This window comes from Cyprinus carpio, chromosome B19, assembly GCF_018340385.1.
Source record: "Cyprinus carpio isolate SPL01 chromosome B19, ASM1834038v1, whole genome shotgun sequence".
NCBI classification, from domain to species: domain Eukaryota; kingdom Metazoa; phylum Chordata; class Actinopteri; order Cypriniformes; family Cyprinidae; genus Cyprinus; species Cyprinus carpio.
In genome coordinates, this window is record NC_056615.1 from 9,641,112 (window position 1) to 9,713,200 (window position 72,089).

The window sequence follows — 72,089 nt, forward strand, 5'->3', positions numbered from 1 at the left end:
GTAATGTCTGCTGAAAATTTAGCATTGCATCACAAACATAAACTATATTTTAAAATTTATTCAAATAGAAACAGTCATTATAAATTATAATAATATTGCACATTATTACTGCTATTACAGTATTTTAAATCAAATAAATGCAGCCTTGGTGAGCATTAGAAATTTCTTTCAAAACATTAAAAACATCTTACAGACTCCAAGTTTTAGATAGATTTTCATATTAGGTGTAAACAAGGCATAAGTGAGCATGCAAACTTAAGCACTGGAAATGAATTAGAAGATGGATGTGTGCAAATGACGGCAGAGGAAAAGGTATGAGGATGGAATATGAGTGAGCAGGAAATGGCAGAGATAACAGTTAGCGCACAGGAAAAAGAGCAAAGGATGATGGGATGAACAGACAAAGCTAATATGACATTAAAATCAGGGAAATTTTACTCCGGCTTTTTCCCATATGGTACTGTGACGTAGAGGCAGAACTTGCACATCTCAAAATAGCTCAGTTGTGAGCAGGCTTTTGTTAGCATATTCAGTGAGTGTGCCAAAATGTAACACACTTTGCATAAGCTATTAGCCATTGAACTCGTGGTTGCATGTATGCTATTTTTAGATTTCAAAGCTCTGTGAATATATTAATACATCGGATCAGTGAAAGAGAAACATATCCCTCATATATTATGTGTGATTGTATGAAAAGCAGAGATTCATTAATAAATAGCCTAAGAACATAAAACAGCCTCTTAATTTTTATGTGTAGCCCCATCAATGTTTTATTAACCTTCCCAGAGGACACATGGTTTATGTAATTGGGTTTACAATGTACTGTATTTAATGCTAAGCACAGTCTTGTCACCATGCCCGAATTTCACAGCCAGCTTCATCCCAAACATTATCATGGGCAATGATTGTCCCCTCGGGGCTTAAATGCTTTACTGGTGTATCTGTGCCAACAGGTCAGGGACAACATGATCTTTGTGTCATATAACAGCACAGGTGGATCAAACTGGAGCAAGCTTTCATCAGTAATGGTGGAAGCTTTATGTAACATGTGAGGAATTGCGGCCTTGACTGTGTTATTGTTTCTGCCAGTGTCAGAGCAGCTCTGCCAGAAGGTGGGAGTTTTCCAGAGCAGCTGTTTGGACTCATTTAAAAAGTTGTTGAGACACCTCCTAAATGCGTAATCTGCTGAAACAGTTGGATAACTTTGTTTAGTCTGAGGCTCTGTTTACACCTATGAAAATACATCTGAAAAATCTCTTTTATCTACATATATCACTCACTGTGTTAGTGTGCTACTGCATGCTGATTAAGATATATATTTTGAATACATATAAAATATATATTTTGAACTTTATATTAATCAGAGAATCCTAAATAGATGGGGATCAGCATGAATTGGAGCAGCAAGTCAGTATACTGGAAAATTCTTTTCGAAGAATCATGTGACACTGAAGACTGGAGAAAATTCAGTTTTGGCATATATTTAGAATATATTCAAGTTCAGAACAGGAGTATTAAATAGCAATAGTATTGTAAAATATTAATGTTTTTACTTCTTTCAAAATCATTATATTCATTCATTATTTATTTATTTATTTATTTATTTATTTATTCAACCATTCAATTGTTTATTCAAATAAGGAAAAATTATTGAATCCTTATTTTTTTCTGATTTCTGATTCGTTATGAAATTTTTTAATTTTACTTTACACTGAAATGTATGTCTTCTCCCATTAAAGTCCCATGAAACTCACATGAATAAAAATATTATAAACCGGCCACTGTGTCACATGACTTGCCTTAAAGGCCTTCTGCTGCTGTTTAAACTACTAATGCAATGTGGTCACTTTGATTTGACTTATTCAATTGTGATTTGAGCCATCTGATCACAAAACATTTTGGACCCCAAAAGTATTTTGCTGTGTAAATGAGCGAGGATCTACAGCAGGGATAGGCAATGTCTGTCCTGGAGTGCCGCTGTCCTGCAGAGTTTAGCTCTAACCCTAATCAAACACACCTGAACAAGCTAATCAAGGTCTTCAGGATTACTAAGGCTACAGACTAGTGAGGTTTTTTTCAGGGTCGGAGCTAAACTCTGCAGGACATCGGCACTCCATGACCGACGTTGCCTACCCCTTGTCTACAGTCTCACAACATCTCGTTTCCTCGTGGCATCAGCAGCGAAAATGAGTGGGCACGCTGAGACTTTCACCTGCTGAGAGGATAATCTTGTTGGTTCCCTCAAGTAAACATCCGCCGTTCGCTGCTGTTCCTCTCAGACACACCTCTCCACACACCTCTGTTCCTGACAGCTGTCATTCACTCAGCGCTCCGTCTGCCTCAGATCCGAGCTGACGGCTTTCAGAGGTTTGTTTACAGTGGCTCTAAAGCTGCCTAAATCTCACAGATCCCAGCGTTATCTCCACACTGTGTGTTTTCACAGAGGTCTGCCGAAGCACTGTGCCAACAGTTGCATAACCCCAAGGCATTTTCTGCACAAATGCAGCAGCAAGGCCTGTGTTTCCTCTGGCTGTGTGAGCATAACTGATGTGCATGGGAACTGAAACGTTAAATAATTTCCAGACGTGATTGTTGTCAGGCAGATCAGAGGGACTGAGGTATTCTGGAAAAGGTTTGGCACGCGAACGGGGAGCATAGATGAGCAAAGAGAGCACAGACAGTAAAAGGCTCTTAAGCAGAGTGGCTTCATGGTGGAGGTGCTGAGGTGTTTATTTAAATGTCTGAATGTTTAATAAAGAGGATGACGGGGCACATGGCAGAAGCTCGCTGTACAGGGTTTGATGAAAGGGTGTAAATAAAGGTTATGCAAGTTTTAAAAGGAAGGAGAGGTACATTTTCATGAAAACTAATTAAAAATAGTTTTGAATCATGCCAGGACTCAACATTAAAGATCTCACAGGAAAATATAACTATTTTGTGAGGTGGCAATTATTTGTAAATTTGTACAATGTGAAGTGTATTATAACATGTAGGTGTAGCATGTAGGTCCACATGTAAAACTCAATTAAATGTCAGTGCTTATGTACATGTCAGCAGATCGTACAAAACCAAACAAATGAGATTAAACAAACACAGATGAGTTAGCTACCAATTTGCAAAGATGTAAAATAGTTACTAGTTGTGTTTCCATTACAGATTTGCGCAAAACTTTTATGATATTTTATAAATGTCAATAAAAAACTATTGCATCCATTAACTAATGTTATGCAACTAAAATGTATTTTTCTTCTCGCGATAAGTCATGGCGACGGATGTTGATAGGTTTACAATATAGAGCAGCCATTGCACCAGATTTGTTTTTAAACGAAGGAGACATAGGTGTGTATCTTTAGCGAAGCAGCACTGGAATGATTGTGGCCATGGCTGTGCAGGAGCTATAATGGGCTGCAAACAAGTGCAGAGTCAATAAGGGGTTATCTAAGCATTTATGACAAGGAAAGCCCCTTATACTTGAGAGCGGCAACATATGAAGTGTTTTTTAGAGGTTATAGTACATTAAAGAATGATCATGTGACTTTTACGTATACCAGGTGACCTGTAAATGCAGAAAAAAAAAACTGTGAAATATTCCTTTTTCGAATTGCCTGAAAAACCACCTCATGCGAGCGTAAAAATGTTTTTTGCGATATATGGGAGTTTTTGCTAAATTTACATATTTCCATTGCGCATATTTTAAATTCACAATTTCAGTTTGCGCAATTAGAAGGGTAATGGAAAAATCTCAAAATCTCCATACACCACTCACTCATGAAAATGTATAATATTGTATTTAATATTTTTATATTCTTTATTTTTTTTATATATTTGTATAATCATTTCATAATATGCTATTTTGCATTAGAAGTGTGTATGAATACAATAATAAAGTTACATTATGTTATATATTCAGGTGTCATTTTGTGTGTGTGTGTGTGTGTGTGTGTGGTTGAGCCAGCGAGAAAAAAAAATGCACTCTGTATGTACTCCATTGGTCTTTTATTGTTATTAGAGTAATATATAATAAAATAAAGGGAACTCCTATCTGAAATTCAACATTGTGACAGCTGAGCTCAAATATAAACTGATTTTTCAGCCAAATTGCATTTGCAGGACATTGATTGATGAACTACTTTACACTAAGTTTTTCCACCCATTTTCTTCGCCTTTCTGTTTCACTTAGTCTTATCTGAATGGCCCTGTACAGCCCTCTCAAGACCATGACAGGAAGCTCTGGAGACCCACACCCTCTGTGTTAACAAAAGCTCTCTAGACAAAACACAACAGCTGAGTTCCTGTCCACTGCAACTGCCCTGTCATCCTCTCCCACCCTCCTCAACCCAGCCTAGTGCCTCCAGCCAGACGGACACCATCCAAAGAGCACAATTACACTTTATGCAAACACTTTTTACTATTTATGTTCAATGTTTTAAACTAGATGATGCAGCCTGGAGCCACACAGTATCTGACTTCTAAAATATATACAGTATGCACTGATTTAGGCTACAACATGAGAAGAGACTGAAGAAGAGACTGAACAATGTTGTTCTAATATTGGGGTTTATAGTTTGTTTTATTTGCATAATATTCCACTGATAATGTTTCATTTTGTATCTGTTACACAAGATACTATGTAAACACATGCAAACTCAAGGACGGTCTATAAAAGTGAATTGCACAAAATGGGGTTTTTCATATTCATTAATATGTGGTTGAGATAACAGCACTTTATTAAAAACACTTCATAGATCAGGCCAGGCCTATAATCATCAGACTCTGTATGAATTAATGATGGCATTTGTCAAGAATCACAGTTCAGGAGAGCTCATTTGGAGGACAGTAAAAGAGCACCTTCAAACTGAATACTTACACAACTCTACTGAGGTTTTGTTTTAAGTGCAGCCCGGCTTTGAACTGTCAGGCATACTGAGGGATACTTGCTTACACACGTATACTTCCCTTCTCTCCTTCTCTATTCGTTCTCTCTCTGTCTTTCTCTCCCTTGCCTCCTTTCGTATGCTCACAGATATGAATGCTGAATTTTAAATTATGTTGCTATTACTCCCGACCTATGGTTTTCATTCATTTTCATTCTATTTCTACTGTATTTCATTTTATATTTTAATTGAATGTAATTTCATTTTCTTTCTTTCTTTCTTTCTTTCTTTCTTTCTTTCTTTCTTTCTTTCTTTCTTTCTATCTATCTATCTATCTATCATCTATCTATCTATCTATCTATCTATCTATCTGTCTTTCTGTCCATTTTTATTTTTTTATTTATATAAGATAGCCTACTCATATTCATCATTTCTCTCCTATCTCTCTCCCTTGCCTCCTCTCGTATGCTGATAGATATGAATGCTGAATTTTAAATTATGTTGCTATTACTACCCTCCTATTTTATTTTATTTTATTTTATTTTATTTTATTTTATTTTATTTTATTTTATTTTATTTTATTTTATTTTGCAAGTATATAATGTTACCAATGCTCTGGTAATGTTAAGCTTTTTTGCTTAACATTACCAAAGCGTAGTTTTCTTCAATCTGCGAGGGAGGGTTTAGGGGCCAAAATAAAGGGAGTAAGAGAAACATGATGCAACTCCTAACCTCTTCTTTAAGAATCAGTTAAATCACCATAAGTGTAAACAGTTGTTTGATATGAGCTCAAAAGTTATCTTAAACTTTTTTCAATCATAAAAAACTCTTTAACGGAAAATACCTATAATGAAAACATCTTTTAAACAACCTCACCAGAAGGTGCCGCATGATCACTAAGCCATGAAATTTGCCACCAGTTGCATAAGACACAATGAGCTTCATTCAAACCATACCAATCCTAAAACACAGAATATAAAGAGAAATGTTTCTACGAAATGTTTACAATAGTTTCAGATGGTTTTGATACTAAAAGACTAATTATTATGTGTCAACTTTATCATTCGTATTTCGCAATGCGTGAAAGCACTAGCACTATGTTTTCCAAGTAACCACCCCTTACGAAAAATAAGTTTATTCAAGTGTGCTATTAGTATACTTCTTTTAAACTAAAAATAGGAAAATATGCGTTATTTTACTTTTTATGTACTTCTCAGAAATGGGCTTTATGTACTTCTCAGAAATATGACTGATGAAGAGGTAATAATTACAGTCAAGCTTTGGGGTGTTGATCGACTCCATCTACGTTTTGATTATCATTCTGAATCCAATTCATAGTCTTTTTTCAGCTTTTTGTTCAAAATGTTATTTCTTTTATTTTTTTTAATGAAACTTTTAAAGTGTTTAAAAAAAGAATGCATGAAGCTAGAATAAAATGTTTTTTTTTTTTACAAGCAGATACCCTGTTCTTTCTTTGGATGTTTTGGATGTTCAGATATTCATATAACAAAATATATACAAATTTAAAACCTAAATAGGGACATAGTAGTATACTTAAAGTATGATGTAAAGTTCACTTAAAGAAAACTTATGAGTATCTTGCAGTATAAAACTACTAAACTAGTAGTTTACTGAGCGTATACTTCAAAGTGTACAAAGTATTTAATTAGTTTAATTAGTAATAAGTTCAGTTTTAGTATAATTGCAGTACAAACTACAAATATAGAGGTAAACTAGTTGTGTACTCAAGGTTTGCTACTGTTAAACTTAAAGTATACTTAAAAGTGAAAGTGTACACTTACAAGTATACTACTAGAACACTGATATCTGTATACTTGCTACATAAAGTATACTTAAAAATATACTTAAACTTTAATTAAGTATACTTAATAAAATAAACTTGAAGTATACTACTTTTTGGTAAGGGACATAGCCTATTGCACAGTACAGTTAAACCCAGAATAATACTTCTGAACCCCAACAAAAGTTCATTATCCGAAAGAACTGTGTTTAAGAGAAGAGAAAGACTTCCTTTGTAAAAGGGTCGAATAAATTCATAAGTACGATTGTGTCGTCATATCTTGGCATGTGTGTGTTAAAAAGGGCGGGAGCCACTGTGCTTCTCAGGAAGGGCAGGGAGTGGTGGAGCACTTATCTCACTCTGCTTTCCCCTCTCACCCAGGCCTATCATCCTCCGCCCGCCCGTTCACACCACACTCAACCCTGCGCTCAAACGTTCACACCTCACCACTGCAGCCAGACAACACAGATAAATGCACTGCCTTCAAACACATGTTAATCACAATTCAAGCTCTGAGACAGACACTTTTAAGGCCAACCATTAAAGGTCTAAACATGAACTCTTTGTCGTATAAAAACAGGAGCACAAATGAAAGTGGTGATTATAGTGTTGTTTGAAGGACCTCTTTGATTCTGGTACTACTGGCCATTTCAGGTGACATCCGAGCCATTTTGTGATCTAATCACTTAAAACACATTAGAAGGAAGCTGGAAACACGTGTGGTTACATTGCGTTTGTAGTGTAAATGCTAATCTGTAGGACTCTGTATTCACCTGTCAATCAGCCACTTCTTAAAAACCTGGGTGTTAACCTTTGCCAGTTGATAATGCTTACACAGAAAATCAATCATCTGATCAAAAGACTTGTCATGAAACATCTGGGATATCTACCTACGTTTAAACACGCATGTGACACATAATTCGGATTTAGATAAAATGCATAAATGTGGATCTTGTGTATAATGCATTTACAAAGTTTAGTAGTTGCTCATGTCATTTTGGTTGGCGCTGATAGTCTAGTGGGCAGTGCGCCGACATATGACACCATTGTTCCCCCCACACACACACTTGGCTTCCTGTCTCCTCTACGCTGTCCTATGGTAATAAAGGCCAAAAAAAAAAAAAAAAAAAAATCACTCTTTTTAAAAAATGTCATGCTTGTTATGTTTGTTAAATTAAATGTATATTTGGGAGAAAACAGCTTTATTTATTATTAGGTTGCGATACACTATTGTGGTCAAATTGATTATTTTCCTTTCAAAAATGATTTTTTAGATGTTCAAATGTTCAAGGCTGCATTCATTTGATCAAAAATACAATAAAACAGTAATTTTGTGAAATAGTATTACCATTTTTAAAATAATTGTTTTCTATTAAATATATTTTACATTTATTCCTCACAGTTGAATTTTCAGGCGTTCTTTTTCAGGATTCTTATAAATAAATATACATATAAAGTTCAAAACAGTATTTATTTGAAAATAAATTATTTGTGATATTCTGTCTTTACTGTAACTTTTGATCACTCTAATGCAACCTTGTTGAATAAAAGTACTAATTTATTTAAAAACATTGTTACTGGGCCCAAAACTTTGAATGCTAGTATGCATATATAGTCATAAAATGAGAAAATTTGCCCTCATTGAAATCATTTCACAGCTTTTCATTTAAAATATGTTTAAACACCAAGTTTAAATGGCATTAAATCTTGGTTAACCAATAGTGACTTCTACTTTAAAACTTGTAACATTTAAATTGAATGCTTTCAGTTATACACAATTATTTGAAATACATATTTGCCTCATTATTCAGAATCATTCATGATCCATTCTGTCATAACTTCTCATATATCACCATATTGTGTCAACAGAACATGTAGCCAGTAGAATGAGGAAATATATAAACTTGCTCATTAGAAACATTTATCTCCAAGTCACGGGAACTTTAATTACAGTAAACATCTGCTGTACACAAACATTTAGTCTTCCATATTGGTTCTACATTCCCAAATGGCCTTAATGATGGCCTGGAGCACCTTTTATGACTGTAAGCTAGAGTTTTACAAGCATAAGTGGCTCTTTTATGAAGTGCAGCAGTGCAGAGACAAGCAGGACACCCGGTGAAGGGAGTATTCGATGCCATGTCCTGACTCAGCGTGTTCTGGGGTGGAGCGAACAGGAAGCCTGCTCTGATTTCTGATCTCCTCTTCCAACACTGGCCCTTCAGTCCCACGTCACTTACATCACAGGATCAGAAGGAAAGAGGCCCGAACTGGGTCACAGCAGTGTACAGGAAGGGTCAGGAGCGATAGGGGAGTATGGGAACTGCTAACCTCAGTTTGATTCCGATAAACCAGGCACACAAGCTTAACCTCTGCCCTGCTTAAATGATGTCTTAGTGGAACAGACCATGGGGCGCTGGGCCAGCCCCCCTCAAAGTAACAGCATTACTAATACAAGTGAGCTATACTTTCATGCAAAGACAAAAGGCACGGCACACCGGTTCATTAAAATTCCTCAGCTCATCTACATGGCTTGTGAAGCAGAGGTTGTCAGGTATAATTCTCAAGTGCTGTTCTCAAACAAATCAAAGCAGACAGAGAGAAAGCCAGATCACACCTCTCTCCAAAGCCTCGTGCCCAGCCAAGCTGGATTACTGAGTCTTGATGTTGTTGCCCTCCAAAACATAATATATGAAAGCCTGCAACTGTGTTTTAGATGCTAAATTGTGAATTCTCTTTGTACCGTCTCCTTGTATGAGAACCAAAACAGCAGGTTTTCCCTGAGCATGGTGCATTGGCTTTTGTGGAGGATGTGTTTGCATTTTTCATGATTTGAGACCCAATTAGAAGCCAATCCCACCTCTATTATCTCTGAAGCCAGTGTCCTGTGATCTACGTCTGTCATCCAGAATGCTGAACCGACCAACATCCAGTGAAGGATTCCTGTTTGAACTGGTCAGCTGGTGTACAGACCCGTCTCTCCCTGTGTTAAAGCCTCATTGTTCCCAGGGAAAACGCTCTTGTGCTAGAACTGGCTGTGCCAGATCCTCTCCAAACACAACAATTGACTCTGTGGGGCTTCGGGCAAGCCAGCTGTGTTTAAAACTCTGAGCAGTTAGGTACTGCAGTGTGTAAAAGAGCAAATTCTGTTTGTGCAGTCTTATTTGATTAATGTTTAATTAAGCATGAACTTTCAGTTGGTTTGGCTTGTTATGCAAGAACATTTTATTTTTGTTTTTAGGGGTCAATGACACGTAAGACTGTCCATGATGAAGAAAAATGTAAAAAAAAAAATACACTAGATATATTATTTATTTTTAATATACTAGATATCTAATAATATACCAGAAACTAGATTAAAACACATGTGCCAAGTTAGTTTTTCTTAGAAATGTACTGTCTGATTTCAAGTTGGTTTCATGAAAAACCTAACTTTAAAAAAAAGTTGGTTTAACCTGTTTTTCCTTACACCTTGAATACAACCTAATCTTTTTTTTTTTTTAAATGATATATTTTAAAATATATTTTTATAGGTTTTTTATTTATTTAGAATTGTTTGTTGATTTTCATTGTTTTAATTACTTTTTCTTCATTATGGTATCGTCCTGACATTTTTGACTTTATGACAAAACAATTAAATTCAGAACTTAAAGTCATTGTAACATTTTAAAATAATTATAATTTATTTATTTATTTATTTTTGCATTTTTATAGCTGATGATTCTGAAATGCATAATTAAAAGTAAACACCACAATGTACAAATGAAATAATTGCACTCTTGCAGCACCTTTAACATTTATATAGGTGTTCAGTGACAGTAAAGTACATCCTGTTTGGTCACATGCCTAGAACGCGACGAATACAGGTCACGTCATGTTACCTATTTTGCATGTCTTAATGACTTTATAAAGGAACAACCTTCTGTGACTCAACTGTGACGTGCGTCAAACAATTATCAGATTAAAAATGCAATTAGTGACCTTGTCAGGTCATAAACTTTGATAACTAGTCATGCAACAGGTAGTAATGAGGACTCAAAACATGATGTTTAGTGTAGTTGTGGATTTATTCAAAGTGTACAAATTCTGACACATAAATATGAACATCCCCCAACACACAAGCACTGAGTGACAAACTGACACATTTGAATGTGGAACAGTAGATATATAAAAAAAAAGCTTCACTCGAAGCAATACATTACTTTTTTTGTAGCATGATAAACTTAAAAAAAAAAATCAGATGCTGCAAGTTCATAGTTTACAAAAGGGAATTGCTAAAGTGCATTTAAACATCTCTTGTTGTTCAGGGAAGCACACACTGTAGGTACAGCTAGAAATGACACCAGTAGTCCTCAAACTTGGGAGAAGCTACTGCATCAACATGTTGAGTTAACCTCTTGACAGTTACCACATTCACTTGTTGAACTACTTTAGTGGTCCACCCTTCTCCAATCTGATTTCAACATTTGTGCATTCCCAAACAAGTGATCCATAAAGCTTATTCTGGTTCCCCTGTCCACCGGGACCACAAACACCCAGGGAAAATGATGGTTGGCCATTCTGGATAAAACCATTGGGGGAAAACACATCACCTGAATGTATACATTGGATTTTTCATGATGTCCATGGCAGCTTTGGTACTCAATCCTTTCATTTCAAGACTTTACATGAATGCTAGGATGCTAGGATACGTGTAACACTTCAGACGCAAGGACAAAGACTTTAGGGATAGGTCTTCGTCATTTACAAGTTCATGTCCAGTGTTGTCTTTCATGAGAACTCAGTGTACAACAAGACCTGTTGACATTTTGTAACACTTGTATTGATGTAAAAGTTCCATGTGATCGTCCCACCGCTGCTGCAATCCAACAACTAAAGTGGCAAATCAATGTTGTCCTCTTGCGGTCTCTGAACTGTATTTATTCAGAACCATTTGACTGATAAAACTCAGCCCGCCAAAACAATAATTCCAGGAGCGCAGGGCCACAATGGCCCATGGCACATCACCAGCAGAGCCACCATAGAGGCCTACCACCACATCCAGCTCACATCCCATCACCAAACAGTCATCTTTTCCTCTTCTGCTGCCTCATCATCTTTCTCCGCTTGATGATCATGGAGTGGAGACGTTCCAGGCCTTCTTGTAGACCTTCTCCGATGATGGCACAGGCTGGTTGGAGGTGCCAAGGCGTATGAGAGCCAAGCTCGTTCAGTGCCAACATCTGTTCGACTTCCCCTAGTGGCAATGCGCTACGCAGGTCCTGCTTGTTAGCAACCACCAACACGGGCACCCCCTGGTTCTCCTGGAGCCGTGTGATCTTATGCAACTCCGTCTTGGCCTCCTCCATGCGTTCGGCATCTACAGAGTCCACTACGAACACAAGGCCGTCGGCACACCGCGTATAGGAGCGCCACAGAGGCCGGAGCTTTTCCTGACCTCCTACATCCCAGAAATGAAAGGCTGCAGTCCGGCTTTTCCCACCAAGAGTTACCTTGATCTTCTCTGTGTTGAAGCCTTTGGTGGGAACTGTGTTCACAAACTCATTAAAGCGTAGCCGGTATAATACGGTAGTCTTACCGGCACAGTCCAAACCGAGAATAACAATGTGCAGGGCCTGAAAGGACGGCAGGCAGGGAAATAGGGCATGGGGCTCTGATAATCCATTCCCCATCTTGTTCCGCCACTCTGATGAGGATGAAAGTGAACGCGGAGACTCAGGAGACCAGGTGTCGCCGCTGCTACTGCTGATACTTCACCAAATATTCACAAGGCTTCTCTCGTTCCCCTGAGAAGCTGCTGCTGCTATAACCTGAAACCAAATGAAAAAGGAGATGATGCAATGAGGCCAGCAGTGGAGCACCATGACATACACACTTTTACAGCTCTCCGTTACTTGGCTGTTCATTCTAAGTAAGCATGCTTCTCTCTTTGTCATTCTAAAAGGCACACACATTCAACCTAGCTGGGTGTCATTCAGTTCCAGTGATGGTGAATGAAGGATGAAACAGCAGGAAGCCCATTTGCACATGTAGCGCCACAGGGGCACCAGAATTACGCATCGGTAAAAATCCTAGCGCGCAAAGGCTCCTGTTCATCTATTCTTGCCATTTTATTGTTTAACAGTAGTTGCCAGTTGCAAATAGAGAAAAATGCTCAAGCTGGCCTATGTAAAAGGAGAAAACACCAGTCTGTCGCAGATATCTATGGCCATCTGTAAAAGCGCTTTAGGAGGGGCTCATCTCCATACATAAAGACATGAATTTTGTCATCATTTTCTCCCCAACAAGTGATTCAACATGAGATTCATTATTATTTTGTGCGCTAAAAATGCTTAACGGGTTCCAGAACGCTATAGATGTATTACCAAAATAATAAGTTACTCTAAATTACATTATTACACAGAATAATGCTATTTTTCTACAATTTAAGCTTTGTATGCACCCGCGTATGGAAATAAAATCTCATTCGGCACCCACCTTATTTAGTGCGATCCTTGCGTTACTCGTTAGATGAAAACGTTTGCGACTATGTCCAAAATATTGTTGCCATTCAGATCAGCTGAGCCGACAAGTGTATCCGCTCCCCGTAACAGCGCCTGTTTCACTGACTCTACAGCGGGCTGCCTTCCACTTCATTCTCGCAGGCTTGGCTCCGCCCACTGTGTAGAACTACGCGCTGATTGGTTCAATTCAGTGAGCGCGTGTTATTTTCCTTGGAGTTTGATTGGTGAAAGGTCAAGCCCGTTGTCGTTTTGGACACACCTTTTCACCACCTGTTCAAGTCGCTCGAGGCGTTTAAAGTTTGAGACGCGCTTACAGGTGAGCGTTACTAGGTTATCAGTAACCTAATTCAGTTCTTTAGCTAGTATCCAAAAAGAAAGGAGTGCAGTTTCTGTTATTGGGAAATATCCACTTCATCTAATAAGTTAATGTTTCACTGAGTTGGACACTGCTTAAAAGATTCAGTGAATCATTTAGACTAAATACGAACTGATTCAGCCCGCGTGTGAGCAATTCATTCAAAAGAACCGATTCAAAAGAGTCATTCATTCACGAAACGGATATCACTGGTTCGCACCTTAACATTTGTGTGCATAAAGGGCCCCAGTAGAAGAGTCTTTAACTTTAAAGGAAGTAAAGAAAAGCTCAAAGTGTGAAAACTAACTGAATTGCTGTGTAGTGGAAAGCAAAATGCAATAAACATTAGTGAGCCAGCGCTGTCAAAGAAAAGTGTATCAAAGTGTCAGAACAATTAGCGGTGCTATCAACACACAATTAGCCCGTGATGGACGTGCTGTCACGTACACCACACATCCATTCATACACTGAATGCCCTAGACTCCCGTGATTACCCGTCCTGCGTCTTCAAACAATCGTTCGTCTGAGCCGCTTAATAAACTAGCCAGTTCAGTACAAATTAGTCTATCACTTAAAAAGATGATACTGGAACCCCATTTCAATGAAGTCTAGTGTAATGTGCATATTCAACAAAGGTTAACAAATATGCTACGTTTTAAAAAATAATGCATGAAAACTGTTTTAAATGTTCGTTTTTTTTTTTGTTTTTTTTACAATCAAGACTGTTGGGTAAGAACTTTGCGGTTTTGACAATCTAAACTTATTTTAAGTAACATATATTATAACTGAGATTAAACAGCACTCCATATGTGTTAACCTATAGTTTGGATGAAGGGTTTCGCCAATTCCGATAATGGATTTCTTGCGTAAAACGTTTTGTTTCACTTGTGCGCCATCTTGTGGTAATGGAAGGAATGGGCTCTGATTATTCACCCATTGCTTAACTCATTTAAGCCCATATTATGCCTGTAAGATTCACCTGAAACAAACTGCAGTCAATACAGTTTTATTAGTAGTCAGGGCTGGATTGGTAATCGGGCATACCGGGCATTTTCCCGGTGGGTGACGCTCTAAGGGGCCGACAGAATGTTTTTTTTTTTTTTTTTTTTTTTTTTGCCGAGGACCATCACACACGGACAGCGAGCAGCCAGTGGCCCATTGGTTTGTCTTGTGTATTGACAGTGTAAACATCCAATCACAATGCGCTATAGACAGAGCGATGAAGTATTTTGCTCCACCTGTATAAAGATCGCATCACCCCAACTTCTTCCCACGTTTTCCAAGCAGCTTTATCAGGAGCAGCCTTGCTCTGCGGTGAGTGATGCGGGCCAAAGAGCCAGGTAGGAGGAGAAGAAGAGAGTAGCTGAATCGGTAAAGTGCTTGATGGGACTCATGTGTGTGCACGCCATGTGTAGAATACGTAAACACTTTTTAATAAAACATAAATTCGCCCCCCACGATTTTTTGGTCAAGTCAAGTGTGTTCATAGAGGTTTCCGTGGGCCAATGCGAATAAAGCTAGATTTAAATGATAAAAGACACATATTGTCGGACCTGATGTTATTCTTATCCAAAACAAGATGTGATATGAGTGTGATACATGTGCTACATACTTTCTACCAGTCAAAAAAGTTTGAACAGTAAGAAAGATCCAATAGAAAAATCCAATGATCAGCATTTATCTGAAATAAAAAGCTTTTGTAAAATTATACATATACCATTCAAAAGCTTGGAAGTATAATTTTTACTTTCTTTTTTATTATTATTGGGGAAATGATAGAAATTCATACTTTTATTTAGTAAGGATGCTTTAAACTGATCAAAAGTTACAATAAAGACATTTATAATGTTACAAAAAAAATCCTTTTTAGATAAATGCTGTTCTTCTGAACTTTCTTTCCATCAAAGAAACCTGAAAAAATTATACTCTGCTCTTTTCACCATAATAATAATAATAAATGTTTTTTGAGCAGCAAATCAGAATATTTGAATGATTTCTGAAGGATCATGTGACTGGAGTAAAGATGCTAAAATTTCAGCTTTGAAATCGCAGGAATAAATTACATTTTAAAATATATTCAAATAGAAAACAGTTATTTTAAATAGTAAAAATATTTCAAAATATTACTGATTTTGCTGTATTTTGGATCAAATAAATGCAGGCTTGGTGAGCAGAAGAGAATTCTTTAAAAAATATATTAAAAATCTTACTGTTCAAAAACTTTTGACTGGTATGTATATATGTATATTGAAGTGGTGGTGGGTCGACTTGGACCAAAAGTGCCAGGGCCGATTTTTTGTCCCAGTCCAGCCCTGTTAGTAGTAGTAGTAGTAGTATTGGCCACAACTGTAACCAGTGGGAAATTTTAGTGTTAAAAAAAAAATAATCTTGTTGAACTGATAAACTGAAAGTACAAATATTTATTTTGTTTTAGCTTTTTAGTTATATTGCTCATGTAAAGGTAGTAATACAATTTTAGGATGTGAATCAAAGTTACTTGGTATAAACCCACCAGTCACAAATGTGGCCACTGACATGTTTACAAGTAGCAGGGTTGGGCAAAGATACATCAAAATGTATTTTAAAATAAAGTACCAAAAACTTTCAGTTTAAGTGTATCAAAATAAACTACAAAATACAGCAGCCACATCATGTATCAAAATAAACTACTGTATTTTTGTATTTTAAAAATACTAAAAAAACTTTTAAAAGGGAGCAGGAAATTTCTTCGCAAATCTTCCATCAATTGCTCTATCTGATCTATCGCTTCACTAGTACACTGACTCAGCTGATAAAGTAAACAATGTTTGATAGCAACAGCTTTTCTCTGCCCGAGTCATGCAATAAATCTGACATATGCAACCAGTTAACAGATAAAATATTCACAGAACCCTGTGCTCTCCCAGATGAAGGTTAGTTTTAAAGTAACCAACAGTTTAACGTTAAACAGTTTGCGAATGACTCATAATTGTATCCTAATCTAGTGTTTGTTAATGAAGGGCCTACTTTGCATCAGCAAAACTGACTCAATAAGAAACAATGATGGAAAAACTGAACAAAGTGATGGCACCTGAATTCATAGCAACAAGTTTCTAAATAATTAATAATTTGAATGTTAATCATAAATATTATAATATATTATGTGTCAGGTATGCAATGGTATGCAAAATCATGATCCTAATAAACAGCTACTTCAATTAGGGTACAATATTCAGCAATCAAGATAGATTTAGCATTCAGATAGATTTGGTGAACTGGTTCGACCGGTTCACTAAGAAGATCTGGTTAAATAGAAAGATTCGTTCGCGATCCAGACATCACTAGACGAGACAAAACAAATAAAACCCATTACAAACGAGGCATTTGTTGCATTCAGTGGGGACATAATTACTGATTATAATGACTTATTCTGTCTTTTTACGTGTTGTGTTTCTTATCGTGCTATGTAAACATAAATCCATGACTGCATTTGTGATTGGAGAAACAAACAACAAGCCTACTCTACACTGCTCAAAACTCGCGTTTGAATATTCAGTGGCAAATTATTTCAATATAAAAAATGTACAGACAGTGCCAGACTGTCCTTGCAAAGTTTGAACTGCCCAACTTTATAGAAACAGCCGTTGTGCCACAGACGCATTGTAGGCTACTTGGTTCAGTAAACAGTCCTCATCCTCCATAAATTGTGCAGCACACATCTGAATATTTGAGTTGGACTGTTCTGGAACAGTGTTGAAATACAGCTTAACCACTGATTTCTATTCATGTCCTCTTTAGAAAGGCCAAAGTTTCCCTTCAACAAAACACACAGCGACTCCACAACATGGCAGCTGCAGCAACAGAGAGAATAAACGTTAGGCCTTCTTTCTTTGAGTGAACATTTGGGCGGTGTTATGCAAATCTTCTCACATAGTGACGTAGAGATGTGGGGGCATGTTAGAACGAGCAGTTTTAGGGAGTATGGTTAACCCTTAACTTTGATAAAGAATATCTCTTTGGATTTGAGACTTTAGATTTTGCAACTTTACAGATCATCTTTATGCACCAAGAGCTTGTAACACTCCAAAGAGAAAGGAAAGATTGAAATCACATCATTTGACCCCTTTAAATGTAGCCAGAACGTAATCAGAAAGTAGCAACAGAACTCATTAAGGAGTATTAACCCAACTCCAACCAATGAATCTATTGAGAGCCATAGAAGTATAGAGGATACATACACATTAATAGTGTAGTAAGAACTTTTACTTATAATCCAAAAGAGAATACTACAGAGCAGGTATTCCAAAACATTTGAAACATTCTAACAGAAAAGGTCAAATTTATGTGTGAATGTGGGTGAAAAAGTAAGTTTGTGTGTGTGGTTGTGTGTGTGTGTGTGGGAGGGAGGGAGGGACTGTATTGAATGAGTGTGTGTAGCCTGTGGACTACATTGCAGAGGTCTCTTTAGCTACTAATGCCTTTAAGCAAAACAAGTTTCTCAGAGTGGCTTGCAGTAAATGCTGCTGCTCCACGCGTGTTTACCATTAAACCAATATCGTGGCATTAAAATGTAATGTTGTACAACACTGAAACACTGTATTATTATTATTTTTTTTGTGTGTACAACCGACGAACTTAACATAGGCTGAAAGTAGCAAGCTAACATTAATTGTGGGGCTGCTGCTCTGTATAATAGTTTTAAAAAACATTGTTAACTGGTAAACTATTTAGCCTAGGCTACTAAAATGAACACCAAAACTTAAAATGAACTGTTAAAAATTAAAGCAATTTATGCAAAAAAAAATTGATGGAAAGCTGGCTGCCTGCACATTTCTTACCTTGACCACCTTCTTCCATATGCATCAATTTTCTCTTCTGATAACAACAAGTCTGGGCAAACTAGCCTATTGAGTAGGCACACATCAGAGGCCGCATTTTTACGATGTCATCATGTAGTATTCTTACAAAGTTTTTTACAGTATATTAAAACTACAAAAATACAAAACACTGAAGTATTTTGATACAAAATATAAAGCCATTTTCATCAATCCTATCAAATACAAATTACAAAATACTATTTTGTATTTGAAATACATGTATCATAAATACTGCCCATCCCTGACAAGTAGCCTATTCAGGATTTATATGAGGCAGAGCTCTTGCATAAAATAAGACAAGACATTTTGTTTTTAATTTATTGATTCTTTTATTGTATGTTTTGAAATCATGCTTATTGAAATCCAGAGCAGATATATAAATCTGTGCAAACAAATTAAAGAGAAGTACACAACTTTAAGATCTGATGTATGTTGAGTAAGTTTACATGTTGGACATGTGGCATATTTTTAAGATTTTAAAGGAATGGTCCAATGGCTTGTCATGCCTCAGTAACAACTTTCTGTTTTATCATGCCAGTCAAGTCTATTGACTTCAGGACTTTCAGGATTTCACTAAACCTGCAGTGATTGCACTGCTCTTGCCATGAGGTCACTGTCCCATCGAGAGGCATCCCACCCCAGGAACCAGCCGGTGAAGGTGGGGGGCTCGTGTCCCTGCTTTACCACCACAACAGGTGTTCCCTTGTCCCGTCCGGATGGGTCTGTCTCAATGTAGGTCTTTGCTGCAAAGGTACAAATACTTAATCAAAAAACTGTATGACTATATTTATTAGTTTACAAAGAGAGGACATAATCAATTTTAAAATGTATATTTTGCATGTGAGAATATTTTGGTTTGTTCAAGTATGCTGCTGAACCTGTTAAGTTTTAAAGGGGTTTCTGTTTTGTATTCAGATTATGAAGAAAAAACTTTTAAGGAATGTGTGCTTGAGACATCTCACCGGATTTTACAGACTCAGTCCTCTCCACCTCATTTGCATCCTTTCCAATCCACACAAAAACCTGAGAGATGAAATTAAGGATCAGTGGCACGTTGCACATGCTAATCCATGAAAGTCAGGAGATATCTTTGAATGCTAAAATAAAGACTGTCAGAAATCTAATCAGAGATAATCTCGGAGGAAGTCATAAAGAAACATAACTGTCTTACCTGTTCCCAGACATCCAGTAACATGACATCATCCTCTGCCAGGTCATCTTGGTTAAACTCACCAGGTACTTCTTCAATCTATAGTTGTAAAATGCATGTTTAGTGTCCAAACAACAGTTTTCCTGTATGTAGCAGTATCTGAGCAGTTAACACAGGAAGCCAAGACATGTTTTACATTTTAAGTATAGATTCCAATGCAGAATTTGTATCCAAAGCAAAAGCTTAAAGGGATACTCCACCCCAAAATGAAAATTTTGTCATTATTCACTTACCCCCATGTCGTTCCAAACCCGTAAAAGCTCAGTTCGTCTTCGGAACACAATTTAAGATATTTTGGATGAAAACCTGGAGGCCTGTGACTGTCCCATAGACTGCCAAATAAATAACAGTGTCAGGATCCATAAAAGGTATGAAAGTCGTCGACATAATACTCCATCTGCCATCAGACGTGCAATCTGGGTTATATGAAGCGACGGGAACACTTTTTGTAAGCGAAGAAAACAAAAATAATGACTTTATTCGACAACCCAGATTGCACATCTGATGGCAGATGGAGTATTATGTCGACGACTTTCATACCTTTTATGGACCTTGGCAGTCTATGGGACAGTCACAGGCCTCCTGGTTTTCATCCAAAATATCTTAAATTGTGTTCTGAACCTGAACGGAGCTTTTACAGGTTTGGAACGACAGGGGGGTAAGTTTTCGTTTTTGGGTGGAGTATCCCTTTAATGTGAAACTGAACTGTACTTGGGCTCTCTCTTATCTGGGTCTATAGGATACTCACGGTGAAGTTTCCACTTTTGTTGGAGCAGGCGAACAGGCGGGGAGGATGTGCTATAGATTTGCTCTCTAACATCTCAGACGTCTGATACTCCATCTTTCCACCGAGAGCTTTCCAGAAGTCCTCTTTCGATGGGCAACAAGTGTTCAAAAGTTAAAAGATGTAAATGTTGTCTGTAACTCCTACCAATGTGTGAGTATAAAGCATGAAGAGAATGAATTTAATCTATTGCGCATTGGCCATACCTGGCTCGTTTCCTTCAGTAATTGGTTTGGTTTTGCACTTCAGTTTCTCACTCATGTACTTTGCCCCACGTTCCTCTTCCTCACTGGCCCCCTTCCCCTTCCACAAGTACCCATCCCCCTCAGGTAACTTCAGAAGGTAGGCATCATTGCTGTTCAAACTTGATGCTTTAGCATCTACCTGTTAGACCACAAACCAACACACTCAAGGTTATACTTAAAAATAGGTAAGCTTAACCAAAGAGGAACACTGTTTTGGACCATCAAGTAGATCTCCACCGCCATGACTGGACTGGATGATCTGGACTAACTACTGACTTTAAATGACCAAGTTAGACATGAAAACGTGGTTTATCTGGATCCTCCATTTCCTAATAATTTCATGCGTCCAAACTCATGTTTCTGGGCATTGAGTTTGTAGACCAGGACTTGCCTCACAAATCCGTGTAATGGTGCCCAGGTTCTTGCGCACTTGAAAGAGACGTGTTGGAGGTGCAATTGCCTGTCCTCCCTTTTTAGAAGTCCCGTTCTTGTACACGATCAGAGGCTTTTCTTTGAAGAGGCTCAGCAAATGAGGTGGTTCCTTTCCTTGAGTCACTCGCACCTGAATGGACATGGAATGGTGAACCATGATAAGACAACAACTCTAGGCTAGTTGTTTTTTTCTAGATTTTCAGTCAGGGCTGCTGGACATCTTTGAAGCCATACTTGTCTAGTTTATAATCCAGCCCCAGTTACAGTCAGCAAATTATCACATAGATAAAATTCAAATCCCACTCACCTGAACAGCTTTTCCTCCCAGCGAACGGTCCAGTTCAACAGTGAGAAAGGCTGAAGCTGTCAGTTCATCTATTGTGCTGCTGGAACCTTGCCTAAGGGTAGAAGCATAGAGCGATAAGCCTTATTTGATTCTTTTTGTGTATGATTTGACTCCCCCTCTGGAAATGATCTACTATCTACTTCTATGAGGCGTACCAAGTGTAAATGATTTCTCCTTTGGTGTAGGTATATAAAATGATATAGCAGTCCCCTCCATAGAACTGGCCATATGTCTCTGGGTCAACAGGAACCTTGGTATCACCTGTGGCATTACCACACTCCACCCTCCAAATCTGTGTAACAAGACCAGATTAAGAATATCCATCAACTATATTTACATGTTGGGACAGGTGGATTTCATTCTGTGATAATATAGAACAATTTGTAATTGCTGTGAAATGACGTCCTCTTAAGATGCTTCAAACAGAAGTCATTTTGTTGGTCAATACAGTGAATCCATGTGACCAACTTGAACCCTTAAAGTCTTAAAATTACTGCATTTCACTGAACAGTGGTAAATGTGATCACTATTTTTGAGTGCAAAAATCATTCAGCAGCTTATCTTCTAGTTTAATTTTGAGTGTCTTTTTGACAGTAAGATGTTCATCTGCTGCTATGCCAAAGGCCAGCACAATTGAATTTATGCAGTCTCTGATCTTTTGTATGCAAATTGTTACCTGTGTTTTTCCAGTGCCATTGTCAACCATGTTGTACTGAGCAGCCATGTGATTAGACTCGTGCAGCTTGGAGGCATTAAACACTTCTTGCTTAATCTTGGCGATCCGCTCAGTGACATACACTCTGCCTAGACCCTCAGCCTGGTCCTTCTCTTTCCAGGTTTTGAAAAACTGCTTAAAGATGGGCGTCTCTCCACCCTCTGGAAGGACCTGGATCTGTGTGCAGGGACGAAAAGACCTGTGTGACCCAAAGAATATATATATATATATATATATATATATATATATATATATATATTTTAGGCATACAACATCTTGGAGCAATCATCTACCCCTGATGTACCCTTAAGGTACTACTATGAACCTTCCAGTCCTGTTTTTTTTTTTGACAGTTTTGATACATCCAACTATGGTTGGTATGTTCACTCATTCAAGTGAATGTAAATAATGCAGCAAAACATATACACATATCTAATGTTTCTGAACCTGGGTGTTGGCAGGATATCCCATCTGCTTAATGAAGCCCTCAGCTGTTTTCATGGCCTCCTTCCTTTCATCTGGATTTGCGTTGCGGCCTAGATCATTAAAAAATAAAGTCAAGGAATCTCAGTAAGATTACACAATTACTTCATTTAATGGATTCAGTTTACCAATACCTTTCCACACAAAGATCATTTTGCTTTTTCCATGGTCCAGAATGAAGCATTCCTCAGACAACAGGTCACTCTGATTAAAAGGATTTTCATCTGACACAAGCGACACTTGCATTTTCCCAGTTGCATCTGATACCTGTAAAGTGCAATTGTAATTAAATAATATCCTGTTACATTTCAATTGTGCTTGTGTCTGTGTGCATGTGTCTGTTAGATTTTGCATATAGATTAATTAAACTGAAGTTTATAGACTCGTTTACCATGTAAAGTTTGGCCATTTTCCTGTTTGACATGTCTGCAACCACATCCTCATTATCGTCACCTTCAGGGATTTCAGGCTTCTTACCGAGAACCTGTGATGTGCAAAGACAAGGTATAAAAATGTCAAACCTTCCAGCTAAACCTGATATCGTACTGCCTATAGCAAACATTGGTTGAGCTGTAAAATTCTTAGTTATGAAAGATAAAAATGAGCTCTAATAAGTACTTCCGGATGCTTAAGATTGGATTTCATGCAAATTCATCCATACTTAAGATGTTTGAAGGGCAGTTTTATCTGATACCTCCATCATAGCTGAATGCTCATGTCCTTCTTCTACAACCACCAGCTGGGCTCGTCCGTTCCTCTCGTTGTCTCGGATGCCAGTAGCTACCTGTGCAGCTTTGAGGCGCTCAAATTTGTTGCACTTAGACCCACACCATTGGTAGATCACCTAGTTTCAGGAATCAGTTTAATTCATTGCGATCCTAGCAATATGTGCTCATGTTTGTTATGCATACAATAGCAAGCTTCCAAGGAAAACATTGGCCTCAGTTTTTGTTCTTGTTAATTATGTCTGTTACACAATTTCTTAAGAAATCTTTTTTGCCACCTCTAACTTTGCTTAAAATGCTACAGTATAGTTGTTTTACACTGTCATTGTGGAATGGTATCAGTCAGAATGTGTCTGTTCTGTTTATTTGACTGTGGTCTGCAAGTTCCTTTGGAGAAGTGAGAGAGCTAGCACTAAGTGTGCTGTCAAATACTTAAGTCAATTGGTATTGTCACATTTAATCTTCCTACAAACTATCCTATGTAACTCATCAGCAAAAGCCTGTTAGTAGCTTAAGATGCTTCTGTTGTTAGGCTTGAGATGTGGTTCAGCCCTTGTGCTCTCACAACATTTGCTACACAGTTTGTTGACTGCCAGTAATTTGACAGCAGTCCAAATCAATCAAACCCACCCAAAGTGCATACAGAGAGGAAATTAAATACACTCTGCACAAATGAACCAGCCAGTGTTTGTCTATCGAAAATGAAGTGTAATACGTGACATTTCTTTAGGGATTCTATCTGGATTATCCTAACTGAGACTGTACTTGTTTAATTATATTTGCACTTTAAAAAACATATATATTTTATGTTAAATGTATAAGGTTTGAAGGATAAAAAAGTTTGTAGATTATAACTCAAATAAACTCATGAATTTGGTAAGTCAGTTAGCAATCATCGGTGATTCCCTTCTTTCTTAATTAACAGTTTACACAAAAATCAGTCATTATTTACTCACCCTGATGGTGTTTAAACACTGCATAGTATTTTGCAGTGATTTTATGATTTTTTAGAAAGAAATGACCTAAGTTTCACAAAAGCTATTGATTTCAGAGGACTCAGAATACAGTGCATAAGTTATTATGTGTGTGGATGCCTTTTTTACAGTACCAGCTGCGGTTTTCCATTTTCAATGTGGAAAAGTGCAGTCTGGTCATTTTGCTAAATAATTCCATGGATGTTCCACAGAAGAAAAAATAAGTCTAATCATGCATTTGGAGCGACATGAGGGTGAATGGGCAATGACAGGATTTTTATTTTTAGGTTAAATATCCTATTAAAAAGACCTAACACAGCCACTAGTATGTTTGTTGCAGATCTTACCGCTCCCAGATCAACTATGAAGCAGTCGCCATTGTTGAAACTGGCCCAGGCGAGAGGCACTTCTGTGGCCCGGACAGTGCGCCTGCCCTTGATGTGGAAGAGTCGGCGGGCTGTAAGATCATTGGTGACCACGTGTTGAAACCCTGATGCAACACCTCCAGCCTGAGAAGGTTGGAAAATATTTTTTAAAACGTTCCTGCTCTTTCTTCTTGTTTTTCCATTTATAAACCCGTGACTCATTTTCATTCTGAGGCCAATTGCAAAACTGAGGAGTTGAATGCCCCCAAACACGTGCTGTGACACAACATCCCCTCTGACCACGCATGTTTGTGAAAAACATAAGGTCCTATGCACAGTAGGAAGATATTGGAGTAGCAGGTTTTACCTCACCCAAATTGTAAACAAAAAGACTGATCCTAGGTTTGCACTGTGAAGTCTAGGAAACATTTTCTCAATTTGCAAATATATACAGCAGCAACTGTCAGTCTTTCCATAGGTTTAAACAGCAGCTTTATGTTTGATCTAAGATAGGCCTGAAGTAAAGTGAGAAATAATACACTGTCATTAGAGCACAAAAACTACAAGAAAACTGTCATCAAGAGTAGGTCTAGAGGGTTGTAAACTGTCTCAAACCTTATATGTGATCCCGCCTTTGAAGTAGCTGGTGAAGTTGGTGGACTCAAAACCTTGGAGTTCACGGTACTGGACCGGTTTTCCTCCCAGGTAGTCATCCATCTGAATGGTAAAGATGGCTGCCGCTGCACTTTCATCCTGGGTACATTCCTTACCTAGAAAGAGAGAAAGAAGGATCATTTACTTCTGTGACCTATTCATCCTTTTTCTTTCAGGTTAAAAATTAATTGATTGGGGGGGTGGGGTTCTTGTACACTTTCAGTTCATCAGCTGCATAAACCTTGCATTTGCAAGCCACATTGAGCTGTTTGTTTCACACTTGATGAAGACTGATATACAAAGTGTTTATTCACCCAGCATAAATTTTTACACTTTAAAACCTGCTATGTTAGCTTTTTCATGTGACCATAGATGTGTTGTTGGAGGTAAAAAGCCTGTTCTGTGCAATCTATCCACTTTGAAGTAGGCTTTTTTGGGTAAATAAATGACTTGGCAAGAAAGACATGATGAGCAGAAACATCATTAAGGAATCCATTGCATCGGAAGTGGTTAATGACTCATAATGGAAGCTGTGTGTGTGTGTGTGTGTGTGTGTGGTTATGGTCACAAATACACTCAAGGCCAGAACATCTGTGATATTGACAGTTCTGAAACGTCTAATGGAGTAAAGAAAGTGCTTTCTCTCCGCAGAGGAAGGAAACTGTATTAAGTGCACATGGTTTCTGGCGACTAAATGGCTTCTAAATTTCTGTGATCTTTTTTGAGCAAGCTGGTGACATTAAAAGAACTTTAAAGTCATATTTTTCTTGTAGACTTTGCCAGAATAAAATGCATAAACCATGGTCATTCTCGTCTTCATGAGCTTCCTGTTTTCTGTTCTTTTGTAACTTGACCACAGAAGTTTGTTTTTTGAAAATGCTGTGAGACAGCTTTTTAGAGCAACCAGAGCATGTATGCCTGAGGCATATTCCAATAAAAATATTAAAAAACAAAGCCCTCTGAAACAAAAGCATGACCCAGATCAATGGCAAATGAGAGTGCTATATTTTAAGTAATGACAAAATCACCTGACATTTTGATGTTATGAAAAGGCTAAATTATGTTATTTTAAGAGATTTATTAATCTAGACATATGTCACATTGAAGCTCTGCATCATTTCCTGTTTTATTTTATGTATCTTTTCTTGGTATGTTGGCTGGACCTTTTTTTTGTTTGTTTGTTTGTTTGTTTTTTTTTGCTTGTTTGTTAGAAATTAACATTAAAATATTATTTTCATTTATTAAGGCTCTTCAAAATATCAAACTGAATTTTAATTCAGAAATTAAAAATATGCTCATTATACAGAAGGTGTATGAAAGTCCAGTATTAATATCAGGTGACCCAGTACCTGCTTCTGAGAATAAACTTTACAGCCTTCATAATTCTAAAGCGTCATTTTATAGGGGCCATATACTCTACTTTGCTCAGTCTATCTGCTGGCGTGTTTACAATAAGCACATTAGAGTATCATGTCAACTAATTTGCCCTAGTCTTTCCTCAACCTTTTAAATAGTTACTGCGATTTTATTTGATTTTATTTTTATTTTTGTTTTATTTTATTTTTTTCAGATATCATTGAAATCATCATTCATGCAATTCTGGATTAGTTTGTGAATACAATTTGACCATACTGATAACCTGTTGAACATTTAGGTACTAGTCAAGCTACTAAGATTAGTCAGATTAGTTACTGTTTAACTGCAGAGTCACATGCAGTATAAAGTAACAGAAAATATTCTACATAGTACATATGTAAAAAGAGTATTTAAACATAAAAAGTTTCAAAAGACCTAACCTCTTTATAAATGACCATTGAAAATCCATTGCTTACCCAGCCAGTAATGCAGATCATAGAAGCACGAGTCCTTTTGTTTGACAGTGTGGAGCACCAGGTAGGCATCACCTATATAGAAGCTCCCGTGTAAGTTTTCAGGCACAGGGGCCAGTTCCATCTTTTCAATTCTCCATATCTGTAGACCTGGGCGCTTGCCAGCTTGCTCAAACTCTTTGTGCTGAAGCCCCATGACTGAGATAGTTCAGATGCAGATGTGGTGAGAGACAGACAGTGTACTTCAGTGGTCTGACAGCACTGAATCAATAACAGTCCTGTGCAGATGTCTCCAATGACACTTTAAGTGGGTGTGTTCAGTAGTTAAACACATAGAGAGAGAGAGAGAGAGAGAGAGAGAGAGAGAGATAGAGAGAGAGAGAGAGAGAGAGAAGAGAATAAAAAGTTGAGTAATAAATGTGCAATTGCTTTATTGCATTTCCCTATTGCAGCTCTTATAAAACCATATTAAATGAATCTGATGAAAATGAAATTAACAGAAAGTGGTGTCTGAAGTGATGCACAAAAACTCTTGAGTAGTAATAGTAAACTGAAGCACACATTTAAATTTAGCAGACACTTTTATCCAAAGCAACTTACAGCTCATTCAGGCTATACATTTTTTTTTTTTACCAGTATGCGTGTTCATGGGAATTGAACCCACGACCTTTTGCACTGCTAACCATCTACCACTGAGCCACAGGAACATGTGACATGAGGTTTGTTCCCATAATGAAGGGGAATTTAATCTGAAAAAAAGTACATAAATAGTAGTAGATGAGACACTATCACAGCTCATTTTCATCAATATTGGAGATTTATCATAAAATAGGTTGAAAGTATTTCAGCTGCAGCTGGAAAAAGTCATTCAGTAAGGTGGGTGGGGTTGAGGTTAAATTTGGTTTGGTAGAAAATGTTTTTTTTTTTTTTTTTTTTTTTTTTTTTTTTTTTTTTAAAGCCACTGGGAAAAACAACAATTTAGAGGAGGGTCATGTTATATGAAAGGTCTCACTCTGAACAAGAAACAAGCAGTTAATTCATGTAGTAAATCCTTCACTGACACATGGTTTACCCATGTGACTAAAAGGAAACGTTTTGGTAGTTCAGCATCTCTCAGGAAGTCAAGGTTGTGACTGTCATGTACTGTACATATGTTTAATGCCATCAGAGAGTGTCCTGAGATCCTGACCTTTGACTTGCCCTCTATTCCTTGGCAGTGGATAGTGGTAAACATGTGTTAATGAATCATCTATTATTTAATAGTACTTTAGTCTTTCAGCCTCCAACAAGCCAGGTATTTGAATGATCAGGGATAACTCCCTGGTGAGGAGGGAACCAAGCTTGACTTGTCATTTCAAGCCACGTTATATGCACAGAGAATAGCATATGAAATGTATATTGAAAAGAAGAAACCCTACTTTGATACAACTGGTAGTGTGTGGGATTCATTCATTTTTGTTTTGAGTTTGGATTTATTTTTGGTTGTTTGCCCTATGCACCTATCGATTACCTGCAGGTGTGTGAGGCTAATTGTTTATCAAAGACAAAATCTGTAGCTTGAGTATCATGTTTGATACATCAAGCTTTTTATGGCTCATGTAGTGTGGTATAGGAGAATATAGAGCTTATACTCAAGAAATGAAGAAAAAAAAAACTTATTTTAATTTATTACACACATTTTAACATGATTATTTTATAAATATTACAAATATGGAAGTTATACCTATGTTTACTTTATATTAAAAAACAGTCCAGCTTCAAGTCATGTTTCACATGTCTTTTTCCTGTGAAATCTTTAATCATTTTTAATGAAAGGCCTTTTTCTTGCTGAAATGCATAAACTATCAATCAGATTACATACAGTAAGGCATATAGTAGATTGTGGACAATTGTTTTTTTAAGCAAAGTTTTCATCTTGTAACTTAGAGGCCTTAGAAATTAGTATGTCAAATATGATACAGTACAGGCTTTATAGGGCTAAAAGACATTTTTATTACTGACGTTAGTATGATGATAATAGCCTTTCATCATTGCAACCAGGTGACACTGTTCTCATGAAATCATTTGGGAAAAAAATAGTTAAGTTGAATTTGTACTGGCTTCTTTTTAGCAACTCGTTCATTTCTAGCATTGGGACCATTTCAAATCTGTAGACCCACAAGAGTGATAGAGCTTGATTAATCTGTATTAGTGAGTGTCTGGTGTGTTTCTGATGTGACACTCTGTAAACTGAAACCTTTCCACTGGGAATGAGGGGACTGTGCTGACGCCATTCCACTGTTCCTGATCTAATAAGCACTTTTATATGGTGCAAACCATGCTATTTAACATTTAAATATAAGATTTTAGAAATGATAACCAAATTTCTAACAATTTTAATTTAAAGTTGCATCTGTTGTTGTTGTGTTTATAACCGGATACAGAGTGACTCAAACAGTGTTGTTTTCTGTATCCGGTTTTCTGTACAATTTATCAGCTGTTGCATCAAACAGATATGTCACATGGCCACATTATCTGTGCATTACCCATTAAACAATTTATGGGTACTTTATGGGAAACCGAAGTGTTATGCACTATACATTGTGTTGCATCATACACTAAAGATGTCTGAGTTATTTCTGAGATTCTGGTTATTATGTGTTGATAAGTTCCCATTTGCTTCTGGTAGAGGACCAGGTTCTCTCTTTTGGCAGGGACACAGTTGAATTCACACTTATAGCAACAAACAAAACAGTCAGCTTTTGCTTCTGCACACACACACTTTTTTTTCTCTTTTGCAGCATTGCACCAAGTTTAGTAAGAAACGGAATGCAACAAGTTGTCATACCTTATATATGACCTTGTATCACACATTTTAGTTCGATCAGAGATGCATGCGCCTCTAAGAATCCTACAAACCAGTGTTCAGAACTCTTCTGCTATAGCATCATTCCAAACAGAAGTGCAAAAAAAATTTAAAAAATGTTCCAAAGGACAATTATTTATGATAAATGAAGTTTGTGCCAAGTTATGCTTTACACATAGTTATGTTAAACTTCTTTTCTGGTGTCCTTGCAAGAATATAGGCAAAGTTACCAGGTTTACATGAGTAAAATTATTACAGATAACATTGCACATACAAGACAATAAGTGATTACTCAAAATCTCAGGCTCACTCATATAATGCATATAGTTATGATAATTATGTGTATACAGCACTCTGGTGCGGCATTATTGGCCATTAGAGTTCAGTTGTCTCCTCACTTAAAGTTCTGTCTCCATGACAACCATCATTTGAGGGATCTGTGCTTTCCTCGCTGAAAATGTGATCATGTGCTATAAACTCAGCAGTGCCTTATGCAAATCCTCACATAATGAAAACTATCACTCAAGGGGCCTGGGAGAATACTCATAACTCCCTCTTGTGGCAAAACAGACACAGTTACAAGTCATCTGTGATCAAATAAAGAAATCATATGCCTCACTTTCAGGTTATGGTTCTGTTCTTCTTCTTTATGTTCACATTTGCAGATGTAGAATACACTGGTGAATCTCTGTAAAAGTGTACCAGTGCCTACAAACACTACTGAAGTTTTGAAAAACCTCTATTTAAAGAGACAAGCAATTGTGACATAATTATAGCGAGTAACTGTACATGAATTACGCCCCTTATTGGCAGTTCTGTCTCCATGACAACTATTGTGTAATTTGTCTATGCCCTTGATGGCCTTGTTGCTAGATAATAAAAGCGTGCTCCCTATTTGAAATGCCATTGTGTAAACTCTAATAATGGTTACGGTAAGTGTTGGGGTTATGAAATAACACTAATTAGACAGCGGGTTACAATACCAAATTGTGCATGATTACTTGCACATTTCAATTACAATCACTTCACTTCAGTAATATATGTTGCTCTAACATTAATTGCTTAGTGGATACAGGTTTCCAGTCTTTCACAAACAATCAAATACTTTTATAGAGAGAAATAAATTGCAGAATAAGTCAATGTAATAAGTGCATGTATTTTAAATACACATTTATATAATTAGCCTATTGTAAAATGGTGGTGTTAAATATGTTAAGAAACAGACTTTTAAATGTGTTTTTTAGTCAAGTGCTTTAGCAAGAGACTCAAGGTTCAGGTTTGCAGCAACATGGTATGTAGGTCCTGCACATTTTTGTTTTTCTGAATTGTGTGAAATGGCTAATAATAATAAGTAATACAAAACGATTATGTGGTCACCAGGATGAAATGGTTTAGTCTTGACTTCTGGTCGTAAGTAACAGTGCTTGGGGGGATGAGAAATCTGTTGATTGTCATGCCAAATAAACACAGAGATGGACAGGAAAAATTCAAAGCCATCAGGTGCCCAATTTAAAAAAAAAAAAAGAAAAGAAAAGAAGAAGAGGAGAAATGAGCAAAAGATAAAAGGTATGCAGCTATGTTCTCTCTGTATGATTATTATGGTATCCATGTCATGAATGAAGGGCTAATGTTAATTGGTGGGTATAACTCTTAAGTTTGTTAGCCTTTTTGCTATGATGCTTCCTATACTTATACAATAACAATTCGGTTTTAACTCAACAAACACGAGATCTAATTTCACCATAATATTGTGCTTTGCAACAAAACTATCAACTCTCAGTTGGGTTAAGGTTAGGCCCTGTAATTAGCCAACGGAATTTTCAAATCTGTGTAATTATAATTTAAATCCGACTACTTTCAAATTGTATTTCATAAACTAACATCTCAGACATTAAAATGTTATGGGGTTTCAAATCAAAAAATGACTTTCTGTTACAGAACAGGGCATTGATTTCATACATGTTCACTGTAGAGGACATCAGGACTTAAATCATGTTTATCAGGCATTTTGGGAGACACAAGTGAATATGGAAATAAATGGAAATAAATTATACATCAATATTCCTATAAAATATTAGATATTATTATTTAAATGTTGCCAATTATTACTCCAATTATTACACTTCATTAAATGTTGCTACAAAAACACATTAATATGCAAATTAGATACAGTGTACAGATACATTGCATTGAATGGGAATATTAATTTATGGCCATTTTACCCACATATTGCATAAAGTAAAATGGTGAATCAATTCATTCCATTATATCTTTCATAACATATTTGAGAATCATCTTTATACATATTTTGGTTTAAAAAAAAATCCAGAAATCCAAAAAGTTATTAGTGATTGAAAAAAAATCTCATTGTTTTCATGTCATTTTATTTTTTAAACAAGTGTCCACTACAGAGGACATATGAATAAAATATCTTTTTTCAAAAAAGGTTTTTTTTTTTTTACCATTTTTTACCATTTGTTTCTTATGCGCTAAACAATGTAATGACACTTTTTTTCTGGATTCTCTTAAATGTGTTTTTCAAATGTTCTAATGAATGATTTGTGCAATTGATAAATATAATTTTCTCTTTCACTTATGTTTTTATAATAAAATGTAACTGTTTGTGCAGAATTCTTTTTTTGGGGGGGTGTAATTCAATGTTGAACCGCCACTGATGTTATGTTATGAAGGTACGAGAATACTTTTTTTGGGGGGTGGGTGGGGGTTTGTAATTCAATGTTGAACTGTCACTGATGTTATTTTATGAAGGTACGAGAATACTTTTTTTGGGGGGTGGGGTGGGGGGGGGTTTGTAATTCAATGTTGAACTGTCACTGATGTTATTTTATGAAGGTACGAGAATACTTTTTGTGCACAAAGAAAACAAAAATAATGACTATTCTTCCAGGACAGTCTGCCGCCATTATCAAGAGTACCACAACGCATGTGTTAAGGTATTCTATGCTAGGTTTCTGTGCCTTGAATGTGGAAGTTCTCTCGCTGTCTATGAAAGTCAGAAAGCTCTTGGATTTCATCAAAAATATAATTTGTGTCCCGATGAAGGAAGGTCTTACAGGTTTGAAACAATATGAGGGTAGGTAATTAATGACAGAATTTTCATTTCTAGGTGAACTGTCCCTTTAAAGTTCCAAGTTGTCAAATAGTTTACTTAGTCTTCTTAGACCTAGTAAAAAATAAATTAAAATGGTCCAATAAGGTAATAAAAAAAATAATGTATTTGCGTTTATTCATGCAACAAATGGAAGTGTGCATTGTGTGCGTTTATATAAAAATATTAATGTATATGTTTCATCAGTGCAATATTATAATAAATTAAATAACTTAAGAAAATACCTTCACACATCTTAAAATACATTTCTTGAATTTGTAATTCTTTTTCTCACATTTAGTAAAAAAAAAAAAAAAATGGACAAATGACTCAAAACAGGTTTATTTAATGGAAACCAGTCAGCATCAAGTTATTTCAGTGTATCTCTAAAGCAGTCCAAACCACTTTTCTCAAAAATCACAAGTGTTACATATAAACATGTACAGGTACATCAAGCCAGCGGTTGTTATGAACTGCATAAATGTTATGAAATAAAATAGACCACCTTTAAGCAAAAAAAATATTTGAAGCTTTTTTACAACATGATTAAAATGTTTAAAACTTAAAGTTCCATTTTGAGAAATGTTAAAAATGTTATCAAAGTTCTTTCAATCAAAACGTCACATCTAGTTTTAATAAGCAAACTTCTACATTTCTGTGAAATGCATTTAAATTCTGAACATGAGGGAATCTGAGGGAATGATCATCTCATACTATCTTCCATCATGCAAGCAGCCAGATGCTCTCAGATCCCAGTGATTGTTGTTCTTTGTAATTAGTGCTTTATCAGTTTGCATTTAAAGGCAATTCCTCGTGGAGAGATTGACAGATTTTAACCTGAGAAACTCTGCATTACAAAATAAATAGATTGAAGTATTTTACTTTTCCCAACTTGTGCACTATCTACACTGACATTCCCTGTGTCACATTATGAAACACACATAGTAGCTGAACATAATCTTAAATATGCCCCTCGTGGAGTGTAGTATTAACAGGAATTCTGGTAACATCAGGTAATATTTCCATTGATCCAATCACTGAAACGGAAATTAATATTGGGTTCAAAATAATAGAAATAAATGTAACAATCTAAAGCACAGTTGGTCGTCAGATACATCATTACTTCACTTTAGAAAGGTTTTAAATACTATATGCAGTGCTTGAAAACAATTCAACTTTGTCAAAAATGAATTTGTAGTGAAACCACTTCAGTTTGGCGAAGTGAACTGGAATGAGAACTTCCGAGATCTAGCAATGTTCATATTGCATGGAGAACATGGACAATAAAGTGCATCATTCGTGAATTGCCTGACATCTAGTGGTTAACTGGCAGAAGTGCAGTAAACAATCAACCAGTTTTGCCAAAACAATGACACATGGAGTGGAGCGGTGAGGGACAGGGTGACAGGTTATGCTATCAGCCTCAGCTCTAGCCTGCCAGAGGAGTATTCAGACTGTACTCATGCAGAGCAGTAGTGTTTTCTCCACAATCCACATACTGGTACATCTCCTGAGACACCTGCTCAGCGTGGCCAAAGTACACAGTAGTGACGGTTATCCTGCAAACCAACAAGCAAGCACATTAACCTGATGTTTTGTTGTCTAATGTGTTAGGACATATGCTTATTGAATTCATTTATACATCTGCTTATATATTAATTTATTTACATTATTTATGAATGTATCACTAAAACTTAATATTCCCATTCCATTTAATTTAATACTGGTAAAACCTGTAAATTTAAAGGAGTAATTAACCTGTGTGGAACACAAAAGAAGATATTTTGAAAAATGTTGATAATCAAACAAATGCTGGTAGCCATTGACTTCCATAGTGTGAAAAAATACTATGGAAGCCAATGGCTATAGATAAATAGTTATATGTATATATGTGTGTGTGTGTGTATATATATATATATATATATATACACACACACGCACAAATATCTACGTTGTTTGAGAGCGTCTCTATTACATCATTCGCCATGAAAGAGATTTCTCTGCAGAATCATGGGTAATTACATTCCTAGTTTTCCACTAGGAATTTTGCTGTTAGTACTTGCTAACATGGGGCTGATGGATTCAACAAAACCATAAAACACTGATTAACAAAGCTGTAGCTTGCAATGTTTTGCACAATACTTACTGCATCATAACCACAATGTTGTGCACCTTGATGCTCTGCAGGGTACAGTAGTCACTGGAAGACAGAGGAAGTTAAAAAGGTTTGCCAGGAAAAAAAAATATATTTGCTACGTCTTGTGTTTTCATGCATGATGAAAAGTGTGTAAACTTACTACATATAGCTAATTTCATCTGCAATAGTGGTAGGCACCATGTAGTCAATCTGACAAGAAAACAGAAGTATTACAAAAGAATAATCAATGTTTATATATATATACGCTGAAACATACCGATTTTTAAACCGCTATTTCAAATAAAGCTCTACCTGCTTCATATCCAGAGGGCCGATAGTGGTTATGTTGCTAATGCGGGTTTTTCCAATCACGGTCTTAGAAAACTGCACCTGGGCTGTGATGTTGGCCACATCCACTGAGTAATAGTTGTTGTTAGTAATATTCAGTGAGTTCTTTAAAAGAAAGAAAGAGAAATTATCAGAATAAACTACAGGACTTTTGCCCCGTTTTACAGTCAAGGAGTTGAGACTAGTTGCCAAAATTTTTTACAATTGTCTGCAAATTTTGGACAGTCGGACTTGACAGATTTCATAGAAAATTGTATAGTGTACAATAGGCACAGACTCTGATTTTAGCTGGCAAATGTATGATGTCTAGTATTTTAAAATCTGTTTAGTATAGTGTATTCCAGCATTAAATGACAACAGAATCGTCTTAATTAGAATCTCTTAAACTTTCTTCTGAAGCAGATACACTGTAACACTTTTAAAAACATCATTTGTGTCATGTGTGTTCAGTGATAACTTACAGTGACATTGAGATACACAATGCGTTTGCTCTGGTCATAGGACACATAGACAGACTTCACTCCCACGTAGTTGACATCAATGGAACGTGGGAAAAGGAAGAAGACAGCCAGGCTGGAGAGCAGCAGGCACACAATGACTGAAGCAGTCACATACAGCTTGCTGTAGGATAAATATATAACATAGATTAGTCAGAGAGCCCAATCAGTATTCTATAATAACATAAAACAAATGCAAGCTCTTTTATAGTTTCACAAAAGGATTGATATTACCTGGTTTAACAAAACGCATCAGGATAAAAATCTTTCAAGGTTTCTTACGTTCTCCTTGGTCTCAGCCTCTGGTCGCTGTATGGGATCAGGGCCACCAGCTGATTTTCTTGGCCTGCATAAACATGTCACAGTGTGTTACATGGTGTGCATTTTAGTGAGAGATGACATTTCAGATCAGGTTACTTTAAAAACATTTCAATTAACAGGAACTCTCTAGATGAAGTGTTTTAAACTGAGTTTAGAAATGTACCTCGCGGGATCCTTCCAGTGCCTTGGCATGTGGGGCAGGTGACGCTGTCCCGGCCAGTGAACTCCACGTAAGGGAACTGAGACACATCTCCCCCGTTCTTACTGTCATCGGTCTGCATGGGTGATGAGGTCAGGCTCTCCTTACCCTCATCATGACAGGTGTGCTTCGGCAGGTGGGATAGAGTCTTCCCCATTTTTTACACCTGGTGATAAGAGCAAAGTTTTAATACTGTATGGGTAAAAAATGCAATCTGTACTATAAAAGTAGGGTTAAAAGCAGAATGCCTAAAATACTGTGCATATAAATACCACCAAAACTATTTAGAACAGAATATATAATAAATTACAGAACAGAATTTTAGTAGAAATAAAACAGAATCTTTAACAGAGTATGTGATACAATGAAATGGTGAATATAGAATCAGAATCGTTAGAGGAAAAAAAACAACAACAGAACTTTTAATGAAGAATCAAATAGAATACAACCTCTTTGATAATCAAATACAAGAGAAACATCTACAGATAAGTGAAGAGATTAAAATACAACCTTCGCTCAGTAATGAAACATAATAGAATCTTTAACTGAGAACCAAATCTAATAGAGAATCAAACAAAATGGGAGCTTGATTCAGAACAGAATAGCTACTAGAGAAGCGAATAAAACAGAATCATTGATAGAGAATCAAATAGAACGGAAACATTAGCAGAGAATCAAATATAACACAATCTTGAATAGAAAAAAAGGACTAGAACAGAGTATTTAATACGGAATCAAATACGCTACAGTATCTTTGATAATCAAATGCAATTAAAACCTTAACAGAGCGCTAAGCTAAACAGAACATTTAATAAATAATCAGGCAGAATAAAATCTTTAAAAGACAATTAGAACAGAGGAATAAATAGAATCTTACACGGGGAACTTAGAACAGAATATTTAAAAGAGAATTTATTAAAATCGAACCTTTAGCAGAGAATCAAACAACAGAATCTTCAATAAAGAATCGAATACAACAGAAATTCAGCGAAGAACTGGATAGAATCCAAATGAACCTTCAACAAGTAATCGAATGGAGTAAAATGTTTCATACAGAACAGAACCTTAATTTACAACCGAATAGTGTTGAATTTAATAGAGAATCAAATGGGATTGAACATTTAAATAAAACAGGGCTTTTAACGAAGAACTGAATAAAATAGATTCTTCAGTAAAGAGTGCAGAGGAGATCTAGGCTATAGTCACGATCTCAGCTGAGATTCCTTAGAAGAAAAAAAGATGTGAAACCTAGCGACACTTCATACCGTTACAAGGATAACTGGGTCTTATATAGAATACATGGCTGTGACAATCTAACAATATAAGACGAAGATAAACACTGTGTCAGCAAGACATCGGTATCCAAAATAACAGCCGTCATGACGTTTGGGATTTATGAAAGCTGATGGACCTATAGTCATGTCTTGTGTTTATGTTTCAGAAGAAAGTGCGACGTTAAAATAGAAAAAATGATCAAGAAGGCCATTTGTAGGCCTGGACACACGGGTTCGTGCGCGAGCATCGCTAATAACCGGTTGGCTAAAAACAAAGCTAAGGTAAAGACGTAGCAGGGTTTTCTGCTCGGAACCAGTTCATAAATGCAATGCATAAGATTTAAATGGGTTTGCCTCATACCAAATATGTATATTTATGTAAACATTTATTTTCTTACCTGAATGAATCGATGTAAGTGAGCGCTTCGGTGATCATGCAGTAACGTTAGTCGTTTATCTTTTGCACTGACATGCGCAGTGCGTCGTTTCTCAGACTGAACAGCGAAGGCCTAAGCTCATTAATATTAATTATTAATACGCCGTCAGACTGTAACCCACATCTTTCAAGTAAGCAAGGCCCACTGGACGAACGACCAGTAATGTAATAAAAATTAATAAACAAATCCTTCGCCTTTGTAGGACCAACACCCTTACGAAAATTAACTATAGTTTAATGTAGCTAGTAAAAGTGTAGTAAACATGTTTTTTTGGCGTATTGATTACTATTTGTTTAACCACAGTTTTACTACTAATACCATGGTTAAACTACGGTTAGTGTAGCAAAATTATGGTTAATTTGTGGTTACCACGGTTGACCCATAGGCTAGTAACCATGATGTTTTTTTGTTGTTGTTTGTTTGTTGTTGTTTGTTTTGTGTGTGTGGTAAAGCCACAGTCTATGGGTAAAACCACTGTTAATTTTAGTAGGGTCTCATAGGGACTGTGATAAGGCCAGTCATACGAAAAGAAATGCGTTTTCCCCAACTAATAAGCTATGTTTAATTGACTCTTCCCGTTAAAATTAAATAAAACGTAGTAATGTAAAATATGACTCTGGTCTTTAATGCTGGCAATGAAAAAAAACTTTACAAATAATTACTTAGCAAATTAACAAAACTATAATAACATATGTAGATGCACTTATAGCCTAGACATTTTCATAGGACATGCCTGAATGCAGTCATTTTGTGTGTTTGTGTCCAACACAATGTACTTGGCCTAAATAAGTTTGAAGTCCCCTAATGTATGGGAAACACATCATACATGGGCACATACAGGTATTAATACCTTTACATACACTTTTTCAAACACTTAAAAAGGTAGGCTAGGTAACATAGCATGCGGTAGCCTAATTTGTCTTAAAATTATATACATGTAGTATAAAATTAAAATAGGCTATCTTTTACCAATAAGAATAAACTAAATATTGTTAGGATGAAATCAAATTATTGTCAAAGAATGCTAAAAATGACATTAAAAATAGAAAACGACAAAGTAAGTATATAATTTTTTTATTTGGACATATTTATCAAATTTGATGTTTCGTTGTATTATGTTATTATTATTATTATTATTTTTGTCATAGTACTTTTCAGACACTTTAGTGAACAACAGGTGTTCAGTTTAGTTCTTTTAGTTTTGTTGTTTGGATATATGGAATGAAATAGGCTATTAAATGATAAGAATTAGAGAATTACAGAATTATAGAATCAGGTACCAGTTGCATAAACTACTTAGACTAAAATTCATTCATTCATTATTCATTTCTTCTTTCATATGTTTATTTATTTAGGCCTATTTATGTATCTTTGAGATAGATCATAAATTTGTAAAGTCAGTTACATAAAAATGAAGACTGGTCTAATTGATTCTGTAAAGTAAGAGTGATTATCACTTGGTTAACTGCTAGTTGGTCAGCCTAGCTCTTAAGACACACAGTCTTAACATGGCTATGTAATACAACTGGCCCCAGCACTGTAAATTCTGAACACGAACATTTCCTGCAATGGCTGTACTAATAATTTTCCTTCTGGCACTATCGTCCAGTATGACCGATGAAGGAATGGGCTTCAGGACAGAATCTAAACATTTTCCCCGTGATGAGCAAATACACCTTTACAAGATCAAGTGAATAGACTCGGGAAAGACTAGCAGGTAACAGTGGCTGCTTCAGGAGGGAGGGAGGGAGATCCCATGATCCGCTCCAGCAGTGATTTCCCATCCTCCCGGCTCGCGCTTTGACTCCGCCTCTCCACTGCCCTGCCTGGAGCTCGGAGTCTCGGACAGTGCCCCTCTCCAGAGCAGCGGACGGAGCCCACCACCATTCGCCGCTGCCGCTGTTTTTCCGTGCTGACCTGCTGATATAATGGCCTCCGATGGTATGGATGAACGATCCCCGCTGTTGTCAGCACCAAACTCGGGGAATGGCACGCCCACCGCTCCGCCGTACCTGCAGGACCCCAACCCGAGAGGTAAATGTGCATTGTGACTGACGGAGGAGTGCTGAATCATTTAGGGCGTATGGCAGTGAGCGAGGATCTGTAGCAGCCTACAGCCCGTTTAATATGAGACATTGTTTGCAGACGATAAGGAATAACAGCTCAGACGGTCGTGCCAGAAGAACGGGCCTCAATCTGCCTGATAGTGCCATCGCAAGCCTCATGTGATGGGTGCAAAATGTTGCACTATTGGACAAGGACACATTGTGTCGAATTTTAAGATAGTTAGTAGCTCAACAATCAGATTCATCGCTTATTAAACGACGGTCTTCTAACACCGGTTCAGCCGGCTGCAGATTTGTATGGATATTTGGAGGTCTCTGCATTTAATATGATGCAGCTGACATTTCGCTTGCTAGAGATGTTTTGCTTACATTCATACACCTCTATAAGTGCCAGTTCCTATCATATAAGCCCAGACCACATTATATGGATTCTATAAACATATTAAACATTATAAGTCATAAAACACTTTTTTATTCCTACATAAGACATAACTGTAAACAACAAAGAGGAGACACAAGATGTCAGTTCACTTTGTAGCCTAAATGTAAACGTTTCTGGTTTGCACATAGGCTGTGAAGAGTGTGCAGTTTTTGATTTTGTAGATATGTTTTATATAAATTCTTAGTTTGCTACAGTAATGCTGGTCATACTATATCTTAGTGTTAGTATAGAAACAACAGTAAATTATGCATAATTACACACAACTAATCCTAACCCTATAGTAAGTGTCTGTTGTTAATTATTGTTACTCAGTACTTATTTGTGTAATTACACTGTAATGAGGATACCTTAAAATAAAATGTAACCATAATGCTTTTTCTCAGGGTTTATTAGCGGAGCCACCACAGACTTGCAGGCAGGTCCTCCACACAGCAGAGTGGTCAATCAGTTTGGGATTTTCAATGATTGATTTCCAGACTTTTACTTTCGATTCCTTCTAATCATGCATAATTGGTTTTGTATTTGATTGCCAGGCTGTAATGAGACAACAAATCCAAGTGAGGATACCAAATTGGACAGTTCCACCGTTTGCAAGTCTGAATAAGTAGCAAAGCCCATTTGATGGTATATTTTATATACTATTATATTTTAAATACTATACTATTTTACTGTTGTATATACTCTACATTTACAATGACTTGCAATCCCAAATTGACCAAATGGGTCTCTACTAAACAGTCTGTCAGCCCACATTTGCTCTTTTGTAAATCTACCCATATTGCACTTCCTGATTAGCAGAAAAAGATTTACATTTTTACTGTAATGATCAGCTTACACTTCATCTCATTATTCGTAATGGCTTTATTACCATGAAGTACCATAATCAGGTGATGTGGCATAAACTATGTGCGCTAAACTATGTACTCTAGCATTATTATCTGGCCTAGTATTTCAAACCCCTGGATTACGATTTCTTTGCCTTTTTTTCTTTTTTGACCACAAGCGTTCACCTGCTGAGTCTATGAGAGGGATTAGCTTGTCCTGTTGGGGGAGGAACTACTGAGCTGGACTGGAGTCTGTGCACAACATTGATGAGACTGAAGTTTATTCTGCAGTTGCATTTGGAAGCCAAAGCTACATTTATTGGAATGAATGACTAGAACTGCGAAAGTTACAGTCTGCAAGGTCTTTAACCATGCTCTGTGCTGTTAGACTGAGTAGAACAAAGGATAAGAAAGCTTTGACCTTGTCTGCATGACATTCACTGAATGTTTTTTTTAGTGATATGTGATAGTCCTCCGAGGTGAAAACCAGACCGAATATTGCTCTCTCCGCTGGTGATGTCATGTCATTTCTGCAAGCATCTCACAAGATAAACAAATATTAGTTGACTGAAATTCTTGAAGGTCTAGGGATGGGCAGGACTTGATCAACTTTGCCTTAGGCATGAGCAAGTAATCAAATTTTGTTGTCAATTACAATTTTGGTTTGCAAAGATTATTGAGATTTGCAGTGATGAACTTGTTTTGTCTTGTTTTATAAGTCGAGTGCACACCTTTCTTTCACAGTAGTGCACATGATCCTGAATATCCAACACTAGAACACATTTACTGACTTGTGTAAACTCTCATATCCACTATTTTCAATGCATGTTAATCTCTGCTACACATGGGGTGCACAACCTCTCTCTGATTTTAAATATGATACTGAGACGGACAGAGAGGGAGTTGCTACTTGCAACAACAGCTGTCTGCAGGACCCAGGGTTGGGAAAAGGCCTCTCATCTTACAAACAGTGCAGGGTGGTGTCAGAGAAATGAGACCTGTGCTTTCCATCTGCCCCTGGAGAGACGCTATATGCTATAATAGTGTGTGAGGCATAAGGATATCTGCTTATGAACTGTCAGCATGAACCCCTACTACAATGTACACAACTACCAAGCACGTGAGACAGCAGCAACTTCAGACTTATTTTTATAATCTACTGAAAACAATACAGAGTAATGATTTTTGTTCCTTAAAGGCTAATGATGTTTTGAGTAATACACTGTCTCACAACACTGAATTGTTGGTTTGATCACCCTGACACAGCGATATTAAACTAATGGCGTGAGTTTGGAAAGGATTGTTAATTCATCTATTTTTGACGTTTAGTTTGTTGCTGCTAGTGGTGCAGAAATTCACCTTTAAAAAAGCAAAGTTGCACAATACTTGTTCATGACAACACTGATTTTGTGTCATAGGAACATAGGTTCAAGCAGGTTCAGTTTGCGCCACACTCTTAAAAATAAAGGTGCTTCACGATGCCATAAAAGAACCTTTTTACCTAAATGCTTCCATAAAGAACCTTTAACATCTGAAGAACCTTTCTGTTTCACAAAAGGTTCTTTATGGCAAAAGAAGGTTGTTCAGATTATAAAATGCTAAGAAAGAGATGGTTCTTTAAAGAACCTTTAACTGAATGGTTCTTTGTGGAACCAAAAATGGTTCTTCTATGGCATCGCCATATCAAAACAATGTGACTTTATTAATCCTCAAGGGACTTTTATTCTTTATTAGGACAATATTTGTACGTTTTACATATGATAAAAATATCTCCGTTCTCAGAATCAAGCATGTGTGTTTGGTGTCCTGCAGCAGCACATAGTGAGATGGATGATCCCTGACAGCTGCGGGAGGTCATGGGGCCAGAGCTGCTGTCAGTTGTTTTTGCTGTGGTGTCACATGTTCAATATGGCTGCAATATGACTGTGTCGTTGGCCAGAGTGACCTCAGAATAAGTGACAGACAGCAGGAGGAACATGTCTTAATTTCACTGAGAATTACTGTAGCAGTGGCTGAGCCCTGAATTTCAGTAATATTGAAGACAAGCGGAGACTGAGTGCAGGGTTTGGCTGATGGCCCAGCTACTGTACAATGGATGTGAGGGAGTAATTGAAAGTGTGAGAAGGATGCACTTATTGCTCAACACAATGAATCTGCATTTCTGGATCCATTGGATGGGACTCAAACAAGACACATTTATAATCGAAACATGACATATATTAGTGGATTCTAGCTCTAAAGACAAGAAGGACGGTCTAGACGCAGTTGTAGTGTTTGATTCGTTTCTGAGGTTTTATTATCCAACAAAATAAATTGTTTAGTCATTGCTTATTACGTGGCTCTCTAGAATGCTTCATTCTGTTGGTCAATCAAAGTAAAATACTTTGTATAATGACTGCTAAATTGCTGACCTTTATGTCAGGAAAACAAATTAGTGCATAACTGTGCTATAGTTTCATGTCTTTTATTGTTCTGTGGTCTCTTTCTTCTCACGTAATGAAATAATTAGAATTCAAATCAATACTTCATGCCCATTTATTGATAAATAGCCTTGTAATGATGTGGAATAATACATGGAGTAATGGAACTGAGCTGGTCATTATGGCAAAATAAACCTCTTAAGGGTAATGAAAAACCTGATTACCTTGTCTGGGTTTATTTAGCAATAATGACCGGCTGACTGTACATTAACTTACCCAAAGAGTATGTAATTTTTGCTGTATCTTGCACTACCCAACTTAGCTTATAAATATCTGTAACAAACAATACACTTTTTTATTGGTATCTATAGTTCCATGAAGAACCTTTAACATCCATGGACTCTTTCCATCACACAGAAGGTTCTTTATAGTGGAAACGGGTTCTTCACGCTAAGAAAAATGGGTTCTTTTGAGAACTGTTCACTGAAAGGTTCTTTGGAGAACCAAAAATGGTTCTTCTATGGCATCACTGCAATAGAACCCCTTTTAAAAGCTTTGATTTTAAGAGTGTAGTATCATTAATATAGTAGTCATGCAACACTGACAGACTGCATGCTGGTTTCTGTCCCTCTGCAGCTGAATTACCTCCACCCTACACAGCCATCGCCAGTCCAGATGCAGGGGGAGTTCCTGTCATTAACTGTCGAGTGTGCCAGTCTCTTATAACTCTGGATGGCAAGCTCCATCAGCATGTGGTGAAGTGTACCGTCTGCAATGAGGCCACGGTAAGAGACCCCAACTGTGGCTTCAGCTTAGTCATGCACGGCTTTAGTCCTTCATCTGGCTCCTTCCTTTTTTAGGGGTGGGCAGTATGATTAAAAGCCTGTATCACAAGTTAATGCATACTTTATGGTAACATTTTATGGCATTGTAGTAAATACTAAAAATTCAATGAAGAATAATATTAAAGAACCATGTGGTAAAGCCTATATTTCAACATAATCCAGTGAATTAAATACTTTAAAGGAATATACACTATATCCTTCAAAGGTTTGGGGTCAGTAAGATTTGTTTTTGAAAGAAATGAATACTTCTGTTTAGCAAGGAGGCATTAAATTGATCAAATATTACAGCAAAGACTTGCAGTGCTTAAAATATTTCTATTTTCAAAGAGAAGTTGTTCTTTTGAACTTTCTATTTGTCAAAGAATCCTGAAATGTTTTTTATTGTGGTTTCCACAAAAATATTAAGCAGCACTACATTAATGTTTTGGCATAAATAATAATAAGAAATGTTTCTTGAGAAGCAAGTCAGCATGTTAGAATTATTTTTGAAGGATCTTGTGACACTAAAGTCTGTAGTAGAAGTAATGATGCTAAAAATTCACAGGAATAAATTACATTTTAAAATATATTCAAATAGAAAACAGTTGTTTTAAACTGTAATAATAGTTTACAATAATTCTATTATATGTATTTTATAAAATAAATGCAGCCTTGGTGAACATATAATACTTCTTTCAAGAATATTAAAAACTTTTAAATAGGATTGTAACTAATCTTCATCACATTTATCTTTTTATTTAGAACTTGATGAATGTAAACAAAAAAAAAAAAGATTGTTAAGAAATTAAGTTACACATTATGTTACACCTAATTTAGAAACAAAGGCTGAAAACAGACTCTCTAAAATGGATTGTTACCACTTTAAATTCTCATTGATTGAGCCATATTTATAGCTGTAAAGTAGCTGATATATGCATGTGATTGCATATCAATTAATAATTGCAGCAAGTTATGACATAGGTTGACAACCATAAACAGCTAAAACAGCTCTTTAGTCTCTTTTGACATTCAGGGCTCCAAACTGCGACTAAAACAGTCGCATTTGCGACCATAAATATTAATTTGCGAGTGACGTTTTTGCTGAGGTCGCCACTGGCGACTACCCGCCGAAAGCTCCTCAGGATTTAACCGCTAAAAAAGTTTTCTCAGGCGGATGATTTGCTTCATTCTAGCAGCGTTTGTGATAAAACGAGCTCGGGCCGAAGGTTAATACACACAACTACACCGAGTGTGGACCTGCCGCGTGTACAACAGCTTTCAGCCGAGATCGGCCCATAGAGAAAAAGCCGTCTGTCAGCCAGAAGTGTTTTGTAGAGTCGGCGCGGCTCTGGCCCATTATCTTCTCACCGATGCCGAGACTGAACCGACAGAGACGCATTTCAGCCAGAATCAGCCCGAGTATTACTGCTATCTGGGTATATACTTACATGTTATAACTTAAAAATTTGAATGTAATGCCTTTTTTCCTAATTGTTTTGCGATCAAATCTTTTATGTTCACGTATTAAACCGAGACGATGCGCATTAAAGTTTTAGTGGAAAAAAGAGAGTTTCAGACAGTCCTCTTCTCTGCCGCACATCAGTGCTGCCGCACACAGTCTGATAAACGCAGCTCCGCTGTGCAGCGAGAGAGAAATGACGGAGACTAAGAAGGGAAAGTGCAGAAAATACAGCGTCTATTTCGTGCACAACTTGAACAAACTAGAACAGGTAAAGCTGTCAGCTGTGTGAATATTGGCAATATCGTTAACAATTCTCGTCTTTAATAATTACTAATATGGCTTCTTCTAAACAAGATCTTGGTCTGTGTTCTTTTAATGCTTGAACTTCATTATTTGAAGTGCAACCTCCGTCCAGTAATCGCAAAAAGCTCTGTGCTTTGTCACTTTTTAATAAAAAGTACCAGCTTTAAAATTATTCCGAATTCATAACGAAATTCAAACAATACAGTTTTGGCGCTCCTTAATGGGGCAGGCGCGGTCGCTTTAGCGCCTCAGTTCAAGGGCAAGTGAACCCATTTAATCTTTCTCTTTACTAATATAGTACGTAGTGAACATGAATTAACATCAAAAGGTAGGTGATTTTATAAGAGATCCTACAGTACAACTTACTGAAATGTCTCATGTAGGAGGAGCCCAAGCTACACTCAGTGACCAAGTGATGCTTATGCTCCATGATACTGGTACAGATTCTGTGTAATGAACAATTCTTTGTGACTGTAGATTTTCAAGCTGGAAAAGACATTTAGTTCCCACTTTAAGTGAACCTTAGTTCCCAGGTCATCTACAAGATGGATTAAAATGCTGATAAAGTCAAGAAAAGATGAGACATAAACACATGACAGTATGATTGAAATGTTGAAATGTAAATAAATAAATAATGATAATCATAAAATAAATAAAACACGTTTATTCTGTGGCACCTAAAAAAATTATTTGGCTCCTAAGTTTTTTTCTTATAGGAGCCAATGGCTCCTTACTCGATTTTACTGTATTGATACATTACATTTCCCCTCTGCTGAGCCTGATGGCTTTGCTGCTTTGATATTCAGATTCAAAAACATTAGTCACAAAAGTATTTGCAGCTGTTTAGAACACAAGTTTTGAATCTGGGCGTGAATGCAGACTAGACACAAGCTTTAGTGGAGGTGAAGTTTATCAGTGAATAATGGATCAATTTAGTCCACTATATAGTCCTCCTTGCCTCATAGAGCCTACAAGTAATTGTGTTTGGGATGAAGGATCCACGTACATAGCCATAAGTGTTGTGTGCTCAAGAGGGTTGAATTGCAATGTAATTGAATTGTCTGCATGAGAAACACTTCACATGAACAGTGGATGCTAAATCTGAACTGCAGAGTCACCTGATTCACATAACAGCAAAAATCATGATGTTTTGTTTCCCATCTTGTTTGATTTTAAAGGGCTTCACACAGCTCTATTTCAGATTGGTTTAGTGTATATACAGTATGTGTTGCATTACATTAAACCTTCAGCTCGATTCAGATTTCATAAATTCCTATGCAGACCTGACCTCAGTAGGATCGATGTATTAAAAGGTTGCTCTGTCTAGAGTCATTAAGGTTGCCAGACTAGTCTAGTCCCTATAATAATAGAATTATTACGTAAAGAGTTATTGGTTTCTTACAGAAGAATAATTAAGCAAGAGCAGTTAAGCAAATTCTGAATCATAAGGGAGATTTATTATATTAAGGCATGCATATTGCATGGTCCCCGTCTGTAACATGATGTGTCTGTTTTTTTAACAGCCTATAAAAAATCCACCAACAGGAAAGAAGTATGTTAGATGTCCTTGCAACTGCCTGCTAATCTGTAAAGACACGTCTAGGAGGATAGGATGCCCTCGGCCCAACTGGTAAGTGTTAAAGACGCACTTCAGAGGGTCATTTAGTCAGTATGTGTCATGGGATGTGCAACAGTATTACTGTGGATGTGCATAAACATAAACGCTCAAACAAGCAGTGCTGTTTTGAGTTTGCACTCAGCACTATGTCAAAACATTTCATATGCTTTTACAAAGCAGTCTGAGCATTTATAGAACTATTGTAGTGATTATTGTGAAATCACTGTAAAAATCCTGACATATGAAATAATAGTCAGAAAAAAATCTAATTTCTGAAGTGAAAAAGCTGATTGAACCTTTACCTAAAATATAAAAAAAAAGTAAAATTTTCATTTGTGTCATTGATACAAAAATCTATCAAAGACTCATATAATACAAAACAAAGAAAAAACATCTAGTTTCTCTCAGTTTTATTCTGAAGCCCAAAGATGCTGCTCATGCTAGAGGAAGAAAAAACATCTAGTTTCTCTCAGTTTTATTCTGAAGCCCAAACTGAGCAAACATATGCAATTTGTTCCAGTTGCTGATTCTTATATGGATAAAAAGTAAAATGAAATTCTGATAGTTTGTAATGTAAATCAGTGAGATTTTTATAACAGTATAATAGACTGCATACATAAAATGCATGGAAATGTATGTTGTCACGCTATATCTCACAGTATTCTTAGATGTTTTTTAAATGTTTAGTTTTATGATCAAAGCTCTGGAGTTTTTATTGTGGGGGCAAAACATATAATGCAATATAATACAATGATATTTTTCGGGGGAAAATAATAATTATAATTATAAAAAATAATAATATAAAAATAATTAAGGATTTTGCCACTTTCAGCTAAAAGATACAAGTACCACAACCTTTTTTTACAATTACACTAAAAGACTTTTTATTTTCTAAAAATGTATAAACTATTAATCAGATGACAGACAACATGTACTAGGTTCTGTACAACAAGTTATTCAACAAAATTTTGATCATGTTAAAGGGATACTCCACCCCAAAATGAAAATTTTGTCATTAATCACTTCCCCCATGTCGTTCCAAACCCGTAAAAACTTTGTTCGTCTTCGGAACACAATTTAAGATATTTTGGATGAAAACGGGGAGGCCTGTTACTGTCCCATAGACTGCCAAGTAAATAACAATGTCAAGCTCCATAAAAGGTATGAAAGTCATCGTCAGAATACTCCATCTGCCATCAGACGTGCAATCTGGGTTATATGAAGTGACGGGAACACTTTTTGTAAGCAAAGAAAACAAATATAACGACTATCTGTCTTTTCTGTGTCTCTCCATATCAGCGTATGCTGTGTATGCTCTTCTGTATCAGCCGTGCTACAAGGATGCGCTGTTTCTACGTGTATTTAGCTCTGATTTGAAAGAAAACGCGGATCCTTGTGGCACGGATGACATAAAGTCAGTTTTTTGTTTTCTTCGCTTACAAAAAGTGTTCCCGTCGCTTCATATTACCCAGATTGCACGTCTGATGGCAGATGGAACGTATTCTGACTCCACTTTCACCTCCTTTTATGGAGCTTTGTTCTGAAGACGAACAAAGCTTTTACGGGTTGGGTAGGACATGGGGTTTTTCATCCAAATATCTTAAATTGTGTTCTGAAGACGAACAAAGCTTTTACGGGTTGGGTAGGACATGGGGTTAAGTGATTAATGACAAAATTTTCATTTTGGGGTGGAGTATCCCTTTAATAATTTAGGGATAGAGATAGGGTTAGGGTTAGGGTTATCAAACAAGATACATACTTAATAGCATATTTAATATAATACTTACAATATGTAGAAAGTGAAAAACTGACATTGTTTTTATGGGCCCCCAGCAGACGGATCATCAACCTGAGTCCTGTGATGGTGATCCCAGAGGAGCAGCCCGCCCAGCCAGCTCTGCCAGTCCAGCCTGAGGGCATGCGCGTGGTCTGCGGCCACTGCGGCAACACATTCCTTGTACGGTCTCACATCTTTATATTAATATTTCATCTCTGACCTACAGTAATATTTCCTCCCATGCCAGAGAAGATCTGTGAATGCATTTGCACTACCATTCAAAAGCTCGAGGTCACCAAGGCTGCATTTATTTGAAAAGTAATTTTGGGAAGGATTAGTAATATTTCAATAATTGCCTTCTATTTGAATATATTTTAAAATGTAATTTATTCCTGTAATGTCAAAGCATCATTACTCCAGTCTTCAGTGTCACATGATCCTTCAGAAATCTTTCTAATATGCTGATTTTCAGTTCAAGAAACATTTCTTATTATTATCAATATTAAAAACAATTGTACCACTCAATATTTTTTGTGGAAACCGTGATACATTCTTTGATAAAGAAAAGGTTCAAAAGAGCAAAATTATTTGTAGCATTATAAATGTCTTTACTGTCATTTTCAATTTAATGCATGCTTGCGGAATAACAGTATTCATTTCTTTCTTTTAGAAAATCTTCCTGACCTCAGACTCGTGTAGGGTAGTGTACATGTGGTGTAGAGTTTTTCTAGTGTACATGTTCTTAGTGTCCTGTGATGCCCCTGCTGTGTAGGGCAGCGATGATGATGATGATGATGATGATGAGTGCACCCAGTCTTCCTCAGGCCTGGCTATTCGCGGCCCCTCAACTAATTCGAAATGCATGATACACTGCCACCTTCTCAGCTGGTGGAACTGACTGAATGACAAACTAATTCGAAATGCATGGTTCCAGGGCTCCAGACTGTGAAAAATACACTATATACACTACCAGTCAAAAGATTTTGAACAGTAAGATTTTGAACACTTTTTAAAGAATTCTCTCTGCTCACCAAGCCTGCATTTTTTGATCCAACTTACAGCAAAAAAAGTAACATTTTGAAATATTTTTTTACTATTTAAAATAACTGTTTTCTACGTTATATATTTTCAAATGTTGAAAACAGCTTAGTAGAATGTTCTGAATTTTTAGCATCATTACTCCAGTGACATGATCCTTCAGAAATCATTCTATTATGATTTGCTGCTCAAAAAAAACATTTATTATTATTATTATGTTGAAAACAGCTTAGTAGAATGTTTTCAGGTTTCTTTAATGAAAAGACCATTCAGAAGAACAGCATTTATCTGAAATAGAAATCTTTTGTAACATTCTAAATGTCTTTGATCAATTTAAAGCATTTTAAGCAACTAATTGACATAAGTTACGTTGTCAGTCACTGAATCTTCATTTCATCCACTGACTGTTAATAACTAAAGTAAGATGCTATGAACTCAGTGAACGTCTAAACAGTCATCCGTAGTAAGCAATTCTGTAATTTGTCAACTTAAAGTCATTTGGCTCCTATATGTAATTTTGTCTGGAGCCCTGTGACTCAAATGATCATAACTCCTTGTAGCCTACAGAGGCAAGATGCAGCAACAGAAACATTTGGTTTACATGTTTTTTTGTGAGATCTTTTGTTACAGTCTTAAAGAATTCACGTTTTTTAACTGCTTTTTGCCTTTGTACAGGGTTAAATCCACTAATTCTCCTAATATATTCCTTTGTACATGTCAGTTTATCGTCTCCAAAAGATTTGCTAGTTCTTTGAATCTTTTATCAGTAGCCATTTAAACTAATATTGAATGTTATGCACTGACCGCTGGAATCAAGTTTGGTGTAGATTTGAAAATGATTTGTCCTGCTGTGTGTAGAAGTAACCTTTTTCTCAACTCTCCTTGTTTTTGCAGTGGATGGAGCTCCGATTCAATACACTGGCCAAGTGCCCACATTGCAAAAAAATGTGAGTTGCCATCATTTGTCATAATATTTGTACGTCAAAAATGTGATGTGTGTGGCAATACTCCACCAGTGACGTGCCGTTCTCAGGAGAAATGTCGTAAATTGCAGTGTGTGATGTGCGTTACTAGCCGGAGGTCAGGCTTGAGTTTGTAACTGGCCAGTTTTTAGAAGTGAAAGTAAATAAACCCTGGCCAGTTCCAGTTAGAGAGGGAGGCAATGTGATGCCAGTCTGCCAGTCACCTGAGACAGCGAGCGTATCATGCTGACATACTGAAACACGAGCCATGCACGCTAGTGATGCTGCGAGGGAGAGTTATGACAACAGATGTTGCAGCACACATGAATGGAGCTGAGTCTCCCAAAGCAAAGCACAGATTTCCACTTGAATGCAGAGCGTTGGAAGAGGCACAGAAGGAGATACAAGCAGCAGTAGGATAGAAATTAAGCACCTTAAGCTATCTGATTTGTCGTGATTCTAGAAGAATGTTTGAAAATCCCATCACATGAGAGGCATGTGAGGGGTCATGGTAAGACTTAATGGCCCTCAAACAGGAAAAAGAGCAGACCATGAGACTTCAAGAGTTTGTCTGCCAGCCGAGGGCTCTGTGCTGAGCCAAGTGAGAGATCTCAAAGGCCCGGTACACTGGGAAAAAAATATACTTTAAACCAAAAAAAAAATAATAATAATAATAATAACCTATTAATTTTTGTTAAGCCAAATGTATTAGGTTTTCTCAAATTATATATAGGTTAAGTCCTCAAATGTTTATCTTCAAAGAAAGTAAAAACATTTATTATAAAGACTATACCATATTTAATCAGTATATTTTCTTTAGACATAAGCCAAAATAGTACTAAATGTAGGTTGGAATAAGCTTTTTTTTTTTTTTTTTTTTTTTACAACTTAAGTTCACAAAAAGCTAAATTAACTATAATATAAAAGTAGAATTTTCACTTAAAAACATTTCATTAGTCAATGTTTAATTTAGTTTATTTACTATGAATGATGCCGATTTCAAAAGAGCTTAAAGGGATAGTTCACCCAAAAATGAAAATTATGTCATCATTTATTCACCCTCAAGTTATTCCAAACATGATATTTTGAAAAAAAAGTATAAAAAACAAAGAGAACAATATACCATAAAAAAAAAAACAGTTGATGGTCCCCAGTGACTTCTATAGTATAGAAAAATACTATGGAAGTCGATGGGGACCATCAACCTTTTTTTTTGTGTGTGTGTTTAACGGAAGAAATGCTGTACAGGGTTAAAACAACTTAAGGGTGAGTAAATTATGACCGGATTTTCATTTTGGGGTGAACTATCCCTTTAATGAATATCGTTGTCTATTTTTAAAATTTGCATCATATTTCCTGTTATGTACTAAAAAAAATAATCATTCAGTAAAGCAATATGAGGAGTTTTGCTTTTTAGAAAACTGAACAGAACAGGTTTAAACCTGAAATCATTATTTTAAGTTGTACCAATATAAAAATGCTCTTTAAATAAACAGTGTATTGTAGTTTACTTTCAGGGCCTCATTTATAAAGCATGCGTACGCACCGATTTGATCTTAGATTGTGTGTATGCTTAAATCCACGCCAGCGATCTTATTTGTAAAAACTGTCTTTGAGGTGGAAAAGTGCTTAGCATCACTTCAGGGTCTGAGCAGACATTCACAATTTTTCTTGTTTGAGTAATGTAAGCTGTTCTTGCAGCTCGCTGTTCTAAATTAAATAATTTGGACATTTTTTTTTAAACTCCATTTTCCAAACTGCGTTTCCTGTGTAGAGTTGCAAGGCAAGCCCTGACTAATTCCTGCTATAAAACCATTATACCTCTGTACAGAGAGACTGAAACAATAGGTGTGTGGTCAGTTTAAAGCAGCACTAGTACTAAGCACATGTGCTATCTTCATCTTCAGATCCTCTGTAGGCAGTGCTCTACCCAGAAGGCGCTGCTGTGCCTACATTACAGTAGGAATGATCTGCATTTTCATCGGTGTCGGTTTAACGGTGAGTATTATTTAGTATGGTTCATAGTCATAGTCATAACAAATTTTGTTGTTCTCTACCGTCCAAAATGTTGGGAACAGTAAATTGTTTCTTAAAAAAAGAGATTAATACTTTTATTTAGCAAGGATGCAAATAAACGTTTGAACTTTCTATTCAAAATAGAACATTTAAAAATAAAATGCATCATAGTTTCCACATAAATATTAAGCAGCACAACAATTTTCGACATTGATAAGCAGTAAAGCAGCATGATTTCTGAAGGATCATGTGACACTGAAGACTGGAGTAATAATGCTGAAAATTCAGCATCATAAAAAATTATATATAATAATATTAATTATATATAATAATATTTTATAATATTACTATTTTACTGTATTTTGGTCAAATAAATGCAGCATTGGTGAGCTTAAGAGACTTCTTTCAAAAACCTTTAAAAAATCTTACATATATGTATAGTTATGTATATACGTATGTATATATGTATATTTAATTGTGCATATATATTTATATTTAGATATATTTAAATGTCACCAAGGCAGTGTAAACTGTATTTTGGATTACATTTTTTTAATATAGCAGTGTAACATTTTTTTTTCAATGTATAAAATATACACTTTTGTTTATATGAAAATATCATTTTTTAATACTTACGTTTTTTAAGAAGTGCAAATTTAGATAATTGAATATCTAAAAGAGTAAAGCATGTTTCCATTTAACGTCAGCTTTTCTATCCATATTTTAATGTAACAAAAATAATACAAAACGAAATAGACGATGAAAAAAAATAAAACATGAATAAAACATGCAACAAGGAGATGCAATATATTATTTGTTTAACGGAGTCTAAGAATATAAATGATTTATTCATATTAGCTGTCCTTGTACCTGTCATGTAATGACCCTCTATGAAAGTGTATTCTGCTGGGAAGTTCTCCACAGGAGTTTCACTACATGGCAGTATGGATAAAAACAAAAAACCTTCCTGGATACACAGTGGAAAACTGTATACTTTCCACTGCCATGAAGTCACGGTTTTCTTTAGTAACAGACTTATTTCAGTCCACTTGTAATTTACATCAAGGTCAGATGATCGTTCTCACAGTTTGATTTAAACCATATATTATGTTGCAGTTCCTAAAAGAAGTTACCAACCAACTAACGAGTAACACTCAAATAAGCGATTGGCAGGTGTTCATTTTGGACTCTGGATATGAACTATTAAACTATGTTTGTTAGCTCATCACATCCCTGTGTTTTTCCTCTCAGGTTGGCACTCAGGACTTCGCCAGGCGTTACCACGCTACTTACGTGTCCTGGGCCTTCGCGTATCTCCTGGGTTTCATCTGTCTGGTACGGGCCTGCTACTGGGGAGCGATTAAAGTCAGCTATCCAGAAAACACGTTTGCGTAGACAAAGCGTCTATCCTTCAAGTCCTTAGTGTTTGATTTCTCTTGATTTGAACAGGTTAACTGTTACAAGAACATCAGAATCCAGGGGGTTTAGGTACCTGCAAATGTTTCAGATTGAGTTATTGATTAGCTCTGATGTACCTGTAACTGATTTGATCCCGCAATATGATGACTTGAGAAATTAAAGTGAAATCAGTGATTCAGAAACTAGAAAAATAATACAAATAATCCATTCGTGGTACACCTCTTGGATTTGTCATGGTGGGTGGATATCAAACATATTTTACGTACTGCATTTTGTTACCAACTTGACCAAAAGAGATGATCTTTTATGAACAATTTGCCCATTGCACTACAATTTTATGCAATTCCTCTGTTGTGTTGCTGCTAGTTACTACAGTTGTGCTGAGCTGAGAGATGTTATGTGTCTGCTGTTATGTGCCTGCACCCATGGTGGCACTATCTGTCAGGTTTAGATATATTTAACTGTTCTTAATATCCTGTGCCAACCTTTTTTTGTTGTTCAGTGTCCGTTAGGGGATCTCCCAACCCATTTAGGCTGCTCAAACTCACTGTGAGGAATAATCATGCATTTTCTGTGGCTTTAAAAGAAAAACTGCATGTATACAGTCACTGGAGCTCTAAAACAAAACTCTGGGTTCAATGCAACTTAAGCTCATTCGACAGTTTTTGCGTCATGATACTGATTGTTTAACACAAAAATAAATTTGACAGTACAAACAAACAAAAAAAGCTCTGAATGAATGGAAGTGAATGGGACCAATTCATAAACAGTAAAATACTCTGTTGTTCAATAGTATAGCAGCAAGACATTTAAGCAGCAAGATTTCATATGTGAAAAAAAATCAGCTTACAAATTAATTTTTATTTAAAAATACAGTAAGTAAAGTCATATTTTACTGTTTAAAATAACTATGCTCTGTTTTAATATATTTAAAGATGTAATTTATTCCTTGTGATGGTAAAGTTGAATTTTCAGCATCATTTCTCCAGTCTTCAGTGTCACATGATCCTTCAGAAATCATTATAATGTGCTGATTTGAAAACTTTTGTGCTGCTTAATATTTTTGTGGAAACAGATGCATTTTATTTTTTCATATTTCTATTATGAATAGGATGTTTAAAACTTTTATTTGAAATAGAATTTAGTTCATCTTTGATGTGTCCTTGCCGAAAACAGTATTAATGTATTTGCAATAAATATGACAAAAATGACTATTGTACAGAAGAATTCATGTAAGTGCATTTATAAAATCATAAACTTCACATTTCTACTTTTAAATACTACAAAATTGGCCCCAGTCACTTCCATTCTAAGAGACTTGCTGTAACCTTGATTTTTGCTGAAAACATTTGAAAATATGTCTTTTTGTGACCACAAATGCTTGATCTTAACTTGTATTGAACCTGAAATATTCCTTTAATTTAACTCACTGATCAAACACTTGGTGAATGGGAAATGACATGTGCATGATTTTAATTTGATTCTTTTGTACTCAGAAACAGTGTTTTGTTAGTCTGTTACTGACAGGGCACAGTGGAAGTGTAACGCTCTTTCCTGTGTGTAGAATGTAAACGCCCCACTGCCACCCGCCTAATTCCACAACTCACCACAACCTTGCTAGTATTGCTGTAGCTTACATTTACAGTAGTTCAGTATTTTGTCAAGACAAATGGAGATAACTATACTATCTAAACTTGTTCTGAATGTGAACACAAAGTCCGTAGTTCAAGTTGGAATATGGCTTGGGTCTTTTTAAAACAATAATTTCTCAATAAAATACTAAAATATTCCTTGCCCTATGACAGTGTGATGCTTCATGCCAGCTTGATTTGAAATGTCATTTTATTTTTGACATATAATTGCAAATATGTTATTTTGCATTGCACGAAAACCTCCTGATTTCCTTTCATTTGGCACAATGTGTCATTTGGACGAAGAAGGCACGATTGGCTTTGTGACAAATAGCATCATTGGTATTTTTGATAAGAATATTCTTGTCTCTACTGTCACACAGGCTTGTTAATGAAAAATTCAGGAATGCTCTGTGTGTCTGTTTAATAAAGACACGTGACATAATTCAGGAAGAAGCCAACACCAAATGGTCTTTCAAAGGTCATGCTGTCATTTAGACATGGTCTGCAGCTTTATAATTTATAATGTACATTATTTATTATTCACTGTTCTTCAGAAAATCCTCTAGGTCCTGCAAATCCTTTGGTTTTCCAGCAGTGACTATGACTCATCTTTTTACACTGATGACAACTGAAGGACTCATACACAACTATTATAAAATGTTCAAACATTCATAAATGCTCAAGAAGAAACATGATGTATTAAGTGCCGGGGGGTGAAAACTTTTTACATTTTAAAATTAGGATGAAGTATACTTATTTTATCTTATGTAGCTTAATAAAGGTAGTACTAAATTAAACAAAAACAAAAAAAAAAAAAAGGGGGGGGGGGTGACTTCATCCTGTACAAAATGTTCCACCCTTACTGCATCTTGTTTCATTCTGGAGCATCAGTAAACATTTGAATTTTTTGGAATTGCTGCATATGAGTATATATATACAGCTAAGAGTATGTGTGCATGGAAATTGTTCAACCATGACCTATATAGGTATAAATAAGAGGTAACACACAGGCCAAACTCCCTTACTCATTCATCACAATGGTTAAGACCAAAGAACATACAGTAGCTGTGATGTGCAGCAAACGGTTGTTGAGCATCATAACACTTCCAGTTGTGACCAGGAACTGGCTACAAGAAAATAGAAAAAACAATGAAACTGCCCATTTCCACTATCAGGACAATAATTAAGAAATTCCAGTCAACTGGAAGTGTTATGAATCAGCCTGGAAGAGGACAGGAGTCCATCTTGTCCCAACACACTGTCAGGAGGATGGTTCGAGATGCTGAAAAACCTCCAAGAATCACAGCTGGAGAAGTGTGTTGGGTCTTCACATATAAAACTTTCAACTCACATTATGTTGACTATAAATTTAAAGAAATGAAAAAAAAAGTCAAGTCTAAAATTATGGTATCCATATTATTGGACCACACTGTATATTTCAATTAAAAAAAAAAAAAAAAAAAAAAAAATATATATATATATATATATATATATATATATATATATATATATATATATATATATATATATATATATATATGCTGTGTTAAATATGAACAAACCCAGCGATTGGGTAGTTTTCAACCAGCGGGTTTGGTTAAATGTCAAAACAACCCAATCGCTGGGTTTGTTCATATTTAACCCAGCATTTTTTAGAGTGTAGAATAGATTAGTTAATTTATGCCAATATATTTATATTTCTTTCTATCCACTGGATGGCAGTGTTGATTCTTGAGCAATGAACGTGGTGCTAAATGAGTTGTCTGGCTCTGGGAAATAGTCTGGCACAATCAGTCCAGACCAAGAACAGCTTTCATATGCTGTCGCCATCTCCAAACTCCATATGATTTCATGTAGAAAAATTCAAGGAGAGATTAAATGAAAATAAGCCAGTAAATCCACTTAGAAACTTTATTAACCACTTGATACTACCTCCACTTGGCAAAACTTAAGACGTAAAATTGTGGTTGGTCACATTAATTTCATATGTTCATTCTGAGCTGACAAACTACATGAAATACAAGAACAGAAGTATATCTTCTCAAAGAAATGGTCATGTCAAGTGCTTCTACACGAGGAGACACAGACCTGTGCTACAGACAGACTGACAGCACTCAACACTGTACTGTCACGGCACAGATGAACACATATCTTACGCATCTCTGATGGGATTGGAGTGCTATCACTGGAGAACAAAGATCTCATTGCTTTGTTTGATATCCTCTACTGTTTACACTACTCCTATAGAGCTAAGAATGGAACAACATTGAAATTTAGTGCTAGTCACTATGACTATACAGCAAATATGAAGACAACGTGTTCCTGATGACAAGGATACAGATGTCACGTAAGTCCAGGCTTGTGTGGTCCTCATAATGTCTGCTGTCATCTAACGGGAGTCGACAGATTCTAGTTATTGTTAAGGACCCACCATGATGCTGTGGAAAGAAACACATTAATGAACAGATTTTTTATGATATCTTTTTAATATAACAAATAAATATTATTTAGATAAATTGATTATATACATTAAAATTAAAATGTAGTTTACCTGGAACCAGCATAGTTGTCATAATCTCTGGCGTCTCTAAGAAATCCACATTGCCTCTCTGGAAGGTTTTGCTGTAATTGGTCTGCAGATGACTATAAATAGAAAACAAATAAGCTTTTTATCCAGTTATTGCAATTCCTTGATTGCAATAAGAAATCTGTGGGACTGTATTAATATTGAAGCTCGTGAGAAGTGGTTTGAAAGAGTGAAAATGTGGGAGTGACTTACTTCTTCCACATGTTGCTTTGCTCCCAGAACTCATACAGAATGAAGCGGGATTCGTTGGCAAGCCGCTGTACTGCAACACTGCCGAGAGAGCAGAGCCAGTGTGGGATTAGTGTCAGACTCGTTTTCTTAAACTGGTTCTTTAGAGTTTGAAGTGACCCCATCAAATTTAAAGCTCTAATTCTGTGTTGTTTAAAGGATTTCAGAATATTTAAGGAATGTAAAATTAAAATTGCATCTTTGTAATATAATTTTATAATTCTATTTTGTTTTTAAAATACGATTAAAGTGTCAAATATACTGACATGCATTTATAAAAAAATAAAATATACTTTATGTAATTTCTAATTAAACATGTCTGTCATGCATTTAAATATATTGTGTAATTACACATGAAGTTGCAATTTAAATGTAACATTGATTAATACACTATGTTAAATTGAACATACAATCAAGTATTTTACATATTCTTGGTATGTCATCAACACAGAAAAATAAGCACACTTAAAGCACGACAAAAGATTAATAAAACCACGATTTAAAGTAATTTAAAATGTACTTTTAAACTTAAATTTGCATTATTACAAAGTGAGCTCTCCAAGTACACTTTAATGGCCTTTTATTTTAATATATTATCTATAAGTACAGTTTTTGTTTTTTATTTGTAAGATTTAAAATACAAAAGCATTATGATCAGTATTATCATTTTAAGCCATAGTCCACATTCACTTCTACTAAATGTAAAAGAGCAGCATGAACATTCCACAAAACATCTCATCCCACAGAAGAAAAAGCAAAAAAAGTCATGTTTATCTGGAACAAAACAAGAGTAAGTAAATGAAGTCAGCAATATCCTTTTTGGGTGAACCATTCCTTTCATTAACAAATAACGTGAATATTGGTAAGCCATCAACTCCTTCAATGTTCTGGTGTAAAAGGCTGTCAGTGAGTCATCTGAGCTGAAGCGCTTGAAGCAAGTCAATTATTTAATAATCCAAAACAGAATTCTTCATCCGAGCCATCCCCACTGTAAATTAGCCAATTAGTAAAAAGATCATAATTAAACCAAACAAATGGTCTACCTTTATTAGAAAATGTTCCAGACAAATCAACTGCTACCTAATGTGATCACTGACATTTCTGTGATGTCTGAGTTAAAAGTCAAACCTGGACTGAGGGCTCGTCAACACACGGCCACATGCTCACAGCACGATGCAATTCATTCACGGACCGCTGTAAGCTTTAAGGCTCTGCCACGTGAGCGAATGGATGTCTTGTCTTAAATATTTCTTGATTTAGTTGTATTCTAACAGTAATAATTACAGGTATTTCTTAGACACCACTCATGCAAAAAACAACAGCCTCCAACTGTGAAATGAAACATCTAATTCATTGAATTCAATACTGATCACTGGCCTAGACTGACCCCTTACAAACAAAGCTGTATGCAAATGCACGAGACAGTCACCCAGATGCCGTGGCGGTGTGAACTCACTGGAGGCAGCCGGTCTGGGTGCTGGCGCAGTCGATGTACTGCCGGAGAGCCAGACGAAACTCATCCACATCCTCCTCCAGCACAGAGAGCTGCCTCTGCACGATCAGGATGTGCTGTAAGAGAGCAGCAGTCGGAAGACAGGATTCATATAGGATTCCAACCATGCGTTATTTATAAAAGTGTGTGAACCTGAATCTGTTTTCCCTTGCAGTACATGAAGTACTCTCATGTCATTCCAAACCTTTAACATCTTTGTTCATCTTTGGGACACAAGATATTTTTTGATGAAATCCAAGAGCTCTCTGTATGGAAAGCAATACAACTGACACATTCAAGGCCCAGAAGGGTAGTAAGGACATTGTTTAAATAGTCCATGCGACATGTCGTGTTACTGTTGTGAGCATGCTTAAGAAATTATTGAATAAATTTGTTATTTTTGTTTTCTTTGTGCACAAAAAGTATTGTCATAGCTTCATAACATTAAGGTTGAACCACTGATATGTGTTCCTGTGGCTTAGTGGTAGAGCATTGCGTTAGCAGCACAAAAGGTTGTGGGTTCGATTCCCAGGGTACAAGTTAGGTAAAAAAAATGTTAGCCTGAATGCACTGTAAGTCGCTTTGGATAAAAGCATCTGCTAAATGCATAAATAAATGATATCCGGACTATCCTTCTGGGCCGAGTTGAGGCAGTAATTAAAGCAGAAAGGAGTCCCTACCAAGTATTGAGTATTGATGTACAGAGTAAATGAACAGAAGGCCAACAATTAAATAAAAATGTTTTTTTTTTTATTGGTCTTATGAAGTATTCTAATTTGAGATAGTGAATTAGGGGGTTTTTGTTAAATGTGAGCCAAAATCATCACAATTAAAAGAACCAAAGACTTTTTTCACAACATTCTAATTAATTGAGATGCACCTGTGTGTGTGTGTGTGTGTGTGTGTGTGTGTGTATATATATATATATATATATATATATATATATATATATATATATATATATATATATATATATATATATATATATATATATTTTTTTTTTTTTTTTTTTTACATAAAAGAGTGAATCCAGGAGGAACAAAAAAGGCCTTATTGAGACATAATAAAAAAATACCAAAACAAAAAAATACAAAACATAATCCAACAGGGCTTGATGGGGTCAGAATAAAACATGACTAAAACATAAAATTCCCACCTATGGTGCTGTGACTCAGATCGCTGTGAGAATAAAGAGAAACCCCTCAGGTCTCGAGCATCAGGTAAAGCCATGAAAACGCACGTCATAATAGCTACTTTTTATAAAACAGGCTGTTGACAGGTGAATGGGAACTGAAGAGAACAGGAACTGAGAGTTTGTACCCTGCGGGACATAGTGACCTCTCCACAGGTCCTGTGCTATTGCCATTTCCCATCTTTGACAAACTAACTCTCTACAAATACACACAGAGTAAACAGCATTTTGTTTCAGTGCTGTTTTTGTGCAATACATCCCAAACTATCAAATAAATTCCCATATTTATTTGCTACAAATGAATGTAATGTCAAGTAACAAGAGTGTCCTTTATAAGTATCCTCAAATCAAGGAGATCTGCTTTGAACACAATCAGTCCTATTAACATAAATCACAGCTGAAGTAAGACTTGAATGCTAAATGAACACAAATACAGATGCATTAGCAATGCTGAAATTGTTATTCCATGCATATAGTCTGTGCTAGTGAATATCACGGTCTGTTTAGATAACCGACAAATGACAAATTGATGAGAGACTATTTAACTTCAGGCATGAAATAGAGTTTCATAGCCCATGGAGAGATAAATGTTTCTTCATTTGGATGTATGAGAATGTGATACACACAAATGCAATAAATCAGACTTGAAATATCACTCATAACAAACCGACTGCTAGATCACACATTTGTTTGTGCAAAGGATGTTTGCAAAAAAGCCTTGTGAAATTGGATGGGGGTCTTATTTGAAAAAGAAACTACACATTTGTGTGTAATTTTATGCTTCATGTCCAATATGATGTTGTATTGTGTCTCTGTCGGCAGTCACGCATTACTGTGTTTACAGCCAGTCTCCGCAGGGGTCTGGATACCACTCTTCTCCCTGTCGTTCACAAGCACAGAGTCACAGACACACAAACCGCCTATTTAAAGTCTGTCAACAGCATCTTGTGAGCCTCAGAGAAGTGCTCTCTCAAAGTATGATGCCAAATGAGAGAGGAAGAGTGATAGACGGAGGAAAAAAGGAAATAAAAAAAATAACTTGGAACTAGTTTTTCGATCCTGTTTCCTAGACGACAGGCGTCTGGGGTCTCTGTGAATGATTTTCTGAGAATACGGTGACATACAGGGTGACCATGAATGGCTTACTGATTTGGTGGAGCTTTCCAACACCTCCTCTTCCACCGGCTCCAGACGCAGTTCCTATGAAAGAAACACACATCTCTGTTTGAATCTCATGACAACAAAAATCTAAATAAAATATAAGAAATTATATTTTGCATTAAAAAAATTCCACCTGTTTTTTAGGATAATAATTTTTGCATGACTATGGAGTATATTTTACCTAAAAATTAATATTACCGTAATGCATTCTTATCAAATTAATGCATCTCATTGTCATTACAGTTAGGCATCTGGGCATTTATTTATTTGTTTTTATTTGTATTTTATTTATTTGTTTATTTATTTTGCAATTTCCATTATTTTCATTAGATTCTCATTACTGTAATGTAATTTTTGGTTAAAGGTGTCCTTGTTACTGTATAATTAAACATAAGTACTGAGTAATATTAATTAACTACATGTCCTTATTATATTTTTATTATTATTATTAGCATTATATTTTGCATAATTTATACTTAGTAAACGATAATTTATTGTTATTATAATTGTAAATACATATAACATATCAAATCAAATCAAATAAAAAATTATTTGATTTGATTTGATTTGATAACATGTAACAAGGACACCTTAAAATAAAGTGTTAGCCAATTTTTAAATAAGTATAAATTAAAGAAAGTAGAATAAATACTACCAAGTTTTCTTTTCAGTAACAATATGAGATAGACATTTTTTTTAAGCAGAATATTATTTTATATCTTATAATATGACAATATGACTGAAACATGTTCTTGACGGGTTTCACGAGATTTACCCTCAAATGAATTGTAAGGTTAGAAGGAAGAGCGATGACAGACAGAGAGAAAGCATTATAATAAGAAAGACAGTAATCATTTGTGTAGCCTGTTGCCTTTTTCTCAAGACGGTCGATCAGCTTTTGCAGTCTGTTGATCTGAGTTATCCATTGATTGTCCTCTTCATAGAGACCTGCAGAAACACACATTTCAGCACACAAATGCAGCTCTCTTGTTCTCTTGCCATATGGCTCTAGGAGGCACTTGCTCTGGCCGAATGTAATTAAACTGGAATTGAATTGTATTGGAAGTGTTATTTTGGCAGCATGTTTTATGACATGCTCTGTAAAGGATTGTTTATTAATTTGATAATCTCATCATGTTTTCTATCAGCAATGAACACATGCACAGATGCGTTTCACCTAACACTGTCACATTAACTGTCCCCTTCTTTCTCTGGAGTCTGTCCCATAGTAATTTCTCACAATCCCTCTTTCCAGATCTACTGTCAGCTGCATGCCCACTGTGTGTGTGTATGTGCCCCTTTCTTCCTCCAGAGCACTGAGTCTCAGAATAATCACCTGAATTGACAAGGTTCAGAAGTGGGTTGTTCGGAGACAAGCTGTTATTCCTTTGAAGTCTTCGATTAGATCTCCTTCCTGACCACTGAATGGGCAGAACCTCTGGCTTCACAGGCCCCTGTCTGGGATCGAGACGGCACACACAACGCAGATGCTCAGGAATGAGAGTGATATTTTTCTCATATGCTCATCTCATTATTAGCTTCTGATTATTCTGCCCAGGGAATGGGAGGTCAAAAATAACACCCTTCATAAAGAATCATTTGCAGAATAGAATTAATATAGTGGCACTTTATACAGTAGATTGGTTTAAAGCAAGCAGCTTTACAGTATTAAACATGAAAAAACAGTGTCAGAATTACTGTAAAGCAGCTCTCCAGTGTGTTTTTACTGACCTTGATGGACTGAGCAAAAGAAATGAACCTGAAAAGATTTCTGTAATCGCCACAGACCAATGGTATTTCATATGTTCTTACCAGATGGAACATACCTTTGTGGAAAGTTCACTTTGCCAAGCTGTTTTTTGGCCTGATTTTGTTTGAAATGACATCCCTCCAGCACCATCCATTGATTGTGTTTCAAGTAAATCAGAGCCTTTAGACTGAAACAGCAGGTTCTTGATAAAGAATCCTGCTGAAGAGTGAAAATCCTGGTCTTTACTTCTGACTTTCCACAGTTTTGGTGCCGTGTTAGTGTTACTCTATGCAAATGACCTCTACAGAGGAATTCCAGAAAGGTGAACTTTATTCTTCAAAATAAAGGTTCTTCATTTGCATCGATATTTTAACATCCATGGAATCTTTCCATTGTAGAAAAAGGTTCTTCAGACTGTAAGATGTTCTTCACACTAAGAAAAAAATGGTTCTTTAAAGAACTAATCACTGAAAGGTTCTTTGGGGAACCAAAAGTGGTTTTTATGTCATGGCTGCAAAAAAAAACCTTTTATATTTAAGCGTGTAGCTACTTCTTCATGGACAGACAGTGAGTTCAGATAATTGTTAGAAGAATGAATGGAGTCAATAGTGACAGAGTTTGACAAGAAATATAGTAAAACTCCCATAGACCAGCTGGAGACCATCAATAAAGATGTAGATCCTGAAGCAGTAGAAAGAATAGCTCAGAGTTTGCCATCACCACATCATAGTCTTCATCTTTTTTAGTTTAAGAGTGTGTTGTACAATAACCTGAAGCTCTCTGACATGTTCCTAACTGAACGGTGTTACGCTGCTCTGAGTGGATTCTTAACAGCCCCTCCAAAGAAAGTTCAGGTCCTGTTATAACTGTAAGTCTATAGGTTTATTTAACTTATTTTATCGTCCATAATAGCACCTCCCCTCAGCATGCAGCATGATTTGAACTATCATTCTTGGGATGAGTAACAAACCTAAATGTATACTTAGTATTATGGATTTCTTAAATCATATAAAAAATAATAACAGTGATTATTGCCTTTAAAATGTGTTATATTCTTACATTATGTAGGGCTTTTCACAGCAGGAAAAGCTGAAATGCCTATGCTAATATCATTCATATGTTGCATCTAAATGAATTGCATTAACAAAACATAGTCTATTCACATGCAAATGATGCTTCAACATTTTCATTCAGCATCAAAACGCAGTTCTTAAACATCATGACTACACTGATGTCACTGATGAAGACTGTTCTGCCCTGCTCCTCATGCTACCAATTAAAATGTATAAAATAAGTCAGCAGGTTTCTTACTTAGATTAAGACTTAATCCTGGTCATCCGGTTAGGGTTTATTTTGCTATAAGGACAACCTGATTGTACAGTAGTACTTCTTACTTTTATGAGGAAGGAATCATGTGCCATCCAACACTCAAAAAGATTTTATGTTATGAACTGAATACCATTTCACTGTTCAGTTGTGGGAGTGAAAAAATATTAAGTGCAATCTAATTGTATCTATTGTTCAGCTGTTCTCGAGCAGCAGAGGAATGCTGCATCTATTTTAACTCTTGAGACAATGAAATAAACGTAGGCAGGCAGGTGTCAAAATTAAGGCTCGGTTGGTTGCTCGTTATCCCTAAAGACACTGTTGCACAACGCACGTCCTGAGGGAAGCTTATACCCTCCGTGGTTAAAAATGGCAGCACACTGAAATCAGCAGCAAATGAATCAGCTAGAGCCACACAGGTGATTAAAACTCAGCTGGAATCACATCCAGACACCTGCAGGAACCCATGGATCTGAACTGACAGACGCAACGATCTGTTCTCCAGAGACCGGCCTCTTCTTGTACAGGAAATTATATGGAAATGACGCAGTGTGAAAAACAAAAATGGAGGTACATCAGCAGCAGTGCTTCTTCCTAATAGCTGGTAATGGTCTGCTTCGCACACATAGATGAAAGTGGTGCTGTGAATGGGGTGAGCGCTCCTGTGAGCCCTGTATTCTGATTTGAGCTCATCTCCACTGTTTCATCCCTGTGTGCGGTGCTGCTCCTCAGAGAGCCTGACTCGACGCTTCAGACAGAATAGAGAATGGACCACGCTATTTCAATTTGTTCTGGCCACCAGCCACTTTCAGCACATCTAATGCAGTGGGAATAAATCCTCGCTGACCAGCACACAATGAGCTGGCCGTACAACGCCAGGCCTCGCCATCTCAAAGCCTTTAGGCTCAAAATGTGTATGCATGCTTTCTAAAAAACACTAATGTTATGAAACTCCACACTGTCAACTGTGACACAAAAGCATGGTGACATAAGAGGTTACGCGTGTGCAGCAGTGTGAAGACATGCACAGGTTTGCTCTGTGCTTAAAAAAAAATGAAAATGTTCCTTAAAGGGATGGTCATCATTTATTCACCCTCATGTTGTTCCGAACCCTGCAAGATTTTATTCTTAAGAGAAGAAAGCCAACACTTCTCTTCTCCGTACACTAAAATTAAATGTTAAACATGGACTGCTATTCACTTGTGCAAAGTGTGCTTAATTGTATTGCATGTGCGCTTGTAGTGTATTTCTTAAACTGTAATTGCCAAATCTTAATGAAATAAAAGGCCTCTTAAAGGGATAGTTCACCCAAAAATGAAAATTTGATGTTTATCTGCTTACCCCCAGGGCATCCAAGATGTAGGTGACTTTGTTTCTTCAGTAGAACCCGAACAGAAATTTTTAACACAAACCGTTGCAGTCTATCAGTCTTATAATGGAAGTGGATGGGAATCACGGCTAAAACATACAATAAAACTAAACTACAATAAAACATACACAAACAAAACCAAATTAAACCCTGCGGCTCGTGATGATACATTGATGTGTCAAGACACAAAACGATCGGTCTGTGCAAGAAGCTGAACAGTATTTATATTGTTTTTTTTACCTCTGATTCGAGCAATGTCAGAACTGTTAGAACTCTCCTGAGCGTGTCCTCAGCAGCAAGCGCCTGAGGCATCTTCTTCATTTTTTTCTTGCTTAATGGTGGATCGCAGACTTATAAGTGCATTACCGCCACCTATCTCTCAAATGGACCATTGACACTACTAATTGAGATTGTAGATAGAGTGTCAATGGTCCATTTGAGAGATACTGTAGGTGGCAGTAATGCATTTGTAAGTCTGCGATCCGCCCTTAAAGCAAGAAGAAAAGCAGGAGGACACACTAAGGAGAGTTCTAACAGTTCGGACATTGCGTGAATCAGAGGTAAAAAGCGATATAAATACTGTTCAGTTTCTTGCACAGACCGATCGTTTTGTGTCTTTACACATCAATATATCATCACGAGCCACAGGGTTTAATTTGGTTTTGTTTGTGTATATATTTTTTTTGTTTTATTTTATGTTTTAGCCATGATTCCCATCCACTTACATTATAAGACTGATAGACTACAACGGTTTGCATTAAAAATCTTGGTTTGTGTTCTACTGATGAAACAAAGTCATCTTGGATGCCCTGGGGGTAAGCAGATAAACATCAAATTTTCATTTCTGGGTGAACTATCCCTTTAAGCGTACACTTTTATGTTTTCACAAATACGTTAATGAATATGTTTCTTAATAGATAAAAGACAAGGAGTAGACTTTGTAGTCAAAATAAAAGTTTTACTTTAAAGTACATTTTAAATCATTATGTTTTAATCTTTTTGCATGTTCTTTCGTTCACCCAAAAAAATTACTTGCCCTCATGTCATTCCAAACCCGTAAGACTTCCGTTCACCTTCGGAACACAAATTAAGATATTTTTGATAAAATCCGAGAGCTCTCTGACCCTCCCATAGACAGCAAAGTCACTACCAAGATCAAGATCCAGAAACATAGCAAGGACATCAGTAAAATAGTACATGTGACATCAGGGGTTCAACCGTAAGGGTTTGGTGTAACTGTGTAAATATGTGCTCTGTCAAAACTCATCCAATCGAGATAAAGGTCAGAGGGGACTTGGCATGGCAGGAGTGGAGATATTTTGAGTGTGCTCATGGGATTGTGACTGAGGCAGCAGACTTGATACAGCTGTATTAGCAACGCCAAGATCTGTGATAGGCTGAGAGATGGAGACATCGGGCCAAAGCCAATGCCACTGAGATATAAAGACGTTTGTCCAATATGAAATTATTTCAAATGTGTACTAAATTTGTACTAGAAAATCATGATTAATCTCTTATCCGATTAAACATGAATTAATCTGATGATTTAACATTAAACAAGTACATTAAATTTGGTAAATGTATGTAAAAATTAGGAAGTTGAACATATTTTGGTAACACTTTTCAGTAAGGTCTCTTGTTAACATTAATTAACGGATTAGCTAGCTTTAACAATTCTGCATTTTTTAAACTTAGCAAATGTAAGCTAATAAAATAAACTAAAATTAAAAAAATGTTAGTTTACATTGCATTAACTAATGCTAACAGATAAAATAAAATAAAAAATACTATAGGATTAATAAATGCAATAAAGTATTGTTCTTTTTTCATTCACGTTATCTAATATATTTAACTAATGTTAACAAATGGGAATTTATTGTGGATTCCTACAGCATATCATAACCTATATTTTATGTTAACTATATTTTATTACAGTCCTATAAATAAATATATACAATGACAGAGTCCATTTCTGAAAAGAGGGAAGATAAAACTTAATGTAACAAAATTAATGGTTTTTAGTTAAAGTAATAAAAATGAAAGTAATAGTTCACTCAAAACTGAAAACACTTGTCATCAGTTTCTCACTCTTAAACTGTGCCAAACCTGTATGAATTTTATTCTGATGAACAGTCATATATATATATATTGAAGAATGTTGGTAACCAAACAGTTGCTGGTAGCCACTGACTTTCATATTATTATTATTTTTCACACTATGGAGCTAAATGGCTACCAGTAACTTTCTGGTTACCAACATTCTTCAAACTATATTTAAGTTCAACAAAATGTTCATTTTTGGGTGAACTGTCCCTTTAAGGTTTATAAAAAGTAGGATAGGTTTCAGAGTTACATATCCTCAAACTGTATTAAGTACCATGAAGAACAATTTTTTTTTAAATTATAAAATAACAGATTTTAATGGAGCTGAAATTAAACACAGGATGGGCTGGAGCCCCCCTAAATAGTGTCTATAATTGCCTCTGTTTTTACTAATAACTGCAATAAATGCTGTATATTTCAGCGGCGCATAGTTATTAAGTTAGACACACCATATCGCCTGCAGAGGCGATAATGAGGTAATTTAAATTTACCAATTAATTAGGATGCGACTGGCTATATCAGAGCCAGAGTGGTTTTAAGTACAGACAGAAAAAGAAAAGGAAGCACTTCCATTTAAACCTCAGCATCCTTCTTTTCTTTAGGCCAGCTGCTCCAGCTAATTTTCTTGAGATCATAAGGTGAGCGGAGCAGCACAGCTGCTGCACACTGAGAGGGAGGAGAGGTAGTGGGCACGTTGTGACACACACACACATATACAGTCTCTGGCACGCAGCGCTCTCTAGCATGCAGTCATCCAGGTGCTTGAACAAAACAGCTCATTTTGTATTCTGAATTCTGCGCTCTATAAGGAGCTGCTGACCCCCACAGTGGGCAATGCAACAGACCCTCCTCAGCACACAAATGCAGTGAGTCAGAGAGGCTGAGAGCTCAAATCGAGGTGCTAATCAAGCATAACACACACGCATGCGCACACACAGGTTCTGTTGATTCGGTGATGGTTTAAGCTGGCATCTGTCCCCTTTCTGCACAAAAACAAAGGCCTTGGTCAATGGTCTGCTGGTCACCTGGTGTATTAACAATTAATGCCACTGATGCTCTAGATATTCAATGCCAAGGATGGCTGTGCACAGAATCCCCTTTGCTTGAGTCAGTGCCCAATTGCTGTCTACATGCATTTTCAACAGTGTATGTTTAGATCTGTGAAGACTACATGTCCACTGATGCAGAAGAAATCCACTCAACATCACTAAAAATACTAGAGGTTTGATACTTTGGGAGTGTGATTGCTTTTAGTACACTGTCAATAAAGTCATCACATACACTACCGGCCAAAGTCTAGGAATAATTAAGTTGCTGTAATGATTTAATGAAATAAGTCTCTTATGCTCACCAAGATGGATTAATTTGATCATAAATACAGTAAAACAGTAATATCATGAATTATTACAGTTTAAAATAACTGTTTTCTATTTAATTGTGTTCTAAATAATTCTATTTAAAATTTAAGTTCTTCCTATGATGGCATTAACACTCAGATCCTTCAGAAATCATTCTTATATGCTAATTTGTTGCTAAATTATTATTGGTGTTAAATTATTGATAATGGCTCTTATTATTATCAATGTTGAAATTATTTTCAAAGTATGTATTTCTATAAAAATATACCTTGGACTTTTTGAATAGTAGTGTATCATGGTTTTCACAAAAATATTAAGCAGCACAACTGTTCGAAGCATTGATAATAATAAAAATGTTTCTTGAGCAGCAAATCAGCATTTATGAATGATTTCTGAAGGA

At 36.3% G+C, this 72,089-nt stretch overlaps 5 protein-coding genes across 5 annotated transcripts in view; 1 reads left to right on the forward strand and 4 right to left on the reverse strand.

The window, feature by feature from the left end:
* Positions 1-10,723: 10,723 nt before the first annotated feature.
* LOC109065711 (ADP-ribosylation factor-like protein 4A) lies at positions 10,724-13,308 on the reverse strand. The gene is made up of 2 exons (XM_019082717.2): positions 13,153-13,308; positions 10,724-12,485 (listed from the first exon to the last, which is right to left on the reverse strand). The coding sequence occupies exon 2, from the start codon at positions 12,345-12,347 to the stop codon at positions 11,742-11,744; it is 606 nt and encodes a 201-aa protein (XP_018938262.1). The 5' UTR covers positions 12,348-12,485; positions 13,153-13,308; the 3' UTR covers positions 10,724-11,741.
* A 5,390-nt stretch (positions 13,309-18,698) lies between these two features.
* Positions 18,699-27,445, reverse strand: LOC109065707 (adseverin-like). Its single transcript, XM_042745101.1, has 16 exons — positions 27,155-27,445; positions 25,284-25,438; positions 24,651-24,812; positions 23,299-23,448; positions 22,996-23,088; positions 22,739-22,871; positions 22,569-22,657; positions 22,083-22,298; positions 21,562-21,698; positions 21,368-21,458; positions 21,020-21,190; positions 20,590-20,767; positions 20,348-20,469; positions 19,561-19,638; positions 19,352-19,412; positions 18,699-19,132 (listed from the first exon to the last, which is right to left on the reverse strand). Exons 1-16 carry the CDS (start codon positions 27,345-27,347, stop codon positions 18,963-18,965), a joined length of 2,199 nt encoding a protein of 732 aa, XP_042601035.1. The 5' UTR covers positions 27,348-27,445; the 3' UTR covers positions 18,699-18,962.
* A 5,986-nt stretch (positions 27,446-33,431) lies between these two features.
* LOC109065705 (transmembrane protein 106B-like) lies at positions 33,432-38,433 on the reverse strand. Its single transcript, XM_019082709.2, has 8 exons — positions 38,280-38,433; positions 36,572-36,773; positions 36,370-36,433; positions 36,052-36,211; positions 35,555-35,695; positions 35,403-35,452; positions 35,252-35,305; positions 33,432-34,664 (listed from the first exon to the last, which is right to left on the reverse strand). The coding sequence occupies exons 2-8, from the start codon at positions 36,762-36,764 to the stop codon at positions 34,535-34,537; spliced, it is 792 nt and encodes a 263-aa protein (XP_018938254.1). The 5' UTR covers positions 36,765-36,773; positions 38,280-38,433; the 3' UTR covers positions 33,432-34,534.
* Positions 38,434-40,041: 1,608 nt separating this feature from the next.
* Positions 40,042-56,440, forward strand: LOC109065694 (type 2 phosphatidylinositol 4,5-bisphosphate 4-phosphatase-like). The gene is made up of 7 exons (XM_042744955.1): positions 40,042-40,352; positions 44,707-44,855; positions 48,183-48,289; positions 50,111-50,234; positions 51,987-52,039; positions 53,962-54,052; positions 55,322-56,440. The coding sequence occupies exons 1-7, from the start codon at positions 40,247-40,249 to the stop codon at positions 55,463-55,465; spliced, it is 774 nt and encodes a 257-aa protein (XP_042600889.1). The 5' UTR covers positions 40,042-40,246; the 3' UTR covers positions 55,466-56,440.
* A 2,580-nt stretch (positions 56,441-59,020) lies between these two features.
* LOC109110913 (N-terminal EF-hand calcium-binding protein 1-like) overlaps positions 59,021-72,089 on the reverse strand; it is a 29,196-nt gene continuing 16,127 nt past the window's right edge. The window contains exons 7-13 of the mRNA XM_019123865.2: positions 65,120-65,241; positions 64,655-64,731; positions 63,769-63,822; positions 61,395-61,507; positions 59,903-59,980; positions 59,675-59,766; positions 59,021-59,561 (exon numbers count right to left, since the gene is read on the reverse strand). Of these exons, the coding sequence (XP_018979410.1) occupies positions 59,533-59,561; positions 59,675-59,766; positions 59,903-59,980; positions 61,395-61,507; positions 63,769-63,822; positions 64,655-64,731; positions 65,120-65,241 (565 nt within the window). The 3' untranslated portion in view covers positions 59,021-59,532. The remainder of the gene's footprint in view (positions 59,562-59,674; positions 59,767-59,902; positions 59,981-61,394; positions 61,508-63,768; positions 63,823-64,654; positions 64,732-65,119; positions 65,242-72,089) is intronic.

Coding starts and splice junctions, on each gene's coding strand:
- LOC109065694 (XM_042744955.1), top strand. CDS start 40,247: ATGGCCTCCGATGGTATGGATGAACGATCCCCGCTGTTGTCAGCACCA. Junction 40,353..44,706: donor GCAGGACCCCAACCCGAGAG/GTAAATGTGCAT, acceptor GTCCCTCTGCAG/CTGAATTACCTCCACCCTAC. Junction 50,235..51,986: donor ACTGCGGCAACACATTCCTT/GTACGGTCTCAC, acceptor TTGTTTTTGCAG/TGGATGGAGCTCCGATTCAA.
- LOC109065707 (XM_042745101.1), bottom strand. CDS start 27,347: ATGGGGCTTCAGCACAAAGAGTTTGAGCAAGCTGGCAAGCGCCCAGGT. Junction 25,439..27,154: donor TGATCTGCATTACTGGCTGG/GTAAGCAATGGA, acceptor CTCTCTTTCTAG/GTAAGGAATGTACCCAGGAT. Junction 22,299..22,568: donor GATATCCTGCCAACACCCAG/GTTCAGAAACAT, acceptor CCCTGCACACAG/ATCCAGGTCCTTCCAGAGGG.
- LOC109065711 (XM_019082717.2), bottom strand. CDS start 12,347: ATGGGGAATGGATTATCAGAGCCCCATGCCCTATTTCCCTGCCTGCCG.
- LOC109065705 (XM_019082709.2), bottom strand. CDS start 36,764: ATGGGGAAGACTCTATCCCACCTGCCGAAGCACACCTGTCATGATGAG. Junction 36,212..36,369: donor AGGCTGAGACCAAGGAGAAC/GTAAGAAACCTT, acceptor TTTATCCTACAG/CAAGCTGTATGTGACTGCTT. Junction 35,696..36,051: donor TTGTGTATCTCAATGTCACT/GTAAGTTATCAC, acceptor TTTCTTTTAAAG/AACTCACTGAATATTACTAA.